This window comes from Prosopis cineraria, unplaced genomic scaffold (assembly GCF_029017545.1).
Source record: "Prosopis cineraria cultivar Desert tree isolate PC_DT_omini unplaced genomic scaffold, ASM2901754v1 PC11, whole genome shotgun sequence".
Classification (NCBI taxonomy): domain Eukaryota; kingdom Viridiplantae; phylum Streptophyta; class Magnoliopsida; order Fabales; family Fabaceae; genus Prosopis; species Prosopis cineraria.
The window spans coordinates 44,272,436-44,335,161 of NW_026555342.1; the positions used below are offsets into that span (position 1 = coordinate 44,272,436).

Below are 62,726 nucleotides of genomic sequence, written 5' to 3' on the forward strand. Positions count from 1 at the left end.
ATATAATTAGGCACTATATTATAAAACCAAAGGAAAAAAAATAACTTGCAAAAAAACTGGCAGGTTACTAACCGATATTTGATCAAGTCGCTGCAAATCACTTTCATTATTCAATGGTCGCACCAGGGTGAAGCATTCCCTTTCTGGGAATAAAGCGCGAATAGAATCTCGAATCTTGTGATTGATATTAACAGATAATTAGCAATAATAGAAAAAACAAAGCACACTTCCCAACATTCTTTAAGAGTTTTAGAAAACAATCACTATAAACACTTAGCTAATAATATATACCAAGACTCAAATGGTCAAACCTAAATTAAACTCCTTAGTAAAAAAAAATCGTGAATCCCTATAATGAAACACAATTCACAAAACAAAAATACAAATAAAATTCAGACTATTTTCCTCCTCCATGATGCATTAGTTCAGTTAAAAAAAATATCATCTAAATGTCAAAGCGATTATAAGGGGGGAAAGATAAAGAATTTGACACCACATCATGGCACCATAATAAAGGTGACTAGACAGGGCAGGGTCATGTCCATCTGGACCGGATGTGCCTCTACTAAGAGTACCACAACTAGTCCAAAAAAAAAATTTAAAGAAAAAAAAAAAGAAACAGAAACAGAAACAGAATATTTAAAAGAAAAAAGACTACATCAAGGGCCAACAATCTGGCTAAGCAGCGCTAATTTATTAGATGTCAATATCAACCCAAGAAAAAGCAAGCTTCCAGCTGGTGCCCCACAATGGGTCAGAATCCATCATAACTCCCTCCATCCAGAGAGAGATAGAGATTCTAAAGTTACATATCCAGCTCAATATCTTGTTCAACACTTGAACCCAGAAATATTTGTGATATAGCTTCATGCAACCAGAAAACTAGGAAAAAAGCTGAAAAATACCTCATTTTTAGAAGCTATGTCTTTTCCACTCCCTTGGACAGGCCTCAAAGCAAGTTCCAGATAGTCACGAGGAGTTATTTTTCTGTTATCTTCGCTTAAGTCCAAATAGAAATCCTGCAAGCAAGAAAGCACAAAAAGAAATAAAATAGTCAAACTATTCTACAAAACCAATACCATCAAACTTCAAAACTTCATATTTTCAGCTTATCTGACAGCAAACAGTAACAAAAAAGACTTCAAGAATCTCACCCTAAGTAGCCAAACAAAAAATTGGGGAAAACTGCCCAAGTTCAGATGCAGAAGTCCTTCCTCCAGATGCTCTAACACGAATGTGCTTTGTCATTTGAGTGACAAGAGAAAGACGATCCAGGGCAGCTTCATCAATACCACCCATCTGAGCAACAGAAACATTTCAGCATGAAATAGAGAAGTGAACAGAAACGGGAGCAAAATCCTACATCAAGCAATACACCAAGAAACTGAACATCTAGTATCAAAACTGGTTCAAACCTGGTTATAAATGAACATGCTAGACAAAAGCACAGCTAATGAAAATATCTGGGTGCTGTATGTTCCCTGTATAATACCAAAGGGGCAAAAAGTTTGCACAAGTCAAATAAGAATAATTAGAAAGAGATACCACTTTGTAAACAAGAAACCAAATATAACAGTATCACCACAACAGCGAGCATCAAATTTTAGACTGTATCAAATTAAAAAACCAAAATGATACTCCCTCCATTTCTATATATAAGAGGAAAAAAACTGTATCACAGTTTAAAAAAGTCAGTCAACTATAATGATGTTTGAAAATAAAAAAATTGGACTAAAATGATGTGTTAATCAACATAAGCATAAATTAATAATTTCTCGTTAATGTAAATTATGAAGGGTGATTTAGGAAATGTGCAATAAAATGCTTATTGAAATGGGTGATTTTGCTTATAAAAAAATACAAGTAAAAAGTGATAGTTTCTCTAACAATAAAAAACGGAGGGAGTATACAACAGTGCAAAAAAGCACATATCTATCACTTGGAACACTAAAAATCTGACCGTTTGATCATAGGCATCTATTCCTTCACTGTCTAATAGCAGGAGGTTGTACTCTGTTCCATCAAGTGCAGTTCTCTTCAAAGGTGCACTCCATAACCAGAGACCTTTGGTACATGGCCGATGTGTTGATGCTACTTGGAATCCACTACTCTTCCCTAAAAGCTGCAAATATAAATATGCAAGGCATCAAGTTCAAATACAACACATGGCCTCATTTTCTTATGTCAAGACCAGTGCAGTCAAAGACACCCGCCTCACCACCTAAGGTGCTAAGATGAGGCGTCAAAGACCCTTCCTAAGCATGACTTACTAATTAGTAGATAAGAGTGATGAAAACTACAAATGAAATTCAATAGCATCTTATTGCCCATTAGATAAGGCCTACTTACAAATATCAGAGAGGAACTGAGATTGAAACCAAATGAGGAAAAAAAGACTAAACATAAGTCCCACAAAATCTTAAATAATCTATTATAAAACAATAATAACAACAACAAAAACTCATTATTCAACATTAACCAAGTCCAAAACTAATTATTCCCCAATTAACTAAGAGAAATGTCATCACTATCACCAAAATTTTTATCCGTCACCTGGTACACTTTAAGTTGAAGGCAGAATGAATCCAAACTCCAAATTAGCAACTCTAGGAACCACATGGATAAAATATGGCCGATACTAGAGATGGTTAGCCAAAGAAGTGAAACCAATCACTTTCTAGATGGAAAATTTTCCTTCATGGCTACCCAACAGAAGAGGGCTGAAAATGATATTTGGAATTCAGGTCCACCAAATCATTTACAAACCATGCAAACCAACAGAAAAATGGTTGTTTTGAATCATTGATACGCACAATTTGCAATTCCTAGCACAACTTACACAATTAAAGTTATTGTTCTACAAATTCCAGCCATGAAACAATTCGCCCGTGAATCAAAAATGTTTTCCATCAAATCACGATAAACTGGGTGCTATGAATTGCTACCAAGAGATTTCTTTAGCCATGAATGATAGTGATTCATCTAACTTAAATTTATGGGGAATAACCTTCAAAAAAGAATGTAAAGGCAAAATAAAATCCTAAAAATCGTCTACAATGAAATTATAAAAGGAAATTTACAAGCTATTGAAGCAACCAAGTTAACGACAATCAAATTCTTTATTAGATAGTGTATAAGTCGATAAATCAATAATACTTTGCTATGTATACTTTTTTTCTGATTACTTTTCCCTATGAAACAAGTTACCAAGGAAAAGAAACATAAATTGATCTAACAGAACCATTTCATTGTTAAAAGTATCCATATAGTCTTCCAAAGACTGCATGTCTACACCTAAAGCATAGAAAAACTTAAATATGAGATTTAATCTAATAATAAGCCATCAGCATGAACCAAGGAGTTTCAACGAGTGAGTTTTCAGTTTGAGGCTTCCTTCCCAATCAAGCTTGTTCCTCTCCTCTTCTAGATCCAGAATACTTTTTCTCCAGAGAGAAAGCACTCAAATATGAGCATATGACTGCTATGTTTCATATTCACAAACTATACAAGGATGTGTGCATTTGCGTGTGTGTGTGCATTTGCATGCGGGTGCACCCTTCTTTACATCTTACACTACAGAATCCCAAAGAGAGTAATATTGCAGTCCCTTACACCTACGCCATCAAAACAATCAACCATTCTCCTGGAGAAACTACTTGATCAGGTCCATCAGGATTTTAAATTTTAGCCACAAGCAAAAAACACAATTTGGCATTCCCACCACCCTGACATAAAATTTCTTGCGCACAAAAGATGTCTTTAATAAATAAGCTAAGAAATTGTACATGAATTATAAAGGAGAACACCTACACCAGACAAAACTTCAAATCAAAAATTTACCAACACTTAAAACATATGACCTATCTACCTTACTAGCTACAGCATATGCTCTCAACCTATCATATTCACTTCTCTTCAGTTACATTTTAATTCACTGTCCTTTAAAACATATCCAGTCAAGTAGAGTTAGATGGCACAAAAAAAGGTTCCAAGAGTGCCTTTCTCTTTCAAACCATTACATGCTACAGATGAGCCCCAAAATTCTGCATCTAATAGTCAGAGATAAACTATTTATTCACACTTCTCAAGGTAATTGTCGCACATAAATAAGAAAAAATTCCTACTAGCCCCAAATCTCAAATCTAATGTCTAGTGTGGTATTAGTTAGGCAAGAATGGTTTCCGAACCATTCAACAACAACTTAGTCAAGAAAAAGTGATCTCAAGCAGAAACACAACAGCAATCTCCAGATATCCAATATTCAATCCTTCAACTCAATGAAAAAACCCTTCAAAACCCTAATCAAACCGCGCCTGCAAAAATGAACCCTAAACTTCCACTTCCACCAAAAAAATTAAAACCATCGCTAAAATTCCATTTCGTGGGCCGAAAAATTACCTGATTTAAGATAAAGCTTTTGCCTTGGCGAGCCCGTCCGCAAACAGACACCACGCCAATAGGTTCTTTCACAAGCTGAAGAGTTGCGACGGCTTCCGGATCCATCCGAAACTTTCCCTTCTCGTCACAATAGACCAACCGTATCGGCCTCGCCGGGCCAGTCACTGGGGGCACAGATGGCGACGACGAGGACGTCGCCGCCGGGAATGTTGATGAAGCATCGGCGAAATTGTCTTTTCCCTTGTTAAATAATGAGAACATGTCTAGTCGGTTTCGTTTATCGCAGTTTTTTTTCCCCACTTTGTTTATCTGTTCTGCTTCTCCTTTGGATTCGAAGTTACAGAGGAGCCTGCTTGCCTTTCTTTAGGAAGTTTTGGTGTTACTTTATCATCAGACCAACAGTCGCCGTGAGAAGAGAGAGAGACGAATTGGTTCAAATTTGGGGAAGAAAGAACATAGAGGGGTTTGGCGGTCAAAGAGAAGTGATTGTTTCTCTCTAAATACGAGTGGGCGCGTCGAGTGAACTGGGTGTAACAAAGAAGGGTCAAGGGTGTAACAAAACAAAAATTAATAATAAATAATAAATAATAATCAACACATTTTTACCTTCTAACTACTCACTTGAATATTTGGTGTTCTAAATTTTGCAATTTTCTCTTTAAATATTTAAAAATAATGTACTAAACATTCTAACATTAAAAAATTTAACTTTATTATTATTAGTTAACTTGAAAATTCTGAATGATGATGATGATGTATATCCATATAGTTAAATAATATATTCCACATATTTTTATTATAAGACACTTTTAATTATGTGACCAAAATTGATGAGAGGTGGTTAAGTTATTAATTTTTTCAAAATAATGTAATAACCTTCCAATTTTTCCTTTATTTAAATAAAAAATTTAAATTTATATTACATTCTCTCTCATAATTAATGAGTTTAAATATGGATAATATTAGGGAAAAAAAGTAAGTAATATATCATCAAGTATCTTATATTAAAGACAAAAAAATCTTATAGAACATACCTTGTAGCATGGACAAGGGGGAATATGTATAAAAATATTGTATATTAATTAAAAAGTGATGTTAATACTTATATAATAATAAAATTATCAATCAATTAACAATATTAATATCAATCTAAAATTAGAAATTTCGTGGTCCTTAGCCAATGAACAGGGCCATTTTTTTCTCTACACCCGCTATGTGGATCAATAGTGTAGCTAAAAATGAGTAGTGTTGGCTTCTTCTAGACTCCATGCAAGTTCTTCCCTATTTTTCTTCTCTCTTCTAAACTTGCAATTTCAAATTCAAAATTCAAAATTTCAGTATAGATGTACAAAATCTTGGTGTTTTCACAGCTAGGGTAGTTGTTATCTTAGTCCATGCCTGGTCTCTCTCATCTCCTTTTTCTCCTTCCTTTGCAGCCGTGGAATTCAAGTTTACGTGGAAGTTGAGTGACCTAAAAGGAATATTGATAGTCTGTATATTATTTTCATTGACTCAGAGGTATTCTTTTACTCCTCATTATGTTTAACAAATAAATATTTTTAGGAGAATAATAGTTAAGTCCCAACTAATTTTAAATATCAACAAAACCCTTTGATCATTTAGTGATAATAAGTCCAACATCTCAATAAATCTGCAAATTCTCAATTTTATAACTTTGTTGTGATTTATTTATAACTTGTTTTTTAAATTTTAACAGAGTTAAAGAGCAAACAATAGACAGTAAAAAAATGGATGATTTATTTATTTTATTGATAAATAGGCATTAGGCAAAGAATAATTAACATTAAATATAAACATTTGTATTCCCTATTAAAATATATATAAAAAACAAGTTATAAATTCATCGCAACGAAATTGTAAATTTGAAAACCTTACTTGCAAATCTCTAGAGCTGTTGGACTTAATACTTTTCAATATTAAAAATAAACATTTTTGTATTTTGTTAAAATTAGAAAAATAAGCTGTAAATAAAAAAAGTTGAAAAATAAGGAGTCGAGCTTGTAAATTCATAAAACTATTAAACTTTATACTTCTCAACATTAAAGATGAGCATTTATATTCCTTGTTAAAATTTGAAAAATAAATTACAAATGCATCATAATAAAATTGTAAAATTGGAAGCTGAACTTACAAATTTTTGAATTCTTATTAAACTTATTACCATTGAAGGATCATGAGACTTTGTTGGCATTTTAAAATTGATTAGAACTTAATGTGAATTATTTAATCCCCTTAGAACTTAACTGTCATTTTCCCAATATTTTTTCCTCCTCATTTTTTTTGGCATTCCAACAACACTGGGGATCATATACTTGGTTATCACCTGTTTGGTTGGATTCCCTGAATGAGGATTCCTTGTAATCCTGATTCATTTTAATCATTCATGTTGTCGGTTGCCTTTTCATCCCTACATCCCCATTACCTTTGTAATCCATATTACATCAAACTCTTGCATCCTCATTACACTCAAAAACATGTGTAATGGGGATTACTATTGCCCTGAATCCACTTCTTGACATATTTTCCCTCTACTCACATCAGCCTTTTCTCGTAGGCATCCTCTCTTCCTCCGCCTTCAATGTGCCTTGCTAATGGCACCCTTGTCGCTGCTGCTACCATCTCCCTCTTCAGCCACTGTTGTTACCTATAAATCTCATATGCCTTCCATGATATTGTGATCTTGTTGCAGATGCTCTCATCGTTTGCAATCTTGTTCATATATGCTAGGAAAGGACGAGGGTTGAGGGTTTTGTTTTCAGTCAATCATGTCTTCTCCAATCATTTGTGCCCTTAAGTCAACGTCCTCTCTTGCCCCTTCATCTTCTCTTTGTCTTTCACATATTGCTCGCTTGTTTCATATCTATTTCTTTCTTTCCCTTCTTCTTTGGAAGAACCTGATAACGGTAGGATGTGAGGTCAAAAATGTTGTAGAGGTTGCTGGTATGAGGAAGATGGAGGAGGAGGGACTAAGGACAACAGTGAACATGGTTGCTAACAGAGGATGATAAATGAGGGAGGAAGCAATGAATTTTTTGTTTTGAGGCCATTTTTTTCACTTTTTTATATTTTATTAAATATAAAGAAATAAATTTATTTTTACAATTCCTTAATGGCATACCAAACAAACCCATGTTATTGTGATTACATTACATTTCATTCTCTATCATTACATTCCATTACATTCCCTTTAATTCAAGAAACCAAATGAGTACTTAGTTTGTGTCTCAACTGGATTGCGTTAAGTATTGTTTGTACATTATGGTTTGTACTATATTGTTAACAAGAACCTATTTATTTATTTATTGACTAAAGAAATGCATTCAAAATTAAAACGAGATTATATCAAGGATATATAACCTATTGGAACATTCTCATCATCCACTGCCTCTTGTGACAAAGGTGGGGGATATCAAAGATACAAAAAACTAACTTCTAACTTATGAGACAGCTTAGCAAGATGATTAGTATAGGTATTAGAGCATCTACTAACATAATGAATGAGTATGCTCCAATCCTTATGAAACAAAAACTGAACATCTTCTATTATATCCTAAAAAGGTTGTAAGGGTTCACAGCCTTTAGAACTTAATCTAATAGCATCAATGCACCAGAGCCTATTTATAAATATTGTTTGAAGATATAGTAAAGTATTTAAGAACAATTTTAAGAACCCAACATGGGCCAAGGGATTTGGTAAAAGTAAACTATTTTGCTATGTTTCCATACTTTCTCAGCTTCGTTTGGTTCTTCAGCTTTAATTTCTTCTATAATATGTTTCTTTTTAATCATCCACCATGCTGTCAACATTTAAGTTGCTTTCAAAGTTTAAAAAATAAAATAAAATGCCCAATTCACCTTCCCTTTCAGATGACCAATGTCTCTTTCACTTGAGCCAGCATCTCTCTCCATTACTCTCCTACTAAATGCTCTCTTACATGAAAAGGAATTCAATTCCACTTAGTCTCATACACTATTTGTAATTAATTATTAATTATAATATAAATAATACATTTTGTTAATATAATATATATATATATATATATATAAGCTAGTGTTTTCATATTATATATGTTGAGGAATTGCCTTCCATCAAAATTCACTTTTAACCATACCAAATACAAAAATGGGCTATATTTAAATAAGAGAATTCATGAGCACTAAAATGGAAGCCAATATTAATTGTTGTCGTGGTGGATAAGTAAACAAAGTTGTTTAAATTTATTAAATTGATGAGTTGATTAATATTAACTTATGCACTAAATTTGATTTGACAAAAGAGCATAGACAATCAAGTACATTTGACAAGTCTTTGATAATTGGTTCTTCCACTCTTTTTGGACAACAAAGGATTATGGTTCCATCAAATAGTGATGACCAACTAATTAGAGCTGTTAGGAACTCTTAAGTTTACTTTTGTTGCTACTGATTCCTTAAACTTTCTTTCTTGCTTTCTTTCTTTCTCTCTTTATTCCTTTTTAATATTCTTTATTTTTTGTGGAAAGTTTTCCTCCTAAATCTAACATGATGAAGCATATAGGAACATTATTGGGTAATATTGTTACACTTATATTATAGGGTAATAATATAAGTTTTTCAAAATCTATTGACACTGAATGGTATTAAATTAAAGTTTAAGAGATGAATTTTAACTGAATCAAAAGTATAAAAATTAAATGACCAATTTTTCTAGTTTTTTATATTGGTCATTAGTCATGTTAAAATCCAATCCCTACTGACTTAGTATAACTCAATTTATATAGTCTTGATTTAGTTAAAATTTAGTTTCTAAACTTTGCCTCGATAGAACTCAATTCATATAGTCTTGATTCAGTTAAAATCTAATTTTAGAATTTTGACTCGATATAACTCAATTCATATAATTTTAATTCAGTTAAAACTTAGTTTCTAAACTTTGACACTTGCACCTTATTCTTTATAGTTTTATCTAGGGTAAATTATATACAAGTCTCATTCAATATAATTAATTACTATAAGGTCTATTGATAACTGGCTTTAAGAGAATGACAACACATTAGAGTAATTTTTATTCTTGTAAGCTCACTTGTCAATGAATTGGGAGTAATTATTTGTGTTGAGTGAAAACCTCAGAGTAATTTTCCTTTTACTTTTTTAAAAGGTTAGGGCATGCATTTTACAAAATAAAATTATAAAGAATAAAGTTATTATTAAAGCTCAGGGACTAATGTTTTAAATAACTAAAGATATAGGGACTAAATTATACTAAATTAAAATTCAAAGATTGAATTGTACCAAATTAAAGTTTAGGCATTCCTGTATAATTGAATCAAGGAAAAATTAATTATTTTGTCCCCATAGTTTTAACCTAATTGTAACTCAATCCCTAAACTTTAATCTGTTGTAACTCATTCATTATAGTCTTAATTTTGTTGTAATTCAATTCCTGAACTTTGCTTTTTATAATTCAATCACTATAGTTTCAACCACTTAAATATTGGTCTCTATATCTTAAAAAATAAAATTATATAGATTAAAATTATGTTGAAATTTAATTTAGGAATTTGAAATATTATTAATAAATTTTAACATAATTTTAATCTTTATAATTTTATTTTTTAAGATATAAGGACTAATATTTAAGTGGTTGAAACTATAGAGATGAATTGCAATAATCAAGGTTTAAGGACTCAGTTTTAACCAAGTCAAAACTTTAACAACTGAGTTATAATGAATCAAAATTTAGAGATTGAATTATAATTGAGTTAAAATTATAAATATTAAATGATTAATTTTTTCCTACATCAAAAAATATAGGACCAAATGATTAACTGTTTTCAAAAGAAAATTCTATTGTGTATTGTTTTTTTAACTAAAAAGGTGTAAAACCGTTGTGTATTATAGCACTGACAAGCCAATACCCAAGACTAAATAAATGGGCCATAAAAGCCCATCTTGGAGTTTTTGAATTTTTTTTCACTAAGTGGGCATTTGGTACAGCCAACATATTACAAACTTTTCATAAGGATAAAAAAGCCAAGCCACTTATGCCATACTCGTTAGAAAATAATCCTACCCCTACTGTAGCCTGAAATGTAGTTTGTTCTGGGCTGAGGCTCTCCCAAACTCCCCTCTCTTCTTCCATCAATTTTGTTGACATTTTTATAAAAAAATATTATTTCAATGTTAATAAAATATAATAATTTGAAACAAAAACGGAACAATCGCATTGAAGAGAAGAAAATAGTTGCCATGAAGGAACGTATGGAAGAGCATAAATGGAGGTTTATTGGGTTGCCACCATTAACGCAAATAATAAAATAATTGTAACGTGCCATTTATCTTCCTTAGCTTTGTTTCATACTTAGATTAGTATAAATAGCATAGTTTCTTTGTGTATTGGCATCAGAGTTTTCAAGCAATAAACGAGAGTTTTCTCTTTCTATTCAATTTCTGTGCCATTTTGGTATCAGAGCCAAATCCAGAGAGAGAAAGAGTGAGGTAGAGTTAAGGAGCTAGGTCAGAGAGGAGAGAAGCTCAGAGGAGGAGTCACTGACTTGCTCGATTTGTGCATTTTGGGCATTTTTTTTTCAGAAAACTAATTTCATTATCATGCTTAAGAAGTCCGAAAACATGGAACAGGAGGTTCCCCATCGTCGGAAAATCACCCACACGCTGTCACGTGCCAACGCTAGAAATCCACGCACCCTGTTGTCGGGTCATGTGCCGTTATGCACCTTTTGGAGGTTGAAGATGATTGCATCAGCTGCCACATCATCAATTTGACCAGTCAATGAAAATTCAGCCCAGTCATATTCCAATACATGTCATCACAGCCACGTCACCCTACCCAATCGGCTATATTTTTCAAAATTACATTTTTACCCTATATATTTCCAATTGATCCCTAAACTTTTTGAAATTTCATTTTTACCCTATAATTTTTTGAAATTTTATTGTGACCCCAAATCTTTCTTGAAATTACACTTTCACCCTTTAACTTTACCTAAATTCCATTTTGACCCCCATATTGTCTAGAAATTACATTTTGACCCTTATACTTTTCAGAATTTCCATTTTTACTCCTACACTTTTTAAAATCCCCATTTTTCCCCTTTACCTTCCAAAATTCCTGTTTACCCTATTTTTTTTCCCAAAAATGCCTCCAAGACGCAGGAGTGTGCGCAAGGTTGAGATGGAAGAGATAAGGCGTAGGATATAAGAGTTGGAAGCTACTGTGGAGATGCAGCGAACTTTGGTAAACAATAACAAAGAAAACCTAGGAGATTCGGGAAGCAACAGTTCATCATCCACTGACAACCGTTGCTATCCACAACAACAACAATTTCACCCTAAGGATATCAAGGTAGACATTCCTGAATTCAAAGAAAGACTCCAGCTAGACAAGTTTGTAGATTGGCTTCAAATTGTTGAACGAGTTTTTGAATATAAAGGGATTCTAGATGTACAGCAAGTTAAGATTGTCACCCTTAAACTCAAGAAACATGCTTCCGTTTGGTGGGAAAACCTTAGACAGAAGCAAGAATGTGAGGGGAAGTGCAAGATTGAGACCTGGGAGAAAATAAGATGCCAACTCACCAAGAAATTTCTGTCAGATCATTACTACCAGGATAACTTTCTCTAGCTGTAAAATCTTCGATAGAGATCTTTATCTGTAGAAGAATATACTAGAGAATTTGAACAACTTATGATAAAGTGTGACATCTAAGAGAAGGAGGAGCAAAAAATAGCCCGTTACCTTGCAGGCTTAAACACTAATATCAGCTTTTCAGTCCAGCTTTAGCAGTGTTAGACTTTAGATGATGTAATCTGTCTAGCCATGCATGTTGAGAAGCAGACGCCCAAAATATTCTCTTTCTAGCCTTCTTCCTCGAGGGGTTATCCAGAAGCCCATAAAGTGAAATTTTAATAGACCAACCCCTCAAGCAAGCCACAATCTAGCTCTACGTGCAAACCATCACCCAATATTGCTAAGGAATCTGACTCTAAAGCAATCAAATACTTTAAATGCCAAGAATTTAGCCACATTACTGCGGATTATCCTACTCGAAGGGTTGTCACCATTAGGGAAGGACAAGAGTATGAAGTACCTAAAGAAGATGAGAAGGGCACTGAGTTCTATAGCATTGATCTCGTATATGACGAGGAGGTCACACCTATTGATCAGGGAGAAGCATTGGTGATTAGACAAAGTTTGCCTATAACTGTAGTCAAAGAATAACCTTGGCTATGATATAACATTTTTCACACTCGTTGCATAGCCTAAGGAAAAGTTTTTAATGTCATCATTGACGGTGAAAGTTGTGAAAACATAGTAGCTGACTACATGGTGGAGAAATTGAAGTTACTGACACAAGATCATCCACAACCTTACAAGCTTCACTGGCTTAACAAGGGTAATAAGGTAAAAATTTCTAAACAATGCCTTGTGACCTTTTCTATTAGGAACCGATATTGTAATGAAGTTTTGTGGGATGTGGTTCCCATAAATGCATGCTATCTTCTCTTGGAAATGCCATGGTAATATGATCGACATGTTATGCACAACGGGCATATGAATACCTATTCTTTTATGAAAGATGATATCAAGTTCACATTAGCACCTCTACTGCCTAGTAAGGTTAGCCAATCTTTGAGGGAATCTAGCACATCTAAGCCATTGGTGTCTCTAATGACTAAGGAGGAATTCAAGTTGTTGAAGTCCGAAGCCCAAATGATGAGCTTTATTCTGGTGCTTGAGGTAAATGATGAGTCTGCCAATCCACCAGGAGTCATTCCGTTACTGTCAGAATTTTCAAATGTAATATCTGATGAGATACTATTAGGGTTGCCTCCTATGTGGGACATGCAGCATGCCATTGACTTCGTTCCAAGAGTAGTCATTCCTAACAAGCTTGCTTACAGGATGAGTCCCTAAGAACATGCTGAAGTCCAATGGCAAGTTAAAGAATTGTTGAAGAAATTATTGGTTTGAGAAAGTGTCAGCCCTTGTACTGTACCTGTTCTTCTAGTACCAAAGAAGGGTAAGAGTTGGAGAATGTGCATTAATTGCCGAGCTGTCAACAAGATCACAATTAAGTATCAATTTTTGATACCTTAGCTCGATGATATGCTAGACCAGTTGCATGGTGCCACTACCTTCTCCAAATTGACCTTCATAGTGGATACCACTAAATTAGAATTCAGCCAAGAGATGAGTGGAAGACTGCTTTTAAGACTAGAGATGGCTTGTATGAGTAGAATGTGATACCTTTTGGGTTAAAAAATGCCCTTAGCACATTTATGCACCTGATGAATCAGGTATTAAGACCCTTCTTTAGTAAATTTATTGTTGTGTACTTTAATGATATTCTTATTTACAATAAAAGTCAAGAAGAACACTTAGATCACTTGTGGCAAGTTTTGTAAGGCTTGCAAGAATAGAAGCTTTATGATAATATCAAGAAGTAAACCTTCCTCACTAGCGAAGTTGTGTTCTTGGGATACATTATTACCACAGAGGGTATTCGAATTGATCCAAGCAAAGTTGCAGCCATTGACAACTGGCCAATTCCAAAATCTATCTAGGAGGTTCAAAGCTTCCACGGATTAGCTTCTTTCTACAAGAGGTTCATCCATAATTTTATCTCTATTATTGCACCACTTATAGATTACATTAAAGGAGAAAAATTTCAATGGACAGAGCAAGCTTAGAAAATCTTTAAGGAGCTTAAGAAGTTAACCAAAGCTCTAGTCCTAGCTCTTCTTAATTTTGATGAAGTGTTTGAAATTAGCTGTGATGTTGTTAACATCAGTATTGGTGCTGTCTTAAGCCAAAAGGGCCATCCCATTGTCTTTAGAGTCAAGCTTAGGTATTCTACCTATGACAAAGAATTTTATGCCATTATTCGAGCTCTCAAACTTTGGAGTCATTTCATACTCTTTTCTGATCATAAGGCTCTCAAGTATTTAAATTCTTAGCAGAAGATCAATCGTAGACATACCCATTGGAGTGAACTCTTACAATCTTATCCATTCCTTATCAAGCATAAGGCTGGAACTCTGAACTCTGTAGTTGATGCTTTTAGCCATCGACGTGTGTTGCTTACAACACTGCAAACTAAAGTCATTGAGTTTGACCTTATCAAAGAGTTATATCAGGATAATCCTAATTTTTAAGGAGTGTGGGAAGAAACTATAAATCAACCTTTCCACCAATTCTAAAGACACGATAGGTTTCTATTTTGAGACAAAACCCTATGCATTCCATAGGGTTCCTTGAGAGAAGCCATAATTTGGGAAGCATATAATGGTGGATTAGGGACATTTTAGACAAGATAAAATAGTTGACCTAATGAAGGAGAAATTTTACTAGCCTTGACTTGAATGGGATGTCAACATGCATATATAGAGATGCAGAATTTGTCACTTAGCCAAGTCCAAGGGTCTAAATACTAGGTTACACATACCTTTGCCAATTCCAGAAGCATCTTGAGAAGATGTGAGCATGGATTTTGTTTTGGGTTTGCCACGGACTCAGAGGCAAAAAGATTCTATCATGATAGTTGTGGATCATTTTTCAAAAATGGCCCATTTCATTCCATGCTAGAAGACCAATGATGCTGTTTCAGTAGCAGACTTATACTTCAAAGAGATTGTTTCTTTGCATGGCATTCTCAAAACTATCACTTTTGATTGTAATGTGAAGTTTCTTAGCCACTTTTGGTGGACACTATGGAAGAAAATAGAAACTAAGCTCCAGTTTAGCAGCGTTAATCATCTCTAGACAGACAGTCAAACTAAAAATGTAAACAAGATCCTTGGTATTCTTCTTTGTAGTTTTATGGGGAAGAATTTAAAGCAATAGGATCTCATTCTTGCTCAAGTTAAATTTACTTACAATAACTCTGTCAATCAACCAACTAGGAAGTGTCTGTTTAAAGTTTTTTATGGCACTTGTCCCCTTAGTTCGCTAGACTTGACCCATTTACTTGATAAGCAGCAATATAACTCTGATGTTGACCAAAAGGCTAAGGAAATTAAGAAGTTGCATGAGCAAGTCTGCAAGTGAATTTAAAAGTAAAATTTAAGATACAAGGCTCAACATGACAAGCATCGGAGATAGCAGACTTTTAAGGTAGGAGACTTGCTTTAGATACATCTATAAAAGGAATGATTTCCTAAATAGCCAAACACCAAGTTGTCCCCAAGAGTTGATGGACCATTCAAGATTGTATAAAAGATCAACAACAATGCTTATAAGGTGGAATTTTCAGGTTCTTATGGAGTGTCTGTCACCTTTAATGTTGCTGATTTATCCCCTTACATTGATGAAGAAGTTGAATTTGACTTGAGGGCATGTTCTATTCAACCCGCAGAGGATGAAACAGAAATGGAACAATTGCATTGAAGAGAAGAAAACAGCTACCATGAAGGAATGTATGGAAGAGCATAAATGGAGGTCCGTTGGGTTGCCACCATTAATGCAAATAACAAAATGATTGTAACATGCCATTTATCTTCCTTGGCTCTGTTTCATAATTAGATTAGTATAAATAGCATAGTGTCTTTGTGTATTGGCATCAGAGTTTTCAAGCAATAAATGAGATTTTTCTCTTTCTATTCAATTTTTGTGCCATAATTTAATTAGTTTATCAATTAAAAAATATTAATTCACAATAAAATTAATTAATTAATCAATTTTTCTGACAATTTCTCACCTATGTAATGATATCAAATTCATTAGATGAAAGGTGGCAAAATTAGTTTTATATGCTTGACAAAAATATTAGAGCTTGTAGTTTGGGTAGGTTGAGCTCAATTCAAGTTGGGCTCAATTTCTTCAGCTTATTCAAATCGGGTTCAAAATATCTTAATATATAAAAAAGTTCATATAGTAAAGTCCGAGCCTAGCCCATCAAGCAGGACTTATGTATGTCTAATCCCAAAAATCCTTAGATCTATATGTCTCAAGGTATATTGATCCTGATAAGGCCCCTTATTGCCTCTCTTAGGCAAACTCAGGCTATTTTAGAATCCTCAACCCCTCAACACTTCAATCCACATATTGCTAAGCATAGTGACATGGGCTTACTCTCATAGATCATTAGTCAGATTCATTCTAGTGCATAGGATCCTCACAAAGAGGGAAGTGCAGAGCTTACTTTGAATCTTAGTATGATAGAAACAAGATATAAGAGAATCAAGCTTTCAAGAGGGGGGGAGAGAGAGAGAGATGTTTAAAGGAAAACACACAAATTTTATTTCTTAAATGATTTTTGCCTTACAAACCAGCTGAGACCTCCTTATATAAACAAAGTGAGGAGGATCAAGATGACTCTTCATGATTATAAGAAGACAAACTAATTTCACATACTTTTATACTTTATACAATCATGACATAAAGCAAAAACAAAAGTAAAATAACATGACCAAAGCTGACAACTTTGCTCAAAAGTCAAAAGTGGCTTTTGACAAAGATTATTACAAGACAAACTTGACTTTGATAAAAAGAGATAAAGCATATTCCTATTTCAATTATCATAGGCTTCTGTGGATGCATTCCTAATCTGATGACAGATTAAGCAAACTTTTTTCTTCCTTTTAGCACCTTCTAGCTGTTGGAGTGTATGACGTGATTTGTTGTAGTTAGTTATCATCAAAGTCTTGATCTACATCTTGAGAGGTCTATAAGTTGTTGTATCTTTTAACTTTGAAAACAATTGGAATGTTTGCATCTCAATCTAACATGGGTCCTGTTTTTCTAGTGGAAATGATGGAGGAGTGGATGACAATGCTCTGTCATAGGATTCCATCCATATGCAGTATCCTTTTTGGACAACAAAACTTGTGAGCCTTTAGAAATTATTCTGATAGCCCCAATGCACAATAGCCTATTTATAAATCTTGTTTGAAGATATAGTAAAATATTTAAGAACAATTTTAAGAACCTAGCATGGGCAAGTGATTTGGTAAAAGTAAACTATTTTGCTGTGTTTCCATACTTTTTTTTTTTCTCAGCTTCGTTTGGTTCTTCAGTATTAATTTCTTCTATAATATGTTCTTTTTAATCATCCACCATGCTATCGACATTTAAGTTGCTTTCAAAGTTAAAAAAAAAAATTAAAATACCCAATTTACCTTCCTTTTCAGATGACCAATATTTCTTTCATTTGAGCCATGCATCTCTCTCCATTACTCTCCTGCTAAATACTTTCTTACATGAAAAGAAATTCAATTCCACTTAGTCTCATACACTATTATTATAATATAAATAATACATACATACATACATACATACATATATATATATATATATATAAGCTAGAGTTTTCATATTATATATGTTGAGGAATTTCCTTCAATCAAAACTCAATTTTAACCGTACCCAATGCCAAAAATGGGCTATTTGAATGAGAGAATTCATGTGCACCAAAATGGAAGCCAAATATTAATTGCTGACGTGATAGGTAAGTAAACAAAGGTGTTTTAATTTATTGGATTGATGAGTTGATTAATATTGACTTATGCACTAAATTTGATTTGACAAATGAGCAGAGCCACGCAAGTACATTCGATTGTGCTTTGATAATTGGTTGTTCCACCCTTTTGGGATAACAAAGGGTTATGGTTCCATTTAATAATGATGCCCAACTAATTGGAGCTGTTAGGGAACTCTTTAGTTTACTTTTGTTGCTACTGATTCCTAAAACTTTCTTTCTTTATTTCTTTCTTTATTCCTTTTTTATATTTTTCATTTGTTATGGAATGTTTTCCTCCTAAATCTAATACGATGAAGCGTATTGGAATATTATTGGGTAATATAGCTACATTTATATTATAGGGTAATAATATAAGTTTTTCAAAATCTATTGACACTGAATTATACTAAATTAAAATTTAGAAATTGAATTTTAACTGAATTAAAACTATAAAAATCAAATTATTTATTATTTTATTTTTTTATACTAGTCATTAGTCATGTTAAAATCCAATCCCTACCTTTGACTTAGTACAACTCAATTTATATAATCTTGATTTAGTTAAAATTTAATCCCTAAACTTTGCTTTTGTACAACTCAATTCATATAGTCATGATTCAATTAAAATCTAGTTCTAGAATTTTGATTTGATATAACTAAACTTCTATAGTTTTAACTAGGTTAAAACTTAGTTCCTAAACTTTAATACTTGCACCTTAATCTCTATATTTTTTATTTAAGGTGAATTACATATAAATTACACTCAACACAATTAATTATTCTCAAATTCATTGACAACTGAGCTTTGGAGTCATAAGCTCAGTTGTCAATGGACTTGAGAGTAATTAATTATGTTAAGTGAGACCTTAAAGTAGTTTTCTCTTTTCTCTATTTAAAAGTTTGTGGCCTACATTTTAAAAAATAAAATTATAAAGAATAAAGTTATTATTAAAGCTTAGGAATTAACATTTTAAATTATTAACATTATAATGCACTAAATTAAAATTTAAAAATTGAATTATATTAAATTAAAATTTAAAAATTGAATTATAGTTGAAAAAAAAAATTGGAGCAAATTATTTTTTTTAAAATTCCATTGTGTATTGTAGCAAAAAAAGCCAATACCCAAGACCCAATAAATGGGTCATAAAAGCCCATCTTTCTATTTTTAAATCTTTTCCACTAAATGGGATAATGGTATAGCCTATCTATTACAAGTTTTTCATAAGTATAAAAAAATTCAGTCCATTTATACCATGCTCGTTATAAAAATAAATGTATCATTTTAGGATGATGCTTTAGATTCCTATCCCAACTGTAGGGTTGTAGTTTGTTCTGGGCTGAAGCCCTTCCCTCTCTTCTTTCTATCAATTTTTTTTTACATTTTTATAAAAAACTTATTTCAATATTAACAAAATGCAATAAGTTAATTAGTTTATCAATTAAAAAAATATGAATTCACAATAATAAATTAATTAATCAATTTTTTTGACATTTTCTCACTTACATGATGATATCAAATTCATTGGATAAAAGGTGGCAAAATTAGTTTTATATTCTCAACAAAAATATTGAAGTTGGTAATTCGAGCGAGTCAGACTCAATTAAGATCAGGCTCAATTTGGACTGAGTTTATTTAGCAGCTTAAAATACCATAACATATCAAAAAGTCCGTATAGTTAAGTTGGGCCTAACTCATTGAACTTCTAAGATGGCATGAATACTAGAATTGTTAAATATTATTTTATTTTTTATGTAATTTCAAGTTTGATTTAAAAAGTAATATTTTCAATTTTTATCTTATTTTTATATTATTTTATAAATAATAAAAAAAAGAATTTGTATATTCGAGCTAAATTCTTTCAGGTGCTTGGTCCCAAATCAGCTTGGAGCAAAGAAAATCTTCTAAACTCCCATGCCCAACCTTAAAGACTTTTCAAACTTATTCGGGTTGACTTGTGAAGTTTGGCTCAAATTATTGTCTTTAAAAATAGTAGCCAACAAAAATAATCTATTTATCTGGAAATGGATCGGAGCTGAGTTTTGATGTGAAATTTGTTGTAGATACTCACCTAAATAGTTATATTGATCATGATTTTTGTAGACTGTAATGATTCTGAAAGTTCTTTTAAATATCATGGATTTTGATGTGAAATAATTTTTAAGATCTGTTCATAATATTTCTATCGAGTTTTCAGTTAAATTTTTCTTTCTTTTTCTTTTGATAAAAATAAGAAAATATTAGCAAGATAAAATGAAAATATTACATTACAAACAATATAATACTAATACTAAGGAAGGGAGAAATAAAACTAGAATGGGATGCTTGTATTGTATCAAAACATAAAACATTTTTAGGAGCTCTGAGACATCATGAGCCACAACACCATAAAATGAGGTGCTAAGAGAATATTGCTGAGAATCCACTGACAAATGATGCAAACATTATTACCACTGTTAGAGGTGAAAATAGATTAAGTTGAGATAGGCTTTGATCAAATATGCCTGAGTTTAGCTTGAAGCTTATATAAGACTTTTTTCATGATTTAAGTCTGAGCTTACCTAAAGGTTGACCTGACCTGAAAATTTATTTAAAAGTCTACTTAAAAGTAAAACTTTTAAATAGGTTTGCATTTTAGTTTTAAATGTCTCAAATTATTTTAGGATTATTATAGTATATAATATATAAACTGATTTATTAATTATAATATATAATAATTGAAAGGACTTGCCAACTATAAACATTAAAATTAATGAGTCCCATATGAATGAAAATATAACTAAAAATAAAAAAAAGAATATAATGATTAAAATTCAATGGTGAAACTAAAGCGTCTGTGATATATTACATAATATATGTGTGTCTATAAATAGGCTAGCCTGTTGGGCTTGTAGGCTAGGTTTTAAAAAAAATAGGTCTTGTCTATTTAACTAAATAAGGCTAATTAAAAACTTGAATCTAATTTGAGCTTTTTTAATAAATGAGCTAGGCTGGGTTTAAAATAGGCCAGGTTGTAGGCTTTTATTAGAAGCCTAACCTATTCCTACTCCCAACCATTATAAAATCAAATCACAAGCATTAATTCAGGAACAAAGAATTAAGGATGCATATGTTGAAAATTGTGCCTTAAAGCTAATCATTGTACTATGCACATTGTTATTTAATGAATTTCTCTTTTGTTATTATAACAATTACATGTTCAATATAATAACTGTATCCCTGGATAAACTATAGTGATTGTCTTAAATGTCCTTGGTTGATTATCTTTGAGAGATCATAGATGAAACAATACTGGTATAACTTTGATTAATTGTAAAGATACAAATTAAAGTTATAGGCACTTGAAAGAGTACAAGGTACTGAACCGACTCGCTATGAGAAAGCTGCATGGTACAAATCATAAGCTTATCTCATATGTAATTATATCACTAAGCTCTTTGACCTGAGATTATCATGAATTCCTATATGATGACCACTGAACTTTAACCTAGTCAAAAGTCACTTTTGACCGGGTGATCATAAAGGCTAAGATTGAGTTTAGTGATATTCATGCAAAGGAATATGAGTGGTCAAGATAGAATTTATCCCTTACATTAAGTGAAAGATATTACCGGGCCCCTCAATGAGTAAGACTGAGAAAATATATGACCATACTATAATGGAAAGGGTTTTTCCATTGTTACTATCAGTTTACTCAGAGATCGAGAAAGTAATGGTCAGGTAGAGGAGAATGACAAGTTCATGTCTCATACTTGACCGAAATATTGCATGACAAAAGAGATGTGATATGGTTGCATGATAGGTTACATTAGATCATTGATCCCCATGTGAATTGGGTAGTTGCAATGTCTTGCTAGATGCCACTTGTAACTTATGAGCTAATAGCGTAATTAGCCCATTGCCAATTTCATATGGGCCTGCAGGGTCGCACACAAGAATAACCCAACTTAAGTTATAATGTCCAAGTTCATTGAATCTGGAATATGTCTAGATTCAATGAATGTAATATAAGGTGAATGAATTTTATATATATATATATATATATATTTGAATATTTATTTGATAAATATATATATATATATATTTATATGAAATACAAAATTCAAAATATAAATATATATATATATATATGTATATATATGATATATAAAATTAAATATAGATAATATATATATATATATATTTGAAATATATATGTATATGTGATATATATTATATTATCTTATCTTATCTTATCTTATCTTATGTTAGTTTTAAATTTAATTTTATATGATAGATTAAATTTAATAACTAACATGATAAGAGAGAATATCATGTCAGTTTTATAATTTGAATTTATAAGATAAATTCGAATTAGATATGATATTATGGATTAAATTTATAAGATAAATTTAATTAAATTTTTGTGAGCTTTTAAGTGGAAGACAAAAACCCTTATCTATATATAGATAGGGACGTCCTTATGAAGGCAGTGAGAAAGAGTTAGAAAATTTCTGATGACAAAAACATTTTGAGAGCCACAAAACACCCTATAAAAAGGAAAATTAACGTTCAAAGAAGAACGGATGCTGAGAGCGCTAGCATGCTGTTCAAGTTAGAGAGCTGTTCATGTGGATACCGGTAGAGGGAGCAGATCTACGTTGTCAGCTCTTGAAATCTAAATGTGGGCCAACTTTAAAGAATTAAAAAGGTAACTCTTCTATCTACCTTGACTTAAACGAGTTCGTTCGGTCCATATTAGGATAGAGACTTTAAAATTTTAATCTTCCACTATGCCTCCCTATCCAACAGCATATTCCTCAAGCTTTAATTTCTATATGATAACTTGCAAAATTACTTTAATGAAAGCAATTGAGCAGTAACAGAATTTATGAGACTGTGTCTTATCTAGCAATTTCCCAAGCTAGAGGGGAAATGGAACAATCATTGTTAATGAAGATTGACTAGCCAAAAATTTTTAAGCCACATTTATAAAAAAAAAATTAAGCCACATTAAGTAACAGGAAACCTTTTCCAAAGGGGGAATGTAATGAAAAAATTGAAAAGAGTATAAAAGAATACCTTTCAGTTTTTCTTTTTGTTAAGATTGGAGAATTGAATAGAGAAGAAGATTGAACATTTATTGATGAAGATGATACAACATTACACCATCATAATCCTTCACTTGAAAGATTTACAACCACAATTTTTCCCTTAACTAAAGGTAATGACAACTAATACACATGGTGTGAGGTGAGGTTAACACAATATACCTCCTTCTAAATGCCTAGCTTTCAACCATATATATGGACTTAGGGTAATAATTAATCATGATTAACTAACAACTAACCATGATTAACTCAACTTGCCAACAACAAGGAGGGAACAACTTGTTGAAATATTAACTACATAATTTATTGGTCAGCTAGACTAATACAACCATTCTATGCTTGTAAGATGAAAACTTCTTATATTTAACTGCACTATTGACTTCATAGTTCTCATAGGAAATTACTAGACTATTTTCTTGACCATCAAATAACCATGATCCTTATACAACGTGAAACACTCGAACCACTTTAGGCTTTTTCACACCTTCAACACATCCATGAAAGCACTCAACAACAATCAGTAAAGTCAAACTCCAACTTTTCTACTTCAGTCCCCTTGTGCACAATATCCTATAGTTTCATATCCATTACTCTTTTAGACAAATTTTTGAGGCAAAATTGCCCTTTAACACTCAAAATAATGGTTAACGTTAGTCAAACATTATTTTAGGGTGATATTAATTGCATTATTTTTTAAACTTTTAGGGTAACATTGCACCAATCAAAAGTTAATGATACCAATTATATTTGATAAAAAACTTTCAGGACACACTACAAAGATCTAACCATAGAGGATGATTATTTTTTTCCAATAAAGGATGGTTATTAATCATCCTCTATTTGACCTTAAATTTCATGTAACGAATGACACATTAATTGTCATTTAATATACAAATAATAGAAGTACAAGATATTAATATTCTATCTTTCTATCTTCATATAATTGAGTAAATTAACCAGTCTTCATATCTAAGAGGAACAAGAAATATAAGCCTTGTACTAGCGAGGAAAGAATTCACTTGTAGACGTTTCATTAACAGAGCATGATTCTTTCCTTTGAGATCCAGTGGTAGACTCCATTTGACTAGCAAGCATAAAGGATGTAGGTTCTTGTGGAAATGGTAGTTGAATTGAATCATCACTAAGATATGAAACAACTGTTGCCATGGAAGGCCTTACATTTGGATTTTCTTGAGTACATAACAAACCAATCTGGATGCACTTGAGCACTTCCTCGTATGATCCAAATTCTTTCACATTTGAATCCAATATCTCTAACAACTTTTCATCCTTCCAATGATTCCAAGCCTACAACAATTACACAAAACTAATTAAATATATATTCCAATGTACAATAATCATTATCATTTCTTAAGGGTCGTTAAGGAGATTATATAAAAATTATGAGAGAAACACATCAACACCACTTACATAACTTAAGAGGCTATCAACATATTGAGATTGATCATTGCTTGTATTATTCTTTCCACTTATAGTTTCTAAAACTATAACTCCAAAACTAAAAACATCTGATTTTTTGAAATATTGTCCGTACATTGTATATTTTGGAGACATATAACCACTATAAAAAAATAGTGACAAGATATATTAAATCCAATAATATCAAGCTACATGGAGTTAAAGCTAATTTTTTAAGAACTCACTATATTCCAATAATTCTACTTGTATTTTCCTCATCTTCATTGATAGAAACCATCCTAGCTAAGCCAAAATCTGAAACTTTTGGATTCATTTCATCATCCAATAAGATATTGCTTGGCTTGAGATCACGGTGTATAATTTTAAGACGAGCATATTCATGAAGATAAAGAATTTCTCGAGCAATTCCTCCTATGATTTTATTGCGCCGCAGCCAATTTAATGATGTTTGGCCTTTTTCAAAGCCTATACATAAATTTACATGTGAGTGACAAAAGTGCCAAAATAAATAAAGATAATTTTAATTATAACAAATAATGAAAGGCATAGAGGATGAATAATAATGTACCATATAGACTATAAATTTCAACTAAAAAGTAAAAATTGAGTTTAGAAGAGTCTAACCAAATAGAAAGTAATCAAGACTTCTGTTGTGAACATATTCATAAATAAGTATTTTCTCTTGCTCTTTGATGCAAAATCCTATTAATGCCACCAAATTTCTGTGTTGAAGTATTTTCTCTTAAATTCTTTTGCACCTTGGCCTGAACTTTTTGAAAGTCTCTTTACAGCTACTTCTTGGCCATTTGAGAGAATGCCCTAGAATAAGATTGTTGGTTAATTATTTGGATTAAAAGGAACAAATATATGAACACAAGAGCACATATATTTAACATTTATGTTGATGGTATTATTTGCATTGTCACCTTGTAAACCTGTCCAAATCCACCTTTGCCTAAACTATTTTCCTCTAAAAACTTGCTAGTTGCAGCTTCAATGGTGGCTAAATTGAATTGCAAAGGCTCTAAATTGGGGCCTTCACTTCCAACTAGACAAACAAACAAAAAAAAAGCATATTGCAAGTTTACTCACAACTCCCATCGTAGCCAAAATATAAAGAGATAGCATGAAAATTACTCACAATATTTTTGTCTAAGGTGAACCCTACAACTCTTCTTCCGTTGACTCTTCGTAAGATAGTAGGCGAAACAAAAAAGTAACCCTAAACTAACAAGAGAAGCCACAATTATGACAATAGTCCATGCTAAATGGCCTTTCCCTTTTCCTGTTTAAGCAAAAAATAGTACATGTCTCAATATAATGTCGTCTTTAAGGATAAATTAGATTTCACCATTTAGTATAGGAAAGAATGGATCGAATTATTGGGTAAACCTTATTCTATATATTCTAACAAAGTTGGTTAAGTTAAAAAAAATTGTACAAGGAGTAATAATACAGGGATTGAGTTAGATTGAATTATAATTTAGGCATGGATTTGGGCCAATAGTGCAAGAGTTCAATAATTAATAACAGGATCAAAAATCACTTGAGGAGATTAGCTCAGAAATCACTTGGGATTAGCAAAATAATCACTATAATTTTATATAGAAGAGACTTAATTTCAACAACTGTTATCACTCAAGCATTTAGATGGTGCCTTATGAGGCATTGTATGAGAGAAAGTGTAGATCTTTGCTCTATTGGACAGAGTTAAATGAGAGGAGTTTGTTGGGATTCGATTTGGTGGATCAAACTACCTAAAAATAGAGCAATACCTGCTTGAAAAAAGTTAGGGCTGAGATTGGTTATGTGGGCTTTTTTTAAAAGGGTTGGATACTTTAAGCTCAATATAAATAGGCCTAACTATTTGAATTTCCAACTCTATATGTATGTAGAGTCAATGATTTTGGCTAAATCTGATGGGCTAGCCCGAACCTGATCAAAAAATGATATGGTTGGGCTTGACTATATGAGCTTTTTAAAAAGGTATGATACTTTAAGTCTAAGTTGAATAAGCCTGACTTGCCTAAATTACTGGCTCTACCTAAAAAATAGAGTTGATTAAACAAAAGCTACTAATGGCTTATAGTAGACCAAAAAGTTACACAGATAAGAGAAGGAGATCGTTGGATTTTATGGTTAGGGACTATGTATTTTTCAAGGTTACATCGATGATTGGGTATGAGAGGTCAATTTGAGCCAAGAATTTGACTCTCAAATTTATTGGTCCATTTAAAATCTTGAAAAAAATTGGACCAATTGCATACAGGACAACAACACCACCTCATCTGTCTGATATCCATGATGAGTTCCATGTGTTTCAAAAATCATTTAGGATTAGCTCCAAAGTCACTATAGTTTCAAATAGAAGAGACTTAATTTCAATAAAGTCTCATGGAATGGAGAAATTTCATTTAAGCCCTAAGAGACTTTATGAAGTTAAAATTTAAAATTCATTTACATTAAAGTACTTAATTTTTTTTAATTCTTAAATGGGGGGCTGGGCTTGAGTTTTAGGCACACTAAGAGTCAAATATGTTTAAAAAGGCTGGCCCTAATGAGCTCAAAGATAACAACTAGCCCTTTGGGTTGAGCGCGACCCGTTTAAGCCCGCATATATATATTTTTAATAAAAATTATTAATATTTATGAATGAGAAGGAAGAGATTTCAAATACGAAAAAAATAGTAAAAATGTTTGTAAACAATTTTAAAAAATAAAAAACTAAGCCTAAATAAAAAAAGAAAATCTTGATATTTTGTCACTGAAGAGCCAACTCATATTGAAGCACAGTCAAATATTGTTAATATTAAATATGATAGTGATGAAAATTATCATGATCATCATAATGTTGCTGTTAATGTTTTGATATTTAGAGAAAACTTAGTTGGTTTATTTAGTTTTGTTTGGTTTAATTTTGGCAATTTGAATAATGATTTGGTATTTTAATTGATTAATATTTAATCATTTATAGTTTAATTTGTTTTATTTTTATATATTTATTTTTAAGAAAAAAATTTAAAAGGACCTAAAGTCCTCAAAGTTGGCTTTGAACTCGTGGGCTCAAGGGCTAGGCTTTGTAAACAAGGAGGTTTTTGAATAATCAGGCTTTTTTGGTTTGAGCCTATCTTGTTTTCTCACTTGTAATCGTTGGAGAAGCACCATTAGTAAAGCTATCAATATAGGTCATGCTTAGTTAACGTCAGCTATGCTTTTAGGCCTATATAAGGGTTGGGCTTGAAAAAAGAAGAAAGATATTTTGGTGTAAAAAGGCTCTTAGGCCCTACATTTATAAGCCTAACAAGAACAGGTTTGGTCTTGAGTTTGAGCTAGTCCTTATAATTTTTTAAACTTTACTTATATAATTTTCTAATGTTTTGAATTAGTATTGAGAATAATACAATTTGTTAAATGATTATTCTAAGGGATGAAGATGAAGTTAGTGAAGCTATTGAAATAAAAAAAACATATTTTTTATATAGTTACATGATAACTAAGTTACTTAGTTTCGAACATTGTGGGCTCAATTCAGACCCTCTTAAAAACATTTTCACATTCAAATAGTCTCAGATTCAAAACTTTATGTTTAAGCCAAGTATTGAAAATTGAAATGGTCAAAACCATAATTAAAATCAAATTGATTGTAAATAAAATATTTTATTAAACTAATTAAAACAATGATTTAATGGTTCTATAGTTTAATTAACCTGTTATAACCCTTTCTAACGTGTAGCCATAAAAAACATACTCTTTTTGGATATACGTTGTTTTCTAAAAGCATTTCTTGGTTCAAAATATATATCATTGAGTAAATTATATATATATATTTTTTCTATTTACATCCTTGCTTTAATGACGTTAATGTAAATAACGAGAGTACTTTAAATATTTCACTTAAGAGCATAAATGAAAAGATATAAATATTTTTAAAATATCAAGATATTAATCAAGTTTTTCCCAAAAAGCATAAGTTTGTTGACAATGACTTATATTATGGTGAGAGGGAATATAATTTAACTATACCTTGGGGATATGATGAAGAAGCTGTCGGAGGGAGTGTAGCGGGTGCCGGCGCCGGCACCACTTGTTGATCCAGAGAACGATAGAAGGGATACAATTCGTAACGAATGATGCAACTGGGAAATAGAAGCCTTCCTCCTTCACTGCCCTGACAACACCATGTAAGGTTCCCAATTGCAACACTGAGACACTTTCTGCAATCTTGGGGTGAAAAGTCCGGCGTGCACTGAGCTAGACAATACAAAGTTTGAGACCCCGAAATACTATTCACTTGTGTCGTCTCATACTTCTTTTTCCCGACAGCAGGTTTCGCCGCCTCATCCGCTGTCTTGTTCATAACATCGAACAATAATCTCATGAAACTTTCCTGGTTGGTCATATTGGCGGTGTTGTAGTAACCGTTTCTTGATGCTTGTGTCGACTGTGGAGAAGAAGGAGTAGTTGGAATAGCGAAGCAAGCACTGGTCGTACCAGATTATGGCCTCCTTCGAGAACCTGCACTCGGAACGGATTCGCTGGCTCGCGTCAACGACGCATTCGTGGCACAACTGGAGGGTGACGTCACCACGACACATGAAGAGGCCGTATACAGTGTCGCCGCCCTTGGCTACGGTGGTGTTGTAGAAGTGGACATTGGAGACGGCGGTGGAGGTTAATGAGGAAAGAGGGTGGTGAGGTCCGATTGATAGGCACTATTAGCAGTGAAGTTTCCGTCAGTAGAGCAAGCGTGGACAAGATAAAACGTTTGAGCTTCAGTAGTGGAAGAACAGAGGAAGCAAATAAAGAAGAAAAGGACGAAAGTTTTGTGGCATCCCATAATCACAAACGTCATGGTAAGGGGTAGTGATGCGCTGTGTTAATTAGTAGTGTTTTTGAGGTGTGTTGAAGGCAAGTGTGTGGGGGGCTCATACACAAGCTTAAAGGACATTTTGTCCTTCAAATATTTGTTAGGATTGCACGTCTAGTGTCTTAAATTTATATGTGACATAATTTTCCTTTATATTTAAAAAATGAGGCACTAGTGATATTGATTGACATATAAAATAAAAAAAAACTTAAAATAAACAGTAAGGACAAATAAAATTACAAATAAATACTCTATAAAAATTAATATTAATTAAGTCTTTAAATCAATATGATGGAAGCTCTTCAATTTGCTTCATCATACTTTGGCAAGATTTCTTGTTTGGATTTGATTCTTGGACTATTCCTCGTCACGGTCGTGGTCAATAAATGGAAGATGGTGCATGTTTATTGGTAGATGATAAATGAAGACGATGGACTTTTTCTTTAAAAAAATTTTTATAGGTATTTTAATTTTTTAAAATATATATTTATTAAAATTTTTTTATTTCACTTTCATTTTTTTTATTGAACATACTTTCAAACCCTACCTATTTTTTCACTTCTATTTCTATTTCCACCAAAACTACTTCTTTGTTACTAAATGAGACATAAATAAACAAGTAGTAAGATTAGAAGAATCATTAATTTTATTTAACAAAAAAAGTTTTTAAAATTATGCAAATGAGGACTCCTAGCTAGGCTCGCATAGGCAGTCAAATAATTGGTTCCCATTATTGACATTAATTTTCTCTTCTTGTCTATGTTGATCGACTTTTCTTCTCTTCAGCCTGAAAACACACTCGTCCGCAAAACGTTGTCTTTGTGAAAAGAATCGTGACTTAGAAAGGAATTTGCACAAGGAAAAAAAATGATAATAAAGTCTTTTAAATTATATAAAATAATATTTTAATATTTTAAAATATCATAATTCTCTTAAAGTTTTTAAAACTTTTCTATCATTAAGGAATTAATATAAAAATTTAAATTATTCTTGTTTAAAATAAAAATCATATGCCTTAGAATAGATATTTTACACTCTTAATTCGCAGGTTTTGTTCTAAAATTTAAAACTTTTCTTTTTAAAATCATAAGAATTCAATAGTATTTACTAGTTTGTATTTGAAATTTTAATATTCTTCAAGTGTTGCAAGTATCAATTACCATTCATAAGTTTTATTCTAAGATTCATAACTTTTTCTTTTTAAATTCGCAAGAATTTAAATTAATTTGTAAGTTCACATTTAAAATTTTGATATTTCTTAAGTGTTGTAAATATCAATTGTCATTCAAAAGTTCTGCTATGATATTAACAATTTTTCTTCCTAAAATTGTAAAAATTTAATAGCAATTTGCAAGTTCACAAGTATCTATTATGAAGCTTAGGATTTTTCAATCAAGGATAATTTAGTCTTTTACATTAATTTCTCAATGACAAAAAAGTCCTAAGAGATTTTAGAGAAATTATAGTATTATGAGGAACCAAAATATTATTTAGATAATTCAAATAGATTTTAATGTTATTTTCCCTTTGCATTATTAAAATCCTGTTTTTTCCCCTTACTATTGATTAATATTCCTTGCTAACTATCTAGGATACATACCTATATGAGTGATGGAATATGGAATAATGGATAACTTGACTAACTAGGATTTCTTCAAGATATATATTTGGATTACTCATTAGGGATAATTAACTAAGCATATTTATCCATTAGGATCATGATCTATTATTTATTTTATCATTATCTTATATATTAGCATCTTTATAATTTGAACTAAACCTAAGATTCAAATTTAAATTATTATTTCTTTTATCTTTTCATTTTTAGGGATCTATCGATAGAATTAGAGTTTTCAATTGAATGGGCTTTTAATAAAGGAAAAATATAACTTTAGGTTCCTACTACACTTTGTTTGAGTTTTGTTATAGGTTCTTATATTTTTTTTTTTTGATATTCTCAGATCTCTACACTTTTATTTTTTGATATTTCAGGTTTCTATAACACCCTAATTGAGGATTTAGAGCACTGAAAAATAAAAATATAGGGACCCAAATGCTTCATCCGTCCCAAATTATAAAGCAGTTTTAGAGAAAAATCTCATCACATATCAATAAACCTTATTAAATATACTTAACAACTTATTTTTTCTAAAATAAAAATATAAACTTTCAAAAATATCAATAATTTAATATAATGAAAAAAGAATGGATGAAAATTAATTATAGAAAGAGAAAGATTAATATTAAAATAAGCCTATTTAATAAAATTTTAATCTTTTAAAGTGTCTTATATTTGGGCAGGGCCATGTCATGGGATTTTAAAGCCTAAGGCAAAATAAGTAAAGAGGCTTAATATATAATAAATTATCAATCCTTATTTACTTTTTCTAGCTTTTTGAGTTGCAAAATCAGATAACAAAGTTTTGTAATCAAGTAATTCTAATATTTCACTCTTAATATATAATAAGACTAGTTCATTTCAATCGATCTTGTAATATATTTGATTTCAAATATGATTTGAGAAATTTTAATTTTGAAAAATTTTTTTGCAGTAGCAACAGATATTGTTTAATAATATTCTATAAGCAATACAAACATTTGGAAAAGTATCTAATCTTTTGACATAGTTTAATATTTCAACTGCTGTGTTAATTTCTTCTGTTAATATTTCTCAAAATTTTTAATTATGAAAATAAATCAAAACCATCAATATCATAATTGTCATTAAAACTTAAGAACAATATTAATACAAAACTTTTTCAATTCATCATCATCCAAAGTTTAAATTTTTTGGATTCAAATAAAAAATAAAAAATGATTTCATATTCTAAAAATTGTTCAAATTGACTCTCAATAGAAGAAATTGATTGATTTAAAATTTATAAAAATATTCAATATGAAAAGAATCTTCAGCTGAATTTATGATCTCATCACTAATATTTTCATTAAAATATTTTTTCCTATAATTATACATTTTTCATGAAAATTAGGATTTATGTTCATTTCAATAGCTATATTTTTTTTTTTGTAAATTCCAAAGTAGATGCAAAACCATTTTCTCTATAATCCTTTAAATAAGTAATAAAGCCTTTTAAATGATATCTAGCGACATCTATGTGCATATATGTGGACTCAAGGATCTTACAAAATATAGAGAATTGTAGTCTGTAGAAAGGGAATGAATAATTATTAATGACTAGATTAAGGCTAACTTAATAATTAAATATTATTTTGGGAATGTGAAAATATTTTCATTCTTCAACAGGGAGAAGAATTGGGGCTTTATTTTTTTCATTTGTACTTATTACAAAATATACAAATAAATATCCCTTCATATTAGGGATATTAATGACCTTTTCTTGGGGCCCTAGGCAATTGTCTTAATTGCCTTGAGGTTCCCACGGCCTTATATTTTGGGATGTCTAATTTTTCTTAAAAATATTTTATAATTTTAGGATAGAAAGAATATTAATTAGAATTTTCAGAATTGGTCTTGATCTTCCCCGTCCTCCTTTTTCTCTCTTCCACCTTTCTCGTTCTCTCATTCCCTCTTCCCCTTTCCAGTTTACGTCAATCGGTCCCTCTGATTGATCATCAAGCTGACCCATTTTGCACGTCTAAGCTAAGTCACCGCATTTGCATGATAGAGTCGCGATTTCATTATGTCAGGCCGACTTTAGGAAGCTTTATCCTTTATATTTCCACAACTGACCGAGTCAAGACTGTCTCTCTTCTACAAGTTATGATTCATAATTTCGGGTCCCATTATAGTGCATATACCCTCCTCTTAATTATATTTTGAACTTATAAACCCTATTGAGGGATCTGATGTGTAAAGGGTCGTGGATAGGGTGAGATTATTATGAGTCTTGTGTTGGGAAGTCTCAAAAGTAAAATGTACTTTATATTTCCTCTGATCCAAAGTATAAACATTTTTTTTCTATTAATTTTAGTTTAAAATATAAGCAAATATGGACATATGAATTTTTTTTTTATTTTACTCATTGTATTTATAACCTATATCATCGTGAAAATTTATCTCCTACTCATCATAAAGTGCATTGATAATTGAAATTGAGAATAAAAAGAAAAAATAGTATATATTTTTATAATAATGAGAATTTTTTTATGTGCAATTTTTTTTTTAAAAAAACTGCTTATATTTGAACTGAGAGAGTAACTATCAGGGTTCTCCCATACCTAAACAACCTAGTCTTGTAGATGGAATTTTTTTTTTTTGACTTGTGGTCATGACACTTTCCTCTACAAATAAACATATAATGTAAAGTGTAAACCTTACCCACACGTTGTCTGGATTCCCCCCCCCCCCCCAAAATTCTTCTTCATCTTCTTTTAATTTTTTTATGTCTTTTCGACACTTCATGATCTTCTGAGTGGGTTCAATTCCCGACGCATCAGAATTATTTCCAGTAAAATATTTAAAATAAGGGGGTCATAAAAGTCTTGATAATATGATCAATTAAACATAACATAACAATTTATGCATTTAATTTCATAACAACAGTCTATCTCGTGGATGTACCAAACAGCCTTGGCATCCAAGAGGAAGAAGAAATTAATGCCTTGTAATAGCTACTAGCGAGGAAAAAATTCACTTATAGATACATCATTGGAGCAATATGTTTCATTACTTCCAACAGTAAGCTCCATCGGACCTTGCTGTATGAATGCAGGTTCCTGAGGAGCTGGCAATTGAATTGAATCATTGCTAAGATAATGAACAATTGCAGTCATGGAAGGCCTAGTATCTGGATTTGCTTGAACACATAACAAACCAATCTGGATGCACTTCATCATCACTTCATCATATGATCCTACTTCTTTTAGATCTGAATCCAATATCCCCAACAATTTTTCACCTCTCCATTGATTCCAAGCCTGCCACAATGAAGTAAAATCTTATTATTTCATTTATCATTGTCACCCTTTAATTAACTTATAAATTTTGATAAATAATACAATTTTAAGCTTGACATGAATATATTAGAAATATGAAACAAGTTATCATAACTTACATAGGTTAAGAGGCCATCAGCATATTGTGATTGATCATGACAACTTGTATTTTTCTTTCCACTAATGATTTCTAAACTATAACTCCAAAACTAAAAACATCTGATTTTTCAGAGAATTGTTCAAACATTGCGTATTCCGGAGACATATAACCACTGAAAATAAAAAAAAAGAAATATTAATAACAAAATTTCATCCTACGGATATACCAAGATAGATGAAGAGGTCAAAGGATGAAAAAATAATTTAGAACTCACTATGTTCCAACAATTTTACTTGTAATTCTCTCATTTTCATTGATAGCAACCATTCTAGCCAAGCCAAAATCTGAAATTTTTGCATTCATTTCATTATCTAGCAAAATATTGCTAGGTTTGAGATCACGATGTATAATTTTAAGGCGAGAATATTTATGAAGATAGAGAATCCCTCGAGCAACTCCTCCTATGATTTTATAGTGCTCCAACCAATTTAATACTCTACTTTTAGGGGAACCTATAAATAGTTGTGAGTGACTAAAGTGATCAGATAAATAATAGCAATCTTAATTAAAGCAATCAACTGTAACAACAATATAATGGAAGGCACAAAACAATAATAACAAGACATGTAGACCATCAATTTCAAATAAAAGTTAAAATGAGTTTAGAAGAGTCAAACCAAATAGAAAGTAATCAAGGCCTTTATTGGGAACGTATTCATATACAAGCATTTTCTCTTGCTTTTCTATGCAGAATCCTAATAACACCACCAAATTTCTGTGCTGAAGTCTGGCTATTAATAGAACCTCATTCTTAAATTCTTTTGCACCTTGACCAGAATCATTTGAAAGTTTCTTTACGGCTATTTCTTTGTCATCTGGAAGAATACCCTGAAAAAATAGTATGCTTGATTAGAAAGGAAAAAAAACATACGTGGGCGTACTGTATATGTATATTTAATTTAGGAAAAATATAATTTTAGATATCTGCACTTTGCTTGTATTTTACTATTGATCATTGTATTTTTTTCCAGTGTTTTAAGTTTTTACATTTTAATTTTTTGGTGTTTTATGTCCTCTCAAGATCCCTACATTTTGTTCATGAAAGGATTTAAAATACTAAAAATAAAAATGTAATGACCTAAAATAAAAAAAATGCAAAAAATAATAGCAAAATATGAGCAAGGTGCTGGAACCCAAATTTATGCTGTCCCTTTAATTTAATAATAGATGGTACGTGTGACCTTGTAAACTTCTCCAAATCCACCTTGTCCTAACTTGTTTTCGTGTGAAAACTTATTTGTTGCAGCTTCAATGGTTGCCAAATTGAATTCCAGAGGCTCTAGAGTGGCGCTTTCGCTTCCGACTATAGAAATTTGAAAGAAAAAACAATTAATAGTAAAAGGCCACACACACACACACACATACTCGGCTCTTCCATTTAGTCAAACTGTACATGAATAAAGAGATAGCATGAAAGTTACTTACAGTATAGTTGCCTAAGAAGAGCCCTACGACTCTTCTTTACGTGATTCTTTATGACGTAGTAGGCAAAACAAAAAAGTATCCCCGAACCCACCAGAGAAACCACAACTATCACAATAGTCCGCGCCGATTGGCGTTTCTTTACTGTTTAAACAGCAGATACTTCCATATCTTAATATCATTGAATATTGTAAATTACAAATTTACAACTATATATTATATTGTTAAAATACTCCAGCAATTATTTTATATATATATATATATATAGATATTGAATGCATTTTGATCAAGATAAATTATTACGAAGTATACAATCATTCATTCAATCAAAAGAAAATCAAACGAATTCAAAAGTAAATTTTTCAAACTTTTACTAATTTATAAATAGTGAAATATCAAAAATGAATGAATGAATGAGTCAATGAAGAAGAAGGCCTCATCTTTAGAAAGTCTCATTCTCCTTTTCCCCCTATTTTATGTTCAATATCCCCTCAGTTATTGGAGTGACTTGATTAGTGGAATTACCATCATGTCTCCAAAATATCATCTCGCAGAAGACTACTCGTCAACTGTCAAACAAACTCAATTTTGTGGGCATGGGATGACTAATGATCAATTGAGATTTAATTTGAATTATATGTATTGGGATAATGATCGTATAAAATTTGAAAAATGGTAAATTACTATAACTTAACTATTTGAGCTAATTTAATTTATTCTTCATGATGATGCACATTTCTGAAGTCTTCATTCTTCATGTGAACAGTTGGGGCTTGAAATGGGCATATATCTTTTGCTATCAATTAACCATTAAAACCAAATTTTCAGACGATTAATAATGTAATATAAAGGGAAATTAATCTGAAAGTCCTCATAGTTTTTTTTTTAAATTTTGAATTGCTTCATGTAGTTTATTCTGGCATAATCAAGCCCTTATAATTTGATCCATTTAATATATTAATCCCTAAAGGTTAAAATTATTAATGAATTAATAACTTCTACAAAAAACAAGAATACTTTTAAAGTTTATAGAAAATTTGATTTCAAATTTTTGTTAAAAAATTGATTTAAGACTTTTACATTTTTATTAAATTTCTTATGAAAATTCTATATGCATAAAAATTATTTAAAATAAATTACCTAATTATATAAATTTTGAGTTATAAAAATTATGTAATTAATTCTAAAATTATATAATTTTTAATAAAAATATAAAAAAATTTAATTTCATTTTTTAAAGAAAAATTCAAGGATTTAGCATTAAGGTTTAACAAATCTAATAAATTAAATTACAAGACTAAATTAAAATTAAATAAATTACAGGTACCTAGCTCAAAATTGAGAGAACTTAGCTAGAGGTAACTTATAATCTATATGTTTCCTATTACTTGACCTGAATCTATATTTTGCACCATAAATAAATTACAGAACCTATTCAAAATTAAGAGAGCCCTAGTTCTATTTATAAGTAATTTTCAGTATGGTTTATTAAAATAAAGAAAAAACTTTAAATCTCATTAATTTTGTCTTAGAATTTAATAAATTTTCATCTTTACACCCTAGTAAAGATAAAAAGAAATATTATTAATAATTTCCTAACATTTAATGAGGACATCAAGGTAAAAGGACAAATATAGAAAATAATAAATTATTTTATAAATAGAATTAAAATTAATCTTCTTTTATTACTCCCTCCATCCCAAATTATAAATTACTTTTAGGGAAGATTCAACCTCTCAAAATATAAGACACTTTAAAAAAAATAAGGTTTTATTAATGATACTTTTTGAAAGTTACCTTTTCCATATATTCTCTCTCTTTAATATTCTTTTATTAATGGAGTATTAAATGAAGGATATTTTTAAAAGTTTATATTTTTATTTTAAAAAAGTAAAATTATAAAGTGTATTTAATAAACTTTATTAATGCATGTATGAAATTTTATTTAAAAATATTTTATAATTTAGGACGCAGAGACTATCATATAATAAAACCACCGCTATTGCGCCAGAAGAAATAAAAGGTATCAAAGTTTTTCTTTCTTTCTGTCTTTTTACCTTTGGGATGCGAAGAATTGTTCGCCGGAGGAGAAAGTACAGGTGGTGTCGGCGTCGTCCTTCCTACTTGAGTATTACGATAGAAGCGATACGAATCATAACGAACGTTGCAACTCGGATAAAAAGCCATTTCGCTTGGAAGGTAACCGTTGGATCGCGTTAAGGACGCACTGGTGGCACAGTTGAAGGTTGACGTCACCCCGGCACATGAAGAGGCCATAGACGGCGTCGCCGCCGCCAGAAACGGTGAGGTTGAAGAACTCGTCGTTGGCGGCGTTGTTGGAAGCTAAGGAAGAGAGGAGGGTGTTCAGGTTGGATTGAAAGGCACTATTGGCAGTGAAATTTTCTTTGTTTGAGCAGGCGGGTAAAAGATAATTAGTTTGCCCTTTTGTGGTAGAAGAATAGAAGAAGTGAATGAGGTGGTAGAGTAAGAAAATTTTGTAGGAATTAGCCATGGTAACGGTGAAGGATGTGTAAGGGGTGATGAGATGGACGATGGCTTTCTAGTTCGTGGTGTTCAATTGATTATGTGTTGCAGTGGGAGAGAAGGTGGTCGATTGATGCGCGAGGGAAATGCTCGCACAAGTGATGGAAAAGATATATGATTTGATTTAGTACTGAGGGTTTATTATTATTTAATTAGCTATATAGGTTTAGTATTATTTGATTTAGCATTTAGAGTTTATTTTATATGTAAGTATTATATCAAATAAAATAAAATAAAATATTTACACTAGTTGAATACCTTATGTTATTACCTATTGATTCTAGGTAGATTTGAATTAATTATTTTATTATTTTAAGGCTCCGTAGATAGAATTAAAATTTTACATTTGTATTCATACTTGAATGTTGAATATAATTATACAGTTTTCACTATTTTTTTGGGGAGAATTTCAACTAAGGACCACCATAGAGACTTGATTTTATTTGGGTCCCAAAAAAATTTAAAATTTTAATTCAATTCAAGAAAGAAAAGTTAAAAGAATTTTGACGTTAAAAAAATCAAGATACTCTTCATATGTTATACAGAATCACTAGTTATTAATTTTCTTATTGCGCTTGTTAATTTATTAATATTACTTGTAAATTACATCAGTTTGCTGAATAATCAATAATATTAATTGTTAAGTTGTTAAATTTACTTGTTAATTTACTAATATTAGTTATAAATTACAAGACCTGTTAGTAATTTACAATGGGTGTTGATAAATTATGATACCTATTAGTAATTTATAACTGATGTTAGTAAATTAACAAATAAAGTTAGCAATTTAACAAGTGATATTACTTTTTATAGTTGAAAAACTCTTATATGATTACTAACATGTCAACTCATGCAATTTACAATTCATATTCATAAATTAATAAGTGAAATAAAAAAAATTAACAACTAATGATTCTTCATAATAAGTTAAAGATATTTTATTTTTTTTACTGTTAAAATTCTTTTAATTTTTCTCTTTTAAATTGAGCTGAAATTTCAAAAAAAAAAACCGACGTAAAATTAAATCTCTACGGTAGTCTTTAACTAAAATTCTCATGTTTTTTTTTCTCTTGCTTTTTCCTTATCTTTCTCGTCCTGTTTCACAGTAATTAGCATCAGATATTTAACTATTTATATCCAATACCACAAACTCCAACAATGCCACAGTCTTGGTCACCCCTCTCCCGACGCCAATTCACAATGCAATTACCACCAACATTATGTCCATCTTGGAGAACTCGGCCAGACTACCAAAGCACGTCACGTGAGGATGCCACACGTGCCTTGACGCACCAATTAACGTCTCTCCGCGTGAATCTAATGCCTCGCGTACTGATCCTCCTTCCCCATTCGTGAACTCCACCTGCCTACTCTCAAACACTTGTCGCACGTGTTGATTTTATATTTGAAGGGTAACTTTCAAATTTTATATTCATAATTTCATATGAGTTATTATCATGAATGTCCATGTAGGGAGTGTCGAAATCATTGTAGCATCTCGCCCTAATCTGTTTGGCATCTGTAATGTTGTGAAGGGTACCAGCAGAACATGTATGATGAAAGGTGATACTACTGGGATGTGCATGGCCAATAGTGTGAGGTTGAAAATGAACGTTAGATGACTGAATATGAATGTCAGATGTATGAATGTTTTGAGGGCTGAATTTGAACGGGGCAGGGTTGACGCTAAAGCTGAATTGGAACGTGACATCCAAGAAAGGGTTCACATATATGAAAATGTATTAAAAGTTTGCTAACAAATTATAGAATCATTCAATAATTAGTGAAATCAGGCAATCAAGCATAAAGAGGTTGAAACTCCTGCACTATAATAAGAGGAGTTTGTAACTCTTGTAGAGCTCAATCATGAGAACGGTTTGGCCACTTCAACATCTTTATCACAACTAACTCCATTAAAAGCTCCTATACTTACTGTGAGTGTATGAGAGGTGCCTTTTCAAGTTGTCATCAGCCAAAACCAACCTTGTTAAGCTACACAATTTCACCTTATCTATGAGGTGTACCCACCAAGGATATCCTATCATTTAACAAATAGCTTCAACAATAACTTGTCATTTAACAAATAGCTTCAGCATGAACCACTGAAGCCACAAACTGGGGAACTACAAGAGCAAAACCACCATAGCTGAAATTAAAGATAGAGGAAGAAGGAAGACTGATGTTAGTTCACCAATATGACTTCATGCTTTTCTAAAATTGTGATTCATTCGTTATCCATAAGGGATTAACGCATGAAATAGTGTAAGTTGGAATAGAAGCCTAAATGAAGAACTCATTATCATGATAACCAAACTTGATTCAAGCATGACTGGAACTTCTAGAATGCCTAGGAGTCTCAAACCTATGATTAACACATTAATGAATCGTGATTCAAGCATTAATGACAAAGGCAGAACTAATGAGTGTTTCTAGGTTCTCATTATTATGTTAAAGCATACTGGTTCACATGTGAATGAGTTGGGCAGAGTCAATAATCATTTCTAGAAGGATGATTCACAGGTGAATGAAGCCTCTTCATGCGTGAACTCAATGTGATGTCTTTAAAAAGATTTTTAAAGCTAAAATCATATGACTCTATGCATGTTTTCTATTTCACATAGTTTTAGTTAATGGGGAGTAGAGTAGTTAGGGTACTACCAATTGATATCATTGCTGGGACCATGATTGCACTATCAACCTTCTTCGTTGTTAGATCTACAACACAATACCGGGCGTTGTTTGGGAGAGATTGGATCCACACCAATAATTCATTCCTTCTTATCTACACTAATGTTTAATAATATGGAAAGAGGATGACATGGAGATAATATGGGTAGATAGCAGGCCTTTGCATGCCATGATAGATGATACAAATGCGAGGTACTATGATTCAAATGTTGGCCCGTTCCACTTCTATAGCCCAGCCAAGACTGGAATCCCCAAGTGTGTCACCACTCTAAGTTCATAACTCCAACGAGCAAGAAGATCAACGGCAGAGATGGCCGTGGTACGAGCAAAATGGCCACCTCCAAAGCCTATAGTGGAGCTCGTCAAATGGTGACACCACAAGAACAAAATGTAATAGCTATAGCAGCCATGGTCAGTACAAGTTAGGAGCGAAGATATTTTTCCATTAATTCTAGACTCTAAGCAGGAGCGTTTCCAATATGATATTTGATAGAATATCCAAATTATGCATGTGCAAATCGTGATAGCCAGTTCGACAAATATGAGCTTCTCTAAAAACCCAATCATATGATATATCCCAATCTCGCATAAGCAATCTTTTTTTATCTTCTGCATTACCAAAAGCAAGGTGAATTCTATCTTGGAGTTTTGATATTTTCAATAGCTTCAATGGAATCAAAACACATATTAATCATTCTCAGATCTTATTGATGAAAGCCTTCTTAAATACTCATCAATCTCAGCAGTAGTAAACAGATTTTTTATTTTTTTAAAAAAAGAACTCAAAAAACGTAATCGAAACCAATTTACATGTCTAAGAAAAGTAATTGCATTTGCATGATTGTCCGATTTTAGGAAGCTTTCATTCATTTTCAGCGTGCTGCTCCACTCTAGCGGTATTTGTCTCTCTGGGAAGGCAGTGTCATTAATAATTGGGTCCCATTATTGACATTAATTTTCTCTTCTTGTCTAAGTTGATCGACTTTTCTTCTCTTCAGCCTGAAAAGACACTTTTTCATTCCCTTTTTGTAAGTTTTCAATTGTGTGGGTTTTTGATAAATATTAAACAGAATTTCCAGAATTGGTCTTTGGTCTTCCCTGTCCTCCTTTTTCTCTCTTCCACCTTTCTCGTTCTCCCTGTTCCCCTTCGCACTTCCCCTCTCCAGTTCACGTCAATAGGTCTCTGTGATAATCAAGCCAACCCATTTTACACGTCTAAGAAAGTCACCGCATTTGCATGATAGTTGCGATTTCATCATGTCAGGGCGACTTAATGAAGCTTTCTCCTTTATATTTCCACAACAGACCGAGTCAAGACTGTCTCTCTGCTATGAGGAGTGGCGGAGCCAGGACCTCAAGTTAAGAAATGCGATATAATTTAATAAAAAATTAATATTTTTTAAAAATAATAATTATACTAAAAAAATATAATAACATAAATATTTTCACCATCATTTTTCATTTTAAGAAAATTATATTGAATAGATTAATATAGTCTTGCTCTTCATCTCTTATCTAGATCATTAAAATATTATATATTTAATAAAATGGTTGAGCCTAAATATTTTTCATTTAATTTAGAGGGTACGAAATATTAAAAGTATGGGATGCAAAATTATAAATTTTACATACCCCACTTGTTATTTGCACCCCCCTCACCTCAATGCGGCTCCGCCACTGCCTACAAGTAGTGATTCCTAATTTTGGATCCCACTATAGTATATATAGCCTCTTCTTAATTAAGTATATTTTGAACTTATAAAATATAAGCAGCCTTGTATATATGAATTTTTTTTCATTTTATCCTTTATATTTATTAATCTAAATTTTTATGTAAATTTATCTCTTATTTATCATAAAATGCATTGTTAATTAGAACTAAGAACAAAAAGAAAACATATATATATTTTTACTATAAAAAAAAGGCTTTTGGCAAGGACAAAAAAAGTCACTGCTAAAAGTCATCGTCAAAACTTGATTTGTAGTGGCAACATTTAATTGTTGCCACTTGCCACCATAGGTCCCTTTTTAGCAATGATATTTAATTGTGGCCGCTAAAAATTATTTTTAGCAGCAATAAATTATCACCGCCAAAAGTATTTTTATAAGAAAATTTTAAAATTAAAAATAATTTATATAATTACTTTTTATGGCGACGGGTATTTTCATAAAAAAATAAATTAAAAATAATTTATATAATTACTTTTAGTGGCAATAGTAGTATTTTCATAAAAAATAATTAGAAAATAAAAAATAATTTATATGATTACTTTTAGTAGTGACAAATAGTCACCACCAAAAGTATTTTTATAAAAAATAATTAAAAAATTAAAAATATTTTATAAATACTTTTAGTGGCAAAATTTGTTGCTACTAAAAGTATTTATATATAAAATGAGAAATAAATAACATCGAAATGTTAAAGTTATACATAAATATTAGAATGTTAAAGTTATATAGATATTGTAAAATACAAATGGCATTACATATTACTTAACACATTACACACGTACTTGGTTTAGTATACAAATGGTGTCTACTTCATTTGCTAAACTTTACATTTCACTATCACAAGATTATTTGAATAAGATGCTCTATATCTGATGGTTATTTAAAATAAGTAATAAACAAAATAGGTAGAGAATACTTGACGGCTTTTTGAATTATGGATGAAATTATGTATAAACTTATTAAAGTTTGTTTATTTTAAATTATAATTTATTAAAAATATTTCCTATTAATTTTAGATTAACTCTGTTAAAGAGACTTTAATAGAAGTCTAAACAAATTTAGATTGAATTAAGATAAGATTCCTTCTATTTTGATTATGAAATATCTACTTAAATTTTTAACATAGAGTTTTTTGTGTTTAGCATCTACTTTGAGTTTATCACATGTCCTCCCATTTTCTATCTCAAAGATAATAAAGAATAATTATATAAAATGACTATTAACAAAATTTATATGCTTAAAATAAATTTGTTTATTAAAATATTTTTAAGATAATTGAAAAATTATAGATAAAATTTATTTTTAATAAAAAAGGGGAAGCATTCAACTTAGGAGAAGATAAAAGTTTAATAATTTATTCATTAATTTTTGAGAAAAATATTAAAAAAAAGTAAAAGATATTCAACATAAACTAATATAATACATACTTAGAAATTAATTATATACTTAATTATTTTCATTTAAAAAAATTTAAAAATTGGTAATAATGTTTATCAAAAAATTATTTAATATTTAAAAATTATTTCATTTTAAGTTAATTTTTCTAACAAAATTAATATTTTATTAAAAAATATAATACGTATACACTCATAGAAATTATTTTAACATATTAATAAATGAAAAAAATCAAATATATATGTATATATTTTTTAATAATATATTATTTGATATATGTGTATATAATTCAATAATATATATTTATTTTAATATATAATAATTACAGGTGTATTTTAGCTCAACTGGCAACAAAGGAGGACTTAAGCTAGGGAAGTGGAGGTCAAGGGTTTGAATCTTAACTTGGACATATTTTACAATGAATATGCATATTTCACAATGAATATGTGATGTGCCACGTGATGGCAAAGTGGCGTGACACACACATGGCGAGGTGCTGTGGCACAAGGAGGTGCACACATGTCAAATGACATGGCATAAGAAAACACTGACGTGGCATGAGATGACTTTTTTATTTTTTTAAAAAAGTTAACTTTTGACAGTGACAAAAAATCACCACTAATTAATTAGTGGTAACGAAAGGATTATCACCAAAAATCTTGTCACTAATATTTTTTGGCAGTGACAAAGCATACTTTTAGTGGCAAAAAACTTTTGGCAATGACAATTGTCACCATTAAAGGTATGCTTTCATTGTCGCCGCTAAAAATTATTAGCAATAAGACTTTTAATAAAGATCTTTTGATGGTGGAAAGTCACCGTTAAAAACTTTTAATGGTAACTTTTTTTTTAATGGTGACTTTTGAAATCATCGTTAAAAGTCAATTTTTTTATAGTATTTACAAGGATGAGATTTTTTTTTTTGGAATGTAGATGATTATTACTTTTGTGGAGGCATTTTATGGCAATGTAGACACATGAGATAGCATCAGCAATAATGAGATTGTGGCAGAGATCATCAGCCATAGGGAGGCGAGCGTGAGTCTTTATAATCTTTTTATGAGATACATTCATTAATCAACTGTCGTGAATAAATTAGTTATACTTAACATGTTTTGTTGATCTAATTATAATTTTGACATGTAAGATACCTTTATAGATCGATGATAGGACCTAAGGGCCTCTTGTAGGGTGCTTTGATAATCCTCACTTTATCTCCCCCCATAGGGCGAGGGTAAAAGCGGGATAGCAAATCACGAAACATTTGCAATTACTTATGCTAATGTGTGCCTGAGAGAATCAAATTTTTTTATTACTATTTTGTGACGGGTGAATCATTTTTTAATAGTAATATTTAAAATTTTTTAATTAAATTGTTTTTATATAACACATGTTAATATGTGTTCATTATGATAGAAGCCATTGGATGCTACTCATGCTCAATCCATAACTGAAAACAAACTGCCCCTTATTTTTAGTTTTTCTTGTTTTTCTTTTTTATTAACATTATTTTTTCTTTTTGAGTTTTATTTTTATTTGAATCGGGTTTTACTGCTTCTATGAATTGAGTTCTACATGGTATTTATCTAATTCGTTTGATCTGGTACAAAAATGGATGAGTTTAACAAGTTTGCTTCTAATCAGAATTTATGAATAAGTTAACATAATTTTATTAACCAAAAAACATAAAAATTGTGAATTTGGAGAATTAATTCAAGAGTTTAACTGAATTTATATCTATTTCAAGTTTATAAGCGAGTTAACAAGATTTTGTAAGTTAGAAGTATAAAAACAATAAACTTAAATAATTAACTCAAGAGTTTGACAATAATAATATGAGCATTGAGCAATATGATTTCTTTCAATTATTTTTGAAATTTTTTTAATAGGCTGGGTTGTCCAATGTAATTAAAATACTTCAAATAAATTAAATAAAATTTTATATGATATTATTTTAATTAATTTTATTTTAATAATAAAATGTATATTTAATTTATTATATTTTTTCTTTATAATTATTAATATTAAAATTAATTTATATTTGTTATCATGGGTATGTGTGTAAGATAATTTTTTTTTTTTTTATACAGGTAGATTCAATGTGAACGCAAGAAATATCAAGGCGCGTGAATGCAGGGCTGTGGTGACTCCATCAGCACATGGTGGATGGTTCTAGGAGCAAACGTTACCCTCATAAGTATGGGGCTGACGGTGGAACCCACATGACTCCGTTTAGTTTCTCTTTCTTCTTTTATCAACAGTTCGGTTTCTCTTACAAGATTCGGATAATTAAACAAAAGAAAGAGGACAGGGAGGGAGAAACCAAGAGCTTCATGCCAGCGCAATGCCATGGTTTTTGAAAAAATTTCACTGCATACCCTTGACTAAAGATAATAAAAATAAAAACCCTTATATTTCTAAAATTTTACTGCAAGTCTAGAGTATTGAATTGAAATTAAAATTTTTTAAAAAATAATAAAATTTTTCTTATTAAAATTCTTTAGTACAACTTGTTCATCTTTTTACATATGTTGTTTATTATCCTATTTCACTTGTTCATTAAAACCAAGGTACGTAAAACCGGACCGGTTATTGAACCGGTTATGGCACTGGGTCACGGGTTAGTGGTTCAATTAGGGTTGAACCGGGGGTTAAACCGGTGGCAAACCGGTCATGATTAAAATAATACAATTTAAATAAAAAGATATTAATTATAAAAATATTCAACTAAATTCAACCACTCAAAAGTCTAACAGTAATAAAATATAATATTTTAAATATTTATCATTACACTTACAACTCTTCAATCTCAAAAGTCTAGAGAAGAGATGGAAATAGAGTTGGAGAAGAGACGGAGATTGAGCTAGAAAAAGGACGAAGAGTCAGAGACTAAGTTGGAGAAGAAATGAAGATAGCAAAGACAGACATAGAGCTGGAGAAGAGATGGAGATAGAGTTGGAGCCTGAAGGAGAGACGGAGACTAAGCTAGAGAAGAGACACTGATTAGGTTAGGGTGAGAGAGGAGAGACACAAATGAAAGGCCGAAATAAATGCTGTCTGAAAATCTGAATTGGACTTAGCGTGCTCTACCTCTAATTTTTTTATTTTTTGACTTTAGTTTTACTTTTTTTTATTATCTTATTTTTAAATTCAGCACTCTAAAAAAAAATAAAAAAAATTCTCAAAAAAAATAACCCGGTTAACCCAGTCAACCCACCGGGTTAACTGGGTTATACCGGGTTGAACTCGGGTTGACCGGGTTACACCGGTTTATTTTGTCACCGGTTTAGGAGTAAACCCAGACCGGACAAGGGACCGAGTCACCGGTTTCCGGGTTGACCCGGCCGGTCCGGTCCGGGTTTCAATACCATGATTAAAACACTTTCATTAGAAGAAATTTTAAATGTTCGTTTCATGTTAGCACGATTTGTTCGTGTTCCTATTGTATGTGATTTATTATCCTTCAAATTATTATTTATTGTCACATTTCACTTATTCATTACAACATTTTCACTTAAATTAATTTCAAGTGTTGCTTTAATGTTAGCACGATTTTTTTCTGTCCCTACTGTATATTGTTTGTAACTTTTCAGAATGTTGTTTATTGTTTTGCTTCACTTGTTTATAGTCCTACATATTTATAGTTCATTTTTTTTCTCAATTAAATTTCCTTTCTCTTTTAATAGGGACAATCTTGCTATTTTTTAGAGAACTTTAATCTCAATTTAGTATCTTAAACATGCAATGAAGTTTTATAAATTTGGGAGTTTACTTTTTCATTATCTCTAGTCCAAGGGTCTTCAATGAAATTTTCTTATAGTTCTCTATGGAGGTGAAAATGACGATGTCTTGACCTTTAAATGCATCCACACTCCAGACTCCAAACCCATTGGCCTAAAATAGCCTATTGTGAAAGAGACTCTCTTACTTCAAAATAATGCCTTTATTTTGAAAGAGTCCTTACTATTTTAAATTTTCATGTGCATGAGATTGGCTTATTCTTCAATATGTCTCTTTATTTTGAAATAGCCTCACATTATTTTGAAAGAAGCTCCTTTAGTCCGAAATAGTGTGTATATCTATGTAAGCTCTTTCCAAATAACTTCTCTTAGGGATAGCTTATTTGAGAACAACTTGACTTATTCTCAAATAAAGAACTTCAATTCAACGCATCATAAACTTTTTTCAATATATTTTTCAGACTTCAAAATAGCTCTCTTTGTCTCATTATTGTGATATTCTTCACTATTTCAAAAAGTTTCACTGTTCTGAAATAAACTTGAATACTCTTATTCTATTTCACACAAGAAAAATAAGGGTCCTTCATAATCTCTTCTGAATCCTTTCCTTTCATGCTTTGTGTGCTTTGTTAGTATTATAATCTTTCTAGAATCATTCTAAACTCTTTCTTGGGCTAATTTGAACTTACTTTGATCTAATTCATAAATTTCTTATTCCCAAATAGTTTGATTATTTTGAAAGAGCTTCTCACCTAGCTTGTTAGAGTATTAAATAAAGAAAGACATTATTTTTCTTACTTCTTGTGTGCGAAGAAAAGCTTCACCGAAAAGCATTATTACATGGCCTCATTTTGGAGAATGCTCATATTATTAAGAAGAAAGACAAATGATGAGTCTAACGGCTATTTTCTTAAGTGTAACAGATCATTTTTGAAGCCAAGTTATAAATATGAGCATTTATGAAGACATAATGTAGAGAATTAACACAAACAAACAAGAGTTATTTTCATTTATTGTTTACCAACTTTTTGAGTTTATATTAACTAAAAATAAGCTCCATTGACTATATATCAACTTTAAGGAAGAGTGTTTGATAATAGTGGTTCATTTTTGAATATATTCTATTTGTTTTTGTTTTTCTTTATTGAAATAGAGTATCTTAAACTCGAGGAGTTTAAGTAAGATAAATCATTACCTTTGTAACGGAAAGTGATTTAAATTTTAGTATAAATTTAAGATTATACTGATGCTACTAAGAGCCCAAATTAATCTTGCTGAATTTAGTAAAGGAAATCTCAAGTGATACTTGAGGACTAGACGTAGGCCCAAGTAATTGGAGCTAAACCAGGATAGATATCCGTGCTAGCTTCTCTTCCTCTCCTTCCATCGTGTTTGGTGATATCTTCTAATCTCATCTTCTTAATTTTATCAGCAAATTTTTAGAAAGCCCGATTCACTCTCCTCTTTGAGAGACTTTTAAGACCTCTGTTATTCTTCAGTGTTTTAACCTTGTTCTTCCTCCCTCTTATGTTAGATTTCAAGTGGCAATAACGAGTATTTTTATCCATCTTAGACACCCATTGAGAATGGGGCTTTTGAAACCATTTCAACTCCTCACATTTCAGGATTCCTTCCAACTCATCTTATAGTTGACTTTAAATTTCTCAAGAATTTTGATCTTGGATACGTTGTAGAAGCTTGAATTCCTAGCCATTACCATCTTTTTTGGCTTATACAGAATTAATGGGAGAGTATTCCTTGGTCAATTTTAAATAGAAAACCATGTGCTCTTCAATTGGAGGTAGGAGCACATGGCTTTTTATTTTGAAAAAATAATAATAAAATTCTCTCGAATTATATAAATAATAATTTAATTTTTTAAAATGTCATAATTATGTTAAAGTCTTTAAAGACTTTTATATCAATAAATTTTAAATTGAAAAATTTACTTTACTTTATTGAAAATAATAAACTCTAATAATAACATTTGCTTAAGGAATAATAATTTTTGTTATATGATTTGCAAAAAATAAACAAGGAAATTACAATTCAACAAATGTAATTTTTGTTCCAAAATAACAAGTCTCAATTATAAATTTTACTTAAGGAATAACAACTTTTATTTTGTGAATTGTAAAAGTTTGAACAAAAAATTATAACTTGCTAAATGTAATTTTTGTTAAGAAAAAATAAGTTTTTTAAAATAATGAGCCTCAATTACAACTTTTTTTTAAAGAATAATAAATTTTATTTAAAGAATTTCAAGAATTAAATAATAAATCATAACTTGTTAAAAAGGATAAAATGATATTTTTAATTTAAAATCTATTGACACAGAAGTATATAGTAACTTCAGTGAAATTATAACATTTTGAGAGACCACATTACTATTTATATAATTTAGAAAATTTTATTGTCATTTTTTCTTTTCTTTTTTATTTTTGGCCTGAGGAACACATGAATTGTTCTTTGTTCTTGAAGGCAAGTCTTAATTAATTCCTAGATTAATTTTAATCACAGGAAACTAATAATAAAACTTAATTATTTCAATTTAATTAATTATATTTAAAATAAATTAAAAATGATTTATGTTAAAAACCATATATTATAAAATTCCACATGACAGAATATTGTAGTATAAATAATCTTAACTTTAGTATAAATAATCTTAACTTAAAGATACTAATCAAATTTTTAAGTTTTTTTATTAAGCACACCCAAAAAGTTGAATTTGAAATCAAATCAAAATAATTGCTAGATTGCAATAACAATTGCGTTGAAATATACTAATTGCTATTTGTCATCCCCATTCATTTTTCATAACAGGGCCAGTTTTTTTTTTTTTTATATAAACCTGGCAAATGCATCTTGTTGCTAGGAAATGCATTTTATTATAACTTTTCAATTATTAATATGGTTGGGCTGATCACTTGATTTGCAAATAAAGAATGGTTACTTTCAGACCCTCGTAATTAAAAAAAAAAATGATGGTAATGAAAACTTTGTTGGAAATTAAATACGTTGTACGGCATATGGCATCAATCAATCCGTTTGCCTGAGAAAACTCCTCCTAAATAAAATTAAAAAAAAAAAAGTGTTGTGGTCAAAACATACTCTCATTACACGTCATGAAAACGAATCCATCATTCATGATTCATGCTAGCACAAGTCTTCGTGGATATACAAGACTCCAAAGTCAACTCTCTCTCGCCCTCATATTGTTTATTTATTATTAAAAAAATAATTTTATACTTTTATAATTTTATCAAATTTTATTTGTAATTTTTATAATTTTTTTAATATTTTTAATTTTTATAAAAAGTAAAATGATTGAAAAAATAAAATTATAAGAACTTGAAAAATAAAAATCATCTAATCTTTTTAAAATTATAAAATTTATTAATATTAATAAAATATAGAGATTAAAATAAAACTTGCTAAAAGTACAAGGAAAAAAAAGATTACGTTTTCCTTTTATTATTGTATCCAACTATTGACTATGACTATCCATCGTAAAGGCTTCAAGCCATATTTGTGTGATTCTGTTTATAAAATAGAGAGAGAAAAAATTAATTTTATTTATAAAATATTTATTAATTTTTAATATTCATTTTTATTTTTTATCTTTATTAAATATTTTAAATAAAAATATTATTAGTAAGATTTAAAAGCACTTATTAAAAGTAAATATAAAAATTTATTAAATTTTAACATAAAATTGATAAAATTTAAATTTTTTTAATTATGATAAAACATACTGAAAAGAACTTATTAATAAAACAAGGGAGCATACCATACAGACAATAGCTCGAATCTTCGGCGTCCGTGATTCCAGGAAATCTGATTTCACACGGCAGAAAAATAGAAGTTGACCAGATTCACACAGAACCTTGAATATTCCCCTAATTATGCCATTGCCATTGTAAATTGCATTCTATTAGTATGCTGCTATCTATAGTAGAGACGAGGGGAAGAGGAAGGCGTCGAGATTGATTGGTGGGACCTTGATTCGTATAGGTTCAGAATTCCGTAAGATGCGTCTTCTATGTTTTCCCTGTTTTGTAGCCGTAGCTCTGTTTCTGGGTTTGCTTCTGAATGTGCCTGAGCTGTGCAATGGCGGCAAGACTAGCACCTTCGTCAGGAAAGTTGAGAAGACTGTGGATATGCCACTTGACAGCGATGTTTTCGAAGTACCTCCAGGTTATAATGCTCCCCAGCAGGTATCTTTGTGACTTTTTTTACGTTAGATATAGTTTTGCTTTTCTGGTTGTCTGAGTAAAGAATAGATGAAGCAAATTCTTCTTTTCTGTCATTTTCCTGCTTCGTTTACTCTGCATTTTAACCCCATTCCATTGCTTGAGTTGAGGCTGTCCTAGCTAATACCAAACTTGTGATTCAACAACTGATATTATGCTTGACATGAGGATTAGTCTATTAACTATGACGTTACGGTGTACTTCAATTCTGTCAAATATAAATTCTGAAATTCCATCTGATTTTCTCAAAACTCAAGAAAATAGAAACGTCAAGTTTTGAAATCTGAATCACAACGCAGCAGAGTCTTAATGTATGGTTGATCTGGAATTTAGGTTCATATAACACAAGGTGACCTCGTGGAAAGGGGGTAATTGTGTCCTGGGTGACTGAGGATGAACCGGGGTCAAGTGTAGTACGTTACTGGAGTGAGAAGAGCAAGCAAAAGAAGGTGGCTAAGGGAAAATATACCACTTATAGATACTTCAATTACACGTCTGGTTTTATTCATCACTGTACCATTAGTGATTTGAAGGTAAGACTCTAATTGCTCAACATCACAACTCCAATGCAATTATGCGAAGCTTGAAGCTTCTGGATGAGAAGATATAGATGTTTCTTTTAACGAATCAATGTACTTTTTGGGCAGTTCAACACCAAATATTACTATGAGGTTGGAATTGGGTTCACAACGAGGCAGTTTTGGTTTATAACTCCTCCTGAAGTGGGCCCAGATGTGCCATACACATTTGGTCTAATCGGTCAGTGCATTTTATTGGTATATCCGATATTACTTTGTAGTTCACAGATCACAGTTGAACATTGGGATACAAGAGTGTGAAAATATATCGGTTGTCTTAAAGTTGGTGTTCTGCTTGATCTTTCACATGCATTTTGTGGGTTTAACATTTCTATGGAATATGAGGTGGTCTAGTGGGGAGGGTAAGACCTAAAAGTAGTTAGCAGAAGTCTTGGGCATGAATTTTTGTTCCACTTCATGTACCAAAAGAAATGATTCTTTGGGAATGACCAAGAAAGGAAGTTTCTAATGTTTAGTCCAGATTTATATGTCCTTAAACTAGTAGATTTGACTTTTGTGACTGGTGTTTGGTCTCTACCTCGTGCACCCTTTTCCAACATGCAGCAAAATCTTGTGAAACAACATGAAATATGTGTGCCAATTTGTTTGTGATTATCTAAGGGAACATTGGTTGCAGGGGACCTTGGTCAGAGTTTTGATTCAAATAAGACGCTCACTCACTATGAAATGAACCCTAGAAAAGGACAAACTGTGCTGTTTGTGGGAGATCTATCTTATGCTGATAACTACCCAAATCACGATAACGTCAGGTGGGATACTTGGGGACGGTTCACAGAAAGAAGTATTGCTTATCAACCTTGGATATGGACAGCAGGGAACCATGAAATTGATTTTGCTCCAGAGATTGTAAGCTTCTGATATGAACCCACTCGAAACAATCTTTTTTTCTTCAATCATCATTACTTTTTCGATGCTATTGTTCTTCAGCCAAAAAAAAAACTCAAAAACTAAAAAGGGAAAAACTGTTGTCGATTTGTTGCAGGGAGAAAACATACCTTTCAAGCCCTATACCCACCGTTACCATGTTCCTTATAGAGCATCAAAGAGTACTAAACCCTTCTGGTATTCTATCAAGAGAGCTTCAGCGCATATCATTGTCTTGGCCTCATACTCAGCATACGGTAATTCTTTATGACATAATACCTGACTATGTGAAGGCATAGCGATTGATGCTATGATTTTCATATACACAATGCTGGCTGTAGTGCTTTTCACAGTTGCAAACTTGCAATGAGCCATGACTTCTACATGATCAAATTGTTCTGAATAGTTTTGGTGCTCTATCAAGACATCTGAGAGCTTCAGCTGATCTTAATGTCATATACTGTTTCTAATACAGTTGCGTTTCATCTAAGTTATCATGCAATAGTTAATAAATACTAGATATCGTAAATCACTGGCCGGTATATTAGTTTCCTTTGCTTAAAACACTAAATCTTACTGCTGCTTAAATATGTGTTATGCAAATATACATGTTTGAATAATGGGCTGAGCTGTTGGCCCAAAACAAAAAAGAGAAGGATTGACTCAGTAATATGTTGTCAATCATCCATGTCAAGTTTATATTGCTTCCTCTTATCCACCCCAACCTTTTTTTTTTTAAAAAAAATTTTTCCTGGTGTTAGCGCTTGGATCAAGAGCTTACATGGAACTGTAATGTCCATGCTTTTAAAGTTAAATGTTTTCAATATAATGGATCTTTACTTTTTCAGGAAAATACACTCCCCAGTACAAATGGCTTGAGGCAGAGCTACCAAAAGTTAACAGGACAGAGACTCCTTGGTTGATTGTTCTCATGCATTCTCCTTGGTATAACAGCTACAATTATCACTTTATGGAAGGGGAAAGCATGAGAGTGATGTATGAGCCTTGGTTCGTGAAGTACAAGGTTGATGTTGTGTTTGCTGGTCATGTTCATGCCTATGAGAGATCAGTAAGAGCTAGCTCTCTATCAAGCTGTCTCCTTTTTTCTTTCCTTCTTTTGACTGAGGTGTAACTGGTGTAATGTTACTCTCAAGCTACTTATTTCTGTATTTTCTCTCTTGAAATCTCAGCAACATGCTTCTGAAAACTGTTCAGATCATGATTCATTAGACTTGCCTTCAAACTTTTTCCACTCTCAACCCTAAGGGGTTGGTCTGACTTTGCAGGCGAGCATTTAACGTGTTGCCAGACAGCCTACCGCAAGTTGAATATTTATTGTCAGTTTCTTTGGACCAGGCTGCAAGAAATTTCCTTTTGAGTTCCTTAGTCAGGGTATTAGATGGATAGATGGTCTATAGATTTACCAGTTGGAGTGCGTGCATGCAAATTGGTCCAAACACCACCTTACTGTGTTGCCAAAGAAAATATTTCAGTCTTCAAACAAGACATATTCTCTGTTGTTGCAGAAGCAATGCCCTTCCAAGAATTTGTCTTTTTCCCCCATGATAGTTACCGAATATAGTCACACTGACACATACCTGAATGAATTCCAATATATTCCCTCACCCAGCAAAATTAGATTTTAGTGTTGTTCTTCAGGTGATAACTGATTTGTTTTTGTGTCAGGAACGCATCTCCAATGTGGCATACAACGTTGTAAATGGTCAGTGCACTCCTGTAAAGGATCAGTCGGCACCTGTATATATAACCATTGGTGATGGAGGAAATCTTGAAGGCTTGGCAACCAAGTAAGCTCTCTATGAATAAAACAGAAAGAGTGGAATTCTAGTGAGGCTTTTTCTATGTCATCTTAGGCTGATTCATCTCTTGATGGCAATTTGTTGGGCAGCATGACAGAACCACAGCCAGAGTACTCTGCATATAGAGAGGCCAGTTTTGGACACGCCATTTTTGACATCAAGAACCGAACTCATGCTCAGTATAGCTGGCACCGAAACCAAGATGGGTATGCTGTGGAGGCTGATTCCATGTGGTTTTTTAACAGATTTTGGCACCCAGTTGATGATTCCGCTAGTCACCTATCAAATTAATCAATTTACTCTGTCTTTTGGGGGAAATAACCACTTACCACTGTGATAACGTCAATGATGATTCTTGTCAAGTAAATTGAAATGTGTTCGTGAATGCCAATTTCGATTTTCGCCACTTCAATCATTCCACTTTGTATTCTTGTCACACGAGATATGAATGAATACGTGTGGCTTGCTTCTATTGTCATGAACTGGCGAATAAATAAAATCTCAGGCTCTTGCTTTCGCTCGCCCTTCTCTGTACCTCAGACGCTATTTTCCCCATAACTTCTTTTTCTTGCCTCTGAATCAACCCTGCTCTCAAAACTGTTTCATCATAAAGTTTAAAAAAAAAAAAATGAAGGAAAAGTTTTAAGTTATTGACAATTTTACACTCTGTTTTGTCTCAACTTTGGACTGTTTGAGAAATTCAAGTCTTGTTTATTTTTTTCAATTTTATCTTCAAATAATAGCAGGAGAGAAGATATGTTAAATGGAGTAGGAGAAAATTAAATAAGAGTATGTAATTAATATTTTCTTAATCTACATTTATTAACCTTAACTAACATAAGTGGTTTTCAAGTGGAAGGAGTACATCAATGGTCCTTGAAATGATTGAATAAACTTGTCTTGTAGAAGTCAGTTTCAATTTGAAAATACGACTCAATTAAAAATTATAGAAAAAATAAGTCTAAGATATTTAAATATTTTGCGGGGAAAATGACAAATGATTTTATTATTTATTAACCTATTTACAGAATAATAAACAGATATCACACAAATTAAATTCGTCTCGTATGTTTTTCAGAATCTAAAAGGTTAGTTTATAAGAAAAAATGATAACTAGTAACCTTGTAAATCTCCAAATCTTGAAATGTTTGAAAAGAAGTTATTTGCAATTAAATATTTGAATTATTGAAATGACCAATAGAAAATATCTCATGAATTCAATGAACTTTAGTTGTCAATTTAACAAAGATTACTGGTGAATTTAATGAATATATGAAAAGTTAATTATGAATGTATAGGTAGTTTCATGAATATATACATGATCATTGATAAATTTAATGAGAACCACTTATGAATTTATGAAAAACCAATTGTTAATAAATATTCAAATTCAAAAGCATTCTTTAAATTCACAGTTGATTGTCCTTGAAATATAAGTAATGCATAAATTCATAAAATTATATATTCACACATCATCAAATTTTCATAAATTTACTATTGACCTTTCTAAAATTTACAATGGACTATACATAAATTTATAAAATAGTTTATTATTCCATAATTAATTTTCTATTAATTCACAGGTAACATTACTTAAATTTACAACTAACTTTATTTAAATTCATTAGTTATTTTCTACTAGTTATTTTAAATTATAAATAGAGGTTATGATCTTGTGACATTTCAAAATTATTTAAAGTCTTCAACTATATTAATGCCTTTATAAGTTACTTTCTCTATTAAAAAATATAAGACATTTTTTGAGGAGCTAAATGTTCAAAAATATAAGGCATTTTTAGTTTTTTGAGTTGTAATCATTATCTTTTTTTCAAAAGAGTCCCTATTAATGAATGACTTTATATTTATTATAAGATGTTTAATAAAGATAAATATAAAAAAATAGGATTAATTAAAAAAATAAATAATTATTTTATTAAAAATAAAATTTAATTAAAAATATATTATATTTTTAAATGTGAGGAGTATATAATTATTATTTTCAAGAATTACAATCAACATGTGAGTCTCTAGAGTTTTTAATAAAATATCAATCTTCGTTTGAAAACTGGTGGGCCTACAGAGGTCTAGCTACCATCATGTGTTAAAAGCCTTTTGTTTTAAATGACAAATTTCCAGTTCGAACACGCTAGAAACAAGCAAAACTTAGGAAACCTGATCATTAGTTTTAACAAAGGATGAAATTTCTCAACTTTCAGTAAAGATTTCATTGACTAGGGCATCTCGCTCCTCCTTGGGTCTTTCGACAGCTTTACCATATGAAGATATGGCATTAATTACTCTGTTAAACAGTTTAATGTTCTGTCATTAACTACTCTCTCCATCTTTATATATAATATATTTTTTAAAATTTATTTTTATTTTTAAATATAAAAAATGATAATAATATTTTTAAATAAGTAAATAATTTTACTCTTATTTTAAAAAATAAAATAAATTTTTAGTTATATTTTATTTACTATCATCATAATATTAATTATGATATTATTAGAGATAAAATTAAAAAAATATTATATTTTTATGTAAGTTCAACAAAATAACAAATATTTACTATTCTATAGGTGGGGAGGGACGGAGTATCCTTATAACTTTTTTTCTTTTTGTTTTGTTAAAATGCATTTGACCCTGGGAAAATCGCTGCTAAGGACCCCTTCGGAACCTTATTAGCAAAATTGGACGAGAGAAATCTGATTTAGCTCTACATTCCTTAGAGTTCTCTCTACAATTAATTTGGATGGTCAAAAGACGTAATTTTCCCTAGCTTTTTTTTTGGACAGAGAGAGAGAGAGTGTGTGTGTGTCTGTGTGTTCGATAGCCTTTGGTCTAACACTCTCGTGCCGGTAATTGCTGTCCCGAACTGCCACATCGCATTTGCTGCCCTGAACCCCCCCCCGCGTCCAGGAAATTAGCGAGGTTTTTGCTTGATGTTGTTACCACTTCTAGTATCAAACCCTCTTGAGTTGTCCTTCTTGGAAACCAATTTTTTCTCTTTTGAAGATGCAAAAACAAGATGTTCAAGAAACTGCGATGAACACCAAAGAATCAACATATGATAGAAAAACCAAGGCATTGGTCAGCTTTTAAGGTAGTTTCTGGAGATGTTTTTTCCACTCATTGATTACAGACCATGGGCATTCGAAGGAATATATGTAGGGAACTGATGGCTTTATTGATCCCCATTAAATATTTGAAACTTTAAGAGACGGTACAAACCGCATAATATTATTTGTAATAACATTAAATTTTCTAAACCACACTTTTATTAAAATTAAAATGCAACAGTGACTTGTATTTTCTTGAATGGTAACATTTTCACTATATTACAACACTTATTTTTCTAAAAAAAAAGTAGCTATCTTCTAGACTTGTTAAATAAAGAATTGCTTATTGTTAAAATAGAACGAGGATTTGTATTTTCCTGAATTGTGACTCATTCACCCTATCGGTAATAACCCCCATCATTATCTACACATAACCATAACACTTAAACCAATTAATTAAATTAAGGAAGAGACCAAAAGAAGATATGATCAACTTTGGTCATTTGAAACTCCAAAGCTTGTTCATAAATAATATTTGAGAGGAACCAAGTTTGAAAACCATAAGTTAAGGCCCTTGAAAACATAAAAAATCATAGTACACAAGGTACAGAAGCTTGACAAAGTAGTTAAGCATTAAAATATATGAAAAAGAGGCAAAACAGTCACTTCAACAATTCTGAGCATATTTGCTGTAGCTTATGGCATAGAGGCCGCTCATCTTAGCCAAAGATACGTTCTATCATGGCCAATGCATATGACACATCCTCCACGGCCATCAAAGCATTCCATAGTGGTGTACATGATAATATAATGTAGAAAAGACAACAATTAAAATCTAACTTTTAAGACATTTTAATTATCATTAACACTGAGTTTGGTGCATCTCTTGTAAAGGTACTTTTGCTAATAAGAAATATGTTAGCAATAAAATAAAAATATTAAATATTAACTTAGAAATAAAAATAAATAATTACATAAAAAAAGTTGAATTATCGTTAAGTCCAACCAATCAAGAATAATGAAATTATTAATGTTTTTTTCTGGCGACTATGAAAGTAATAGGCTTTCCTACAATTTTTTTGTTTACATTTATTTTATCAGAAAATTTTGCACATCAAATGGCACACATGTAGAACTATGAATATGAAATTTCATAGCAAAAGTGTATAATCCAATGACCTTATTTAAAACACTGAAAATTGCTTGCATATGTGATTTGGTAACTTAATTAATTAGGCTTACTTGACAATAATGAAGTTATGTGAAGCTGCAAAATTTGTAACAATGTACTTCAAATGACTACAAAAAAGAAAAGAACAAAGAAAGAAAGAAATCAAGTTAGAAGCATATGGTGAATATAATTAATCAAAAAAGGAAAAGCTATGATTAAGTAGACATGAATATAATATAATTAGAAGCATATAATTAATTTTTAGCTGTAGCAAGGAGGACAAAAAGCTTGACAGTTAATTGTTCATTTTCAGCATTACATAAATTTAAAGGCAAGAATACTATATGCCAAAACACACACTTTTTGGTTTTAACCCCTTCTCACTTGATTGTTCGTTCTCCATCCCTGATGGTCACTAGCTAGAGCTAAGCATTACAATCAATGGGAATGAAAATGTAAGAAAATGAGAAAGGAAAAAAACAGAGAAATAGAAGTATGACAAAGAAATTACCTCAGCTTTGAATGAAGAAAAAGAGTTGTCAGCCTTTCAATTGCAGATGCAATGCATGACCTTTACCTTGGAATACATATAAATTAATATACAAATCATTAAAAAAAAAATTTCCTTTGTTGACCTGACCCTGTGATTGACTACCTCTGCATATAACTAAATTTCAATAAATCCCACACCACTAAACAAAAGACTCCAAAACTAAGCACCATAAAAATATATTAAGTAAAACAACTTGATATGGTATTGTTTTAAATCAAGCAAAGAAAAGTCAAAATATTCCTTTCCTTGATGGCTTTATTATATTGGTCCATTCAAGTTATTGGATAAATTTAGGTCTCCTGAAGTAAAGCTAAAAGTTTTTAGACAAGGAGAATAAAGTTCATTGTAGTGTTTGGCAACATATTAAATAATCTTATTATCTCTTCCCATAGTCTCAAAAGAGGAGTCCTAATAGTAACATAATCTATTCTTCAAGCATATTCAACAATTGAGAATAAAAAAAATCATAATGAGAGCAAGAATACAAACAAAAAACAAAGTGGCAAGGGAAAATGCTCTGAATCTTTTTTTTTCCAAACCTAGACTATCTAAGAAAGCCCTTTTTCAAACCTACTCTCATATTGAATCAAGAGAAACATTCATTGTGCTCAAAAGGGGTCAAAGGCAAAGCATACCTAAGTGAGGTGAGAAAGAGAAATCATTGTGCACCTGAGTCCTTCAAGCATTAGTAGCAAAGCACTGGAGATGAAGGGCGAGAGAAGAGCACAACTTTGGTAAAAATAGAATTGCAAAGGAGTGAAGGGTTTTAGTTTTAGAGTCTGATGGTGACTCTGAAATTATATTATTTTCATTTTAATTTTTTAATTATATTATATTAGTAAAATTAACCTAATATTTTACCCATCCAAATGCATCTGAAAAATAATCATAATTGGTATAAAATATTTATAACATTTAAAAGAAAATTTTATCAATTATTAATAAATCATTTTAACATAAATATATTTTTATTTCCTATTTATAATATTAATATCTTTATTAATAATATTTTTTATTTTAACAATACAATTAAATTAATTATCTATTTTATATTAACATAAATTATTAATTGTTATTATACTTTCACGCTTAGTGACGGATATCCATAGGTTACTATCTATTAGTCACTAATTTTGTGATTGTTTTATAAAATTGTGACAACTTTGAGCATCTGTCACAATTCAGTGACTGATAATAGTGACCAAATCATATCCATTACAAATTATAAACTTTTAAAAGAAATACTGATTGATATTATCATTTGTCACTAATTCATCACTAATCACTATAATTAATGACAGATATAAAGTGGTCACTAATTATTCGTCGCTAATATGATTTTTTTCTAGTAGATATAATTGTTATCACCCTAGCATTTAGATGGTGCCTTATAAGGTATTATATGGGAGGAAATGTAGATCTTTGCTTTATTGGATAGAGTTGAGTGAGAGGAGTTTCTTGAGATTGGATTTTGTAGATCAAACTACTTAAAAATAGAGTTTTGTAATTTAGGCCAGCTCGAATTCGTCTGAAAAAAAGTTAGGGTTGGGCTTGGTATATGGGCTTTTTTAAGAGGATATGATACTTTAAACCTATTTGAATAAGCACAACTATTGAAAATTTCAACTCTATATGTATGTAGAGTTGATAATTTTGCTAAGCCTGATGAGCTAGCCCCCAACTCGCCAAAAAAAGGTTAGAGCTGAGCTGACTATATGATTTTTTTAAAAAGATATGATACTTTAAGCCTAATTCAAATAAGCCCAACCCGCCTGAATTCCCGGTTCTACTTAAAAAATAGAGTTGATTAGATAGAAGCTACTAACGGCTCATAGTAGACAAAAAAAAGTTACATGGATATGAGAAGCAGATTGTTGGAGTTTATGGTTAGGGACTATGTATTTTTTAGGGTTACATTGATGATTGGGGTTGGGAGGTTAATTTGAGCCAAGAATTTGTCCCTCAAATTTATTGGTCCATTTGAAATCTTGGAAAAAATTGGACTGCTTGCATACAGGATAGCACTACCATCTCATCTATTTGACATCCATGATGAGTTCCATGTGTCTCAAAAATCATTTGTGATTAGCTCCAAAGTCACTATAGTTTCATATAGAAGATACTTAATTTTAATAAAGTCTCATGGAATGGAGAAATTTCATTTAAGCCCTAACATACTATATGAAATTAAAATTTAAAATTCATTTACATTAAAGTACTTAATTTTTTTAATTTTTAAATGGAGGAGCTTGAGTTTTGGGCACACTAAGAGTCAAATATGTTTAAAAAGGCTAGCTCTAATGGGCTCAAAAATAACGGACTAGCTTTGGGGGTGAGTTCTGACTGTTTTAAGCAAAATATTAATATTTAAGATGAATGAGAAGGGGGAGATTTTCAAAATATGAAAAAAAGAACTAAAAATGTTTTGTAAAAAATTTAAAAAAAATAAGCCTAAATAGAAAAAGAAAATCTTGATATTTTGTCATTAAAGAGCTAACTCATATGAAGTACAGTCAAATACTGTTAATGTTAA

The 62,726-nt window shown here is 31.0% G+C and overlaps 1 protein-coding gene and 3 pseudogenes across 1 annotated transcript; 1 reads left to right on the forward strand and 3 right to left on the reverse strand.

Moving 5' to 3' along the window:
- The window catches only part of LOC129286936 (uncharacterized), a 10,366-nt pseudogene extending 5,486 nt beyond the window's left edge, over positions 1-4,880 (reverse strand).
- Positions 4,881-23,966: 19,086 nt separating this feature from the next.
- Positions 23,967-29,259, reverse strand: LOC129286542 (cysteine-rich receptor-like protein kinase 10; annotated as a pseudogene).
- A 4,607-nt stretch (positions 29,260-33,866) lies between these two features.
- On the reverse strand, positions 33,867-38,285 carry LOC129286543 (cysteine-rich receptor-like protein kinase 10; annotated as a pseudogene).
- A 13,446-nt stretch (positions 38,286-51,731) lies between these two features.
- On the forward strand, positions 51,732-55,930 carry LOC129285111 (purple acid phosphatase-like). The gene is given in 9 exon segments (XM_054920667.1): positions 51,732-52,091; positions 52,461-52,482; positions 52,485-52,660; positions 52,775-52,886; positions 53,343-53,572; positions 53,709-53,847; positions 54,439-54,659; positions 55,277-55,398; positions 55,500-55,930. Coding segments are annotated over 9 exon segments (1,410 nt in total). The 5' UTR covers positions 51,732-51,905; the 3' UTR covers positions 55,702-55,930.
- Positions 55,931-62,726: the final 6,796 nt, after the last annotated feature.